At 40.1% G+C, this 72089-nt stretch overlaps 1 protein-coding gene across 3 annotated transcripts; it reads right to left on the minus strand.

Moving 5' to 3' along the window:
• Positions 1-15445: 15445 nt before the first annotated feature.
• Positions 15446-58448, minus strand: LAMP2 (lysosomal associated membrane protein 2). 3 transcript variants are annotated; one of them, XM_054471600.1, is made up of 9 exons: positions 58195-58438; positions 45695-45813; positions 44412-44625; positions 38200-38358; positions 37076-37260; positions 35529-35651; positions 31842-31905; positions 30974-31138; positions 15446-17923 (listed from the first exon to the last, which is right to left on the minus strand). In XM_054471600.1, exons 1-9 carry the CDS (start codon positions 58256-58258, stop codon positions 17781-17783), a joined length of 1236 nt encoding a protein of 411 aa, XP_054327575.1. In that variant the 5' UTR covers positions 58259-58438; the 3' UTR covers positions 15446-17780. The 3 variants fall into 3 exon arrangements, with proteins under 3 accessions (XP_054327575.1, XP_054327577.1, XP_054327576.1); XM_054471602.2 differs by lacking the exon at positions 15446-17923 and adding an exon at positions 20221-20743; XM_054471601.2 differs by lacking the exon at positions 15446-17923 and adding an exon at positions 25760-28574 and having other exon boundaries at positions 58195-58448.
• Between the last annotated feature and the right edge of the window lie 13641 nt (positions 58449-72089).

The raw sequence follows: 72089 nt of genomic DNA on the forward strand, positions 1-72089 counted from the left end.
ATTTAGTAATCTCACACACACACACACACACACACACACACACACACACACACAGAAAAGATAGAAAGACAGGCAAGAAGATGGAACGAAGGAAGGAAGGAAGGAAGGAATCTGGATACAAGGGAGGGCTCATAATATTGAAATGGAAGTCTACAATTTGACCCAACTGGAAATTCAAAATTTACTTAAAGAATTTATGAAACAGAAAGATAAATGTGCACTGAATTTCTTTTGCACCTCTACAACATAGCTTATGGATTAACTTTAATATCTGCTAAAACACACCAATTGGCAAACCTTCATGGCCTCAATCAATACTTGGGTTCAAATTACAGTAATACCTGGGGATCCTTCTAAATTTGAACAACACACCCCCTATAATATTCAGGGAGTTACTGAACATAAAAATAGAGGACAAACAGTTATGCCCCACTTTAACTATCAAAAAAATTGCCTTGCCTAAATTCCCCAAGATTATAGTACCCATTGCCCTAAAAATCCCATAGTGGACATGGATGCTCTGACCCAGTGGGTAATAAATTAAAACTAAGTTTTTGGCACTTACAAATTGGCTTTAAAATGGGACCACATGGACTTTTCCATCTCTCCCCACCACCACTAAAATATTTAATAAGGTCCAGTGTAAAATAAAATAGGGCCTTCAAGGATTGAAACACATTATACAAGGCTTATTTAGAAAAGGAGTGGTTGATACCACTGCTCCTGCTTACCACAATCCAATTTAGCCTGTTCTTTCTTTCTTTTTTTCTTTTTCTTTCTCTTTCTTTTTTTTTTTTTTCTTAAATTACTGGGCTTCAATAGCCTGCTGTTAAACTTGGAAAAAATGAATGATGTCTCACAGTAGATTAGTGCAACCTCAATGCTGTGGCCTCATCCATTAAGGGCCTATACCCAAAATTATTTAAGTTACTGACTACATCTAATCAGAAACTGATAAATATTTTGCTGTAATAGATATGGCTAATATATTCTGTTCAATGCCTATTTTAACACCCTCTCAGCTCCAGTTTGCGATCACCTCCTAAGGGACACAATATATCCATGGGGTACTTCAACAGCCTTGCCATTACACACAATCTTTGCAGATACAATTTTATCTGCTTCAAACTTTTCCATGGGCACAGTTATGACATTATATTCATGATATCCTCTTCTGATGATATTCATTTCACACACTAAGGACATACAGTTACTCATAAAGGAGCTCAAAAGAATGGACGGGCCGTTGACTTACACAATACAAGGCTCCAACAGATCTGTAAATTCCTGAAAATTATTTGGAAACCAAGGGTTACCCCGTACCTGGCACTGTCAAGAAATAGCTATAGACCCTCTCAGCCCTTGCAGTGTTAAAATAAGCCACAAACCTAACATCTTTTAGGTCTTTTGAGTTCAGAAGGCAACGTACTCCTCCCTTACGAATTTTACTTAAGCCCATCTATGTGGTTATTTGCAAATCAGCTCACCTTGATTGGGCACTCCTCCAACAAAAGGTTCCAGATTCTGTCTAAATTGCAATACAACAGCCCCTCCTGTTAATGCCCCTCCATCAGATTCTTTTCATGGTATAGGTGTTAGTAACCTCCTTTTGTGCCTCCTGGAGTCTCTGGACCACCCATACTGTCCATACATTGCCTATGGGCCAAAAAAACTGCCCTCCCCAGCCCTGTGCTGTAGGCCATTTGAGCAGCAATTGCTAGCTGCATACTGGACTTTCCAGAAATAGAGGTCCCACATGCCTTGAGCCTATGGCCCTCCATACCTAGATGCCCACTATGTATTGAGTCATGGAAGCAGCACCCCGGAAGCTTGCAATGGCCACCAAGTACTCCTTACTCCCAGATGGAACCAAACCTAAACCCAGTGGCATATCCCACCTTCAGGAGGGTGTGGCCTCCCTTGTACTCAGTTCCTTACCAGATGTCATGGTGGTAGAGGAGGTCACCCTTCTACAAGACCTCTTGGCCACCTGAGGCACCCTCTAGGATCAACTAAATGAATGGCAATGGGAGTTTGTATACTTTACAGATGACATTGTTACCATTACATGTGATTGGTATTCACTGAAGCTACTGTTTTTCATCCCTTTACCAGGACATCCCTGATAAAAGATGAGACTCAAGGCCAATACAATTGGCAAACTTCAGTCAGGCATCTTAGTGCTGTTTTCTATGGCCAAAGATCAGCCCCACCTGCACCATTTTACACACTTTCGGGCCATTGTCAATGGTCTCACTATTTGGTCTAGCCAATGGCAGCAATAATAATTTCTTGTCCAAGGAGTCCCTCTTTGAGGTAAAGAACTGTGGTAATATACTGCCTCATAGATATCCGAAATATAAATCAGGGTAGCACATACCTGTGCATATACTGAAGCAATACAAAACTTCATCAGGACAATCCTTACGCTCTTTGTAGTTCCAGACATTACTGATAGTAGTTACCAAGGGACTTATTTCACTTCTCAGAATACACAACACTGGGCTCTGAAACAAGGCATTCAATGAAATTTTCACCTTCCTTATAGGTTACAGGCTTCAGGCTTTATAGAGTCCCAAATGGCTTATTTAAACAAGTTCAAATTCAATTAAATGAAGCATGTTATATTTTTGTCATCATTCAAACATCAGGGGTAAATTATAATGAAGAGCCTGACTCCATTTTTTGATGTTTGACTGCTAACAGCTTTTAAGCCTCACCCTTCACTCTCCCCTTATGCCTCACATCTAGGCAAGTTGATAAGAAAGCCTTAGTGCTCCCTCCTTTAGTGCCAGCAGGTGTTTCAAACCATACAAGCCCCTGCCCACACACAGATACCCTTACCTGAGCCCCATCCCTAACCATAATTAAAATTCCAAGCCAGTCTCCTTTCTTTGCTCTCTCAAGCAATTTTTGAATCAACTTGTGAGGCTTATCTGCTCTCTCCAGAAAGCTGCATTATATAAGTAATAAACATTTTTGTACCCTCTTAGTGCATGTGTGGTACCATCAGTCTTGACCTCTGAACCAGATTTGGGTGAGGGTTCACCCTGTTTCTGCATGATGGTCACAACATATGTCTATTATGTCTCTTCTCATGGTCTCAAGGTAACTCCTGCAGCTCCAAACAACATGCCCTTATATACTTGCATCACAAACATAAAGGATTGGGACGCATGGTGAATGGATTTCACTTTATTAGTCCTCTATCTAATCGCAAAGGAAAATCTTTCCCCGAAACCCACCCAGAAAATTTCCTGATGTATCTTATTGACCATCACAGGGTTACATGTCTACCCCTAAACCAGTCACTGACAAAGAATAACATTGCCTGAAACCAATCATGAGGTGCTACCCAGGGCTTGCCACTCACTGAGCAATGTGTAGGTTGTGTTAGCAAAAGAGTGGGCTTTGTTGTTGGTTATTAACCAACAATATCTGCCACAGGAATGTTGATACAGTAACTTTACAGATATTTTATGTAGAATTTTGCAGATGTGTCAGTATATTTTGTACTGTATTATTTTATACACTATTTTTCTGATTGGCTGTTAAAATTGTGTTGGCTTCACAAAATGAACCTGGGAGTTGTCCCTCTTTTTCTATGGTGTGGAATATACATCTTTAACTTATAATGTACATCTTTAACTTATCATAATATACCTTCAAAAGTTATACTACTTTATGTATAATGCAAGAATCTCACAAGGAATTGCTCTTGGGTATTAAACAAAAATAACATAGAAATGTCAGTGCCATCTCTTTGCAGCTATACTTATAAATAAGATGGGCCAATAGCATTTTTTTTGATAGTATATTTTTCTCATTGGGTGTGATTATAGCTACACAAAATTATCTGGGGAGTTTTTCATATTTTTCAATGGCTGAAATAACATACATCACCATAATTATCTGATTTTAAAGGTTAAATCCAAATTAACATGGAATCATCTTTGCACTTTCAATGACTGACTGTAACTATGATTCTAACATTTGGAGTGCCCCAGGATTCAGTCCACTGTTTTCTACTCATCTCTATATGACTCTCTTCTCCCTTGGGGGTCTCATTCAGGTCCATCGTTGTTAAATACCATCAATAGATTTCCAAATTTATATTTCCAACACAATTTCTTCCCTGTGCTCTAGACCTTTAAATCCCAGAGGGCCTACTTGATATCTCTACCCTGGTTGCTAAGAGACATCACAAACCACATCTCTGAAACAGTACTCTTGGGCTGGACATGGTGGCTCATGCCTACAATATCAGCACTTTGGAAGGCCGAGGTGGGAGGACTGCTTAAGCTGAGGAGTTTGAGACCAGCCTGGGCAACATAGTGAGACCCTGTCTCAAAAAAATAAAAATAGAAATAAAAATAAATTTAAAACTAAAAAATATAAAAATATATAAACAGTATTCTTGCTTTTTCCTTTCTTTTCCCAATCTTCTCCATCTCAGAAATGGTACCACCATTCACCCACTTGGCTCAAACTTAAAAACTATAAGTCACCCTTATCTCCTTTCTTTTTCTCAATCTTTACACCCCCTTAGCCAAACAATCTATAATGCCTGTCAAGTTTACTTTCAAAATATATTCTCAGCCTCTCCCCAGATGAACACCATTCCAAATATTACTGGAGTTGGTGTTCATCTCCAATAACACCACTTTAGACTAAACCAAATCTTGATCATTACTTGCTTTGTCAGTTGCAACAGCTTCCACACTATTATCCCTATTTACATTCTTAATCTCCATATAATCTCTATTCCATGCCACATTCAGAGTAAAATGTTTCAGATCTGATGACGCTATCACTAAAAAACAAAAAACAAAAAACAAAACAAAACACTACAATGTCACCAACTCACACCTAGAATAAAATTCAATCTTCTTACTATTGCTTCTGAGGCCGTGCAACATAATATCTTTGTTTATGTATGTTGTCAACATCATCTCATTCCACTCTCTTCCAAACTTATCATGCTCTAGTCACACTAAGATCTTTTCTTTTTTTCTTTCTTTCTTTCTTTTTCTTCTTTCTTTCTCTCTCTCTCTCCTTCTTTCCTTCCTTCCCCCCTTCCTCCCTTCCTCCCTTCCTTTCTTTCTTCTTTTTCCTCTTCTTCTTCTTTTTTTTTTTTTTTTGAAACAGCATCCTGCTCTGTCACCCAGGCTGGAGTGCAGTGGTGTGATCTCAGCTCACTGCAACCCCACCTCCCTGGGCTCAAGCCATCCTTCTCCCACCCCAGGCTCCCAAGCAGCTGAGACCACAGGTGTGAGCCACCACGCCCAGCTAATTTTTTGTATTTTTAGTAGAGATGGCTTTTCTCCATGTTGCCCAGGCCGGCCTTGAACTCCTGAGCTCAAATGATCCGCCTGCCTCAGCCTCCTAAAGTGCTGGGATTACAGGCGTAATCCCAGCCGTGCCCGGCTGAGATCTTTTCTATTCCTTGGATATTTGAAGCTTTTTCTACACAAGACTTTTGCTATTGGAGTTCTAGATCTCAGCTCAAATGTCATCTCAAAGAGACCTTCCCTACGTGCCTTATATACAGGGGGCAATCTCAATTCCCTGTAGAATCCCTATCTCTCGTATCAACTTATATTATCTTGATAGCACATATTACTATTTATTTATTTATTGAGACAGGGTCTCACTCTGTCACCCAGGCTGGAGTGCAGTGGTGTGATCATGGCCAACTACAGTCTCAATCTCTTTGGCTCAGGTAATCCTCCCACCTCAGCCTCCTGGGTAGGTGGGACCACAGGCACACACCACCATGCCTGGCTAGTTTTTGCATTTTTTTTTTAAGTTAGAGACAGGGTTTTGCCATGTTGCCCAGTCTGGTCTTGAAGTCCTGGGCTCAAGTGATCTGCCCGCCTTGGCCTCCCAAAGTGCTGGGATTACAGACGTGAGCCACTGCTCCTGGCGGAGTATTGTTTTCAAGAACGATGAGATTCTATTGAATATGTCCATCTTTAAAAGGAAAATTTGCCCAATTGCATTTAAGTTTACAAGTGGTGGACTCTGGGTGGCCGCTACTAATTAGTCGACACCCTGAAGCTGATGTTATGGAGCGTTCTCTTTTTCTCCCTCTCCATTCTCCTTAACCTCCTCTCTCCTCAACACTAGGCTTTTGGCTGTGAATAGAACACTGCTTTTTCCTTGGGATTGCTATTGTCATATTGTAAACTATAGCAGTGTTCATATTTGTTTGATTTATTCTTACAACATTCATAGGTGAGGGCCTGTTTTTTGTGTCTCTAAGCTCCAGAAATCTTGCATGAAGCTGAAGATGATCCGGCTCTCAGCACGTGAAACCTCACAAAATACCCTTCTGGCTCTCAGCATCCTTCACCTCAGTGAGACCTCAACTGGCTGCTGCTGAAAATAATGCAAAGGAATCAGGAAGGAGATGTTCTGCGTGTATTTTGGAACAAGGGAGAGCAGACAGATTTCGTTAGAATTTAATCCTGTTGGAGAAAAGGGATTGATATAGCTGAGTTCAAAGGGAGTTGGGAAAATAGCATTAAATTTTAGAGATTATAGCAAGTTTGTTTAATTTCATTCATTAATTTATTGACCAAATAGTCATTGATGGCCTAGTGTGTGTTAGAAACTATAATTATATGTTGTCATCTGGTGCACACATTATAATCCAATTGGGTGAGTTTGGTTAGATAAGAGAGCCTAATTTGTTTTTTTTGTTGTTTTTGTTTTTGTTTGTTTGTTTGTTTTGAGACAGAGTTTCGCTCTTGTTGCCCAGGCTGGAGTGAAATGGAGTGATTTCAGCTCACTGCAACCTCCGCCTCCTGGGTTCAATCGATTCTCCTGCCTCAGCCTCCTGAGTAGCTGGGATTACAGGTGGCTGCTAGCACGCCTGGCTAATTTTTTGTATTTTTAGTAGAGACGGGGTTTCACCATGTTGGCCATGCTGGTCTCGAACTCCTGACCTCAGGTGAGTGTGCCCTTTGGATAAACCCAATTGAAATAACATCAAGATCTACTCTTGTAATTCTCTGGGAAGTGTCAAAGAGACTTTCATGAAAGGCCTTGAGTGACTGAACTGCTCATCACATTAGTCCCAATGGAAATGAATGGGCAGTGGCAAATATTAGGAAAGTGCAGGCAAGGCTTTTCTGATTGCCTACTGATTTCCTCCCTTGAGAGGGACAGGCATTTTGTTTTCTTTTCTTTTTTTATTTATTTATTTATTTTTTTTTATTTTTTGAGACGGAGTCTCACTCTTTCGCCCAGGCTGGAGTGCAGTGGCGCAATCTCGGCTCACTGCAAGCTCCACCTCCTGCGTTCACGCCATTCTCCTGCCTCAGCCTCCCGAGTAGCTGGAACTACAGGCGCCCACCACCACGCCTGGCTAATTTTTTTGTATTTTTAGTAGACAGACGGGGTTTCACCGTGTTAGCCAGGATGGTCTCGATCTCCTGACCTCGTGATCCGCCCGCCTCGGCCTCCCAAACTGCTGGGATTACAGGCGTGAGCCACAGCGCCGGGACAGGCATTTTCTTGGTTGCCCACAAGACTGACTGAAAGACCACTGGGCTGTCTTGGAGAAAGACCGCTGGGCTGTCTTGAAGAAAGACAGTGCTTGAGGGCAGAGGGTTTTGGCTACACACTCTAGCCCTCAGCCTCGGGCTGCCCCCATCCCAAGTCCCTTTCCAGTCAACAGTGGATGAAGAACAAAATGGATTCCAAGGACAGACCTCAGGGGCACCAAGCTCTGGATGGTGCTTCTCTTGGGAGGAATAAGTGGGTTAAAAATAGAACTGGACTGGGGCGAGCACTCTTGGGAATGCCTCTGGGCCCCTTCTCTCCCTCTTGGTGTGTTCACTACAGGCTCTCTGCTCCCCAAGGCAGCTGCTGCAAGGCAAGAAGGGAGCCGGGGGTGGTTAGTTAGATCTACCTCAATCTGAGCTAAAGGTGTCCTCGGGTTACCCCACGAGATCCCGCCCAGCTCACCACGATCAACGTTTGTCAAGGGGTTTCTGATCCTAACTAGTACTAAAGAGTGTGCCCTTCACTGCTGTTTCTTCTGTGTAGTGTGTATGTCAGGGCAGTTTGCTCAGAGGTGGCAGCTTAAATCTGTATCTTCCCTCCATCCCAGTGAAGTTCAATCTCATTCATTACTGGAGGGCCCTTCCTCTTCTGACCAGTTACCCAAGGATTAGGGGCACCTCTGTGGGGCCTTCAGTACATCGTGATTGTCCCTGCTAGTCTCATAGTCCACATGGTTCCTTGAAGATGGGACTGCTCCAGGGAAGGCTGCTCCAGGGATGGTGGGGCATGAGCGGTCAGGTGAGGAAGATGCTTCTTCTACCTAGGCTTGGCGCTCTGATGCCTGGGATCCAGCCTCCTGTGTACCACTAAGCCATTTCCCTGAGTCCTGTCTCCCTGAGGTCCCCTGATGTCCCATGTGCAGAAACTTCCCTTGTGCATTTCTGCCTGCCAAGTCACTGTCCCCTCTCTCCTATACATAATCCTATCAAGGTGTTTAGGATTCTGGAAAACAGCCAGGCTGTAGCCTGTCTGCTCACAAGACAAATGTTCCCTGAGGTGAAGGGGAGTGGAGGCTGGCTACCTGCTTGGTATGGGCACAAGAATGGGGACAGAGAACAAAAGTGGCCCTGCCCCACCAGCATTCTCACTTCCCTGACAGTCATGATTACCAGGAGAGCCTTGGTTACTTACTTTGGAGTGCTGGAGGGGAAAGGGTCCATCAGAGACATCAAACCCAAAGCTAGGGTTTCTGGATTGGCAGCTAAGGTTTTGTGATACTCGTGTGCTGATAGCTCCTTGGAATTTTTGGAAGATAGGACACAGAGACTTGGAAGTGTTATAGTACATTTTAATGTGGTTCTCAGTGTGTGGTTTCTGGATCAGAAGCATCAGGATCACCTGGGAACTTGTTACAAATGCAAATTATCAGGCCCCACCCATACTTCCTGACCCCAGAAGTTCCGGAAGTGGGGCCCAGCAGATGTTTCTGATGCACACTGAAGTTTGAGAACTTTTGTTTTCATCCATAGTGTAATGTGAACAAATAACCCTAGTTCTCATTATAGTTAGTTCATTTAAGGCTTCACAATATACTCTGATGTCCACTGGAATGTCTGAAGGTCTGTGCATAGCTTTTTATATAGCTCAATGTGATTACCCAACGTATCAGGGCTTTTTTCACAGTAACCTGCCTGAATCTTTGTCCAGAATCACTAAAATTGGCTGTCAATTCTCCCTTCATTCTGGGATGGGGACGTGTAGGTAAAGGCAATAAGTGAGGTGTTTGTGGGAAGAGCCTGAGCTTTGGCACCAGAGAGAACTGGGTTCAAATGCCTGCTCTGCTATTCACTAGCTGTGCAACCTTGAACAAGTTTTTGAATTTCTTCAGGCCCCAAAAAGTGTTGGTTGCCTTCCCCTACCCTCGGGGTTCTGTTTGTGATGCTGGGGTAATGAGTATAAGGGATGCCTCTCAATTGCCTACTGATACAATTGAGTGCCTTCTATGTGAGACTTTATGGCCATTATCCTGTTGGTAACCATCACATCTCTGTAAAGTTATAGGTATAATAGCTACCCCCGCCCTTTAACAGTTCTTCAAGGAGAATATTCTACTCTATTTTACAGATGCAGCAACTCAGTCACCTACCCAAAGTCATGCAGTTGGGAGTTGGTAAAGCCTGGGTTCAAACTCCAATTTGCCTGGCACCAAACTCCATGCTTTTTATACTATAACACAGTGCCTTAACCTTTTACCCTTACCAATTAATAGCAGTTAATAGGGTATGCCAATACCTTGACCCATAAAATTGACAATAATGGAGGAAATTTGAGTCATAGAGACAGTATGGTAGAGAGGGAAGTGGGTTGACACGCCAAAAGAGTCAGGCTTCGTTGCTATGGATAGTATTGGTGCTAGGAAAGGAAATGGCAGGAGAGGGTTGGGGACATGGCTCCTAGGGGTATTGGCCTGGCAAAACCTGCAGAGACAGAGATGCAGGAGATGGACAGCATGTGATGGTTGGCATGTCCCCTATCCCCACCCCCACCAAGGCTTTTGCCATCAAAACTTCCACTCTCATTCAGCTGCGAGTAGTGGCTCCAACTCAGACCCTTACTGTGGAAACCTCTGCAGATAATATGCAGGGATGGGGAGAAGCACCTGTCAGGCATCACAGAAGAGAACAATAGACTGATGGATACGTATGCTTCTGTATTCCTGTAGGGGCGGGAGAGCTGTGCGTGATCAAGGCGAAGTGACTGGACTAATGAACAATGTAAAATAAAGGAATTTTTCTTGATAAAAACATGTTTCAAATGAGGAGAGTGCCCTGATATCTGGTAGAAGCGGAGGCTTTGTCCTCTCATGGGGCCAGCTCTCACTTACATGCAGAATGCAAGAAAGAACCAGGCCAACACCCCTAGGAGCTATGTCCCCAATCCTCTCCTTCTGCTAACTCCTTTTCAAGCGCCAATGCTAGAAACCAAGACACACAGGAAAGAATCAAGGAGATTTAAAGCCACTCTCTTGGGAAATCATTTTCCTGAGACCCTTCTGATTATCAAAATAGACTGCATTTATCAAAAAAGAACTATGAAAAACAATTCACACCATCCATAATCCCAAAACCTGGAGGTGACTGCTGTTTATACTTTGATGTATTTACTTTATATATACACACATATTTACAGATATACGTACATATATATGAAGACAGGACACAGTACACATTCTGTTGTGGCCTCAACTATAGAAGTAATGGCTCCAATCTGGAGCCTCCTGTGGTGGACTCTGTACCAAGCATGTGGTAAGGTATAAGGATAGGGAGAAACACTTTTTGGGTGGTAGACAAGTAGTTAGATGTAGATATATAGAGAGATAGAGAGATAGGGGTAGAGAAATTTACTTACCAAAACAGAATGGTACATATTTCTTTCCGACGTTCATTTTTCACTTAACAGTAAGACACAAGCAGTCTCATATTCTTAATTTTTGATGTTGTGATATTAAATGGCTTTGTAACGTTTTGTCATGTCAACATTTCACAATATACTTACCTAGTTCTATCTTACTGGATACTTAAGATTGTTTCCAAATTTTTATTTTCACTCCCAACATCATTAGTGTGCAGTCTTCTGTATCATGGCCAAGAACGAATATTATCACTAAAAATATCTTCACCAGTTTGAAAGATATCGTTTTAATTTATACAGGCTGAACATCTGTAATCCAAAAATCCAAAACCCGCAATGCTCCAAAACCCAAAACTTTTTGAGTGCCGCCATGATGCTCAAAGGAAACACTCGTTGGAGCAGTTCAGATTTTTCAGATTAGGGATGTTCAACTGGCAAATATAAGGCAAATATTCCAAAATCTAAAAAAAAAAAAAAAAATCTAAAATCCAAAACACTTCTGGTCCCAAGCATTTCAGATATGGGATACTCAACCTGTATTTCTTTGTTTACTAGGGAGATGGAACATTTTTTCAAGTTGCTTATCTATTTGCAATCCTTCTGGCATGACTTTGCTATTCATGTCCTTATTCCAGCTTATTCAGGGAATATTCATCTTGTTTGTATTTATTTGAGAGTAAAAATATCACCTTAACTCTTTGTTATATTTAAGATTGCAAATACTTTACCTTGTTTGTAGTTTACCTGTAAATTTGTGTCTGATAGCATTTTAGTGGTCAGATATATTAAATGTTTTTATATGGAAATCTTTCTTTCCACTGCCATTTCTTCTTTTTCTTCTATTCTTAGGAAGGTCTTTATTTTGAGATAAAATAAATAGCCATTATATTTGATTCTATATCTTTTATAGTTTTTTTTTAAACTTAACTCTAATTATCCTTGAATTTATTTTGGTATTGTGAGGTAGGCGACTAAGTGTATTTTCCCCCAAATAACTAACCTAGTATCTTAGTATCTCAGCATCATATGTTTTCTAATTTATTTTTTTTGAGACAGGATCTCCCTCTGTTGCCCAGGCTAGAGTGCGGTGGTATAATCATGGCTCACTGCAACCTCAAACTCCTGGGCTCAAACAATCCTGCCACCTCAGCCTCCTGGGTAGCTGGGAATACAGGCATGTGCCACCACGGCCAGCTAATTTTTTTTTTTTTATTATTTTTTGTTGGGACAGGGTCTTGCTATTTTGCCCAGGCTGGTCTCGAACTCCTGGCCTCAAGTGATCCACCTGCCTTGGCCTCCCAAAGTGCTGGGATTACAGGCATGAGCCACCATGCCTGGCCCTCAGCATCATTTTTAAACGTTCCATTCTTTCCCCACTCATCTGAAAACAATATCCTTATCAAATACCAAATATATATACACACACGCACACACACACACGCATACTGTGTATACATACATAATGTATATACACATACACATACATACTGCTGTATATATTTGTGTGTATACTGTGTCTTGTCCTTTGAACTGTTGCTCTATTCTTATACCCACCTAACACCTGATTCTAGCTTTCTAATACATTTTAGCAAATGCAGTGCAAGTTATTATTCATTATTCATTTTTTCCTAAACTTTCTTGGTAGTCATCACCCATGTATTCTCTCAGTTGAAGCTTTATAATCTAATTCTGTATTCCTTTGAGTCCAAGATGTACTTCTTTCAATTGGATTCTGTGAGACTTACCCCATAGCTTCACAATTCATCCTTTTTTTCTTTTCTTTTTTTTTTTTTTTTGAGGCGGATCTCGCTTTGTCGCCCAAGCTGGAGTGCAGTGGCAAGATCTCGGCTCACTGCAAGCTCTGCCTCCCGGGTTCACGCCATTCTCCTGCCCCAGCCTCCCAGGTAGCTGGGACTACAGGCGCCCACCACCACACCCGGCTAATTTTTTGTATTTTTAGTAGAGATGGGGTTTCACCGTGTTAGCCAGGATGGTCTTGATCTCCTGACCTCGTGATCCGCCTGCCTCAGCCTCTCAAAGTGCTGGGATTACAGGAGTGAGCCACTGCGCCCGGCCTCTTTTTTTCTTTTTAACGCAGTCTGAGTAGATTTCTGTTCCTTAAGGTTTTATCTCACCTTGTTCTCTCTCTCTACTTCCTCTTTGTATGATCTTATCTAAACAGCTGACATCTGTCATCTTTAGAAAGAAGTCCAGATTGATATAAATAAAAAGCTAACATTGGCCGGGTGTGGTTGCTCACGCCTATAATCCCAGCACTTTGGGAGGCTGAGGCGGGCAGATCACTTGAGGTCAGGAGTTCGAGACCAGCTTGGCCAACATGGTGAAACCTTGTGTCTACTAAAGATACAAAAATAAACAAAAATTAGCCAGGCGTAGCAAAAGGGTCAGTATGGCTGAAATGAATACAGGAAAGTAGTAGATAAGGAGGGAGGGGCATGAGGCTTTCGCAGATTATGGCTGGAAACTTTGCAGGTAAAGATTTCTTGAAATCGGCTATGCACACAGTGGCTCACACCTGTAATCCCAGCACTTTGGGAGGCCAAGGCAGGTGCATCACCTGAGGTCAGGAGTTCGAGGCCAGCCTGGCCAACGGTGAAACCCCGTCTCTACTAAAAATACAAAAATTAGCCGGGCGTGGTGGCTATCCCAGCTACTTGGGAGCTACTCGGGAGGCTGAGGTATGAAGAGTCGCTTGAACCCGGGAGGCAGAGGTTGCAGTGAGCCGAGATCGCGCCCCTGCACTCCAGCCTGTGCAACAGAGTGAGACTCCATCTCAAAAAAAAAAAAAAATTCTTGAAACCCTTCCCAAAAGGCCTTAGATTTGGGAATAGGAACTGTGTATTAATAGGGTTCCGAACCACCTGGCAAAGATAGTTGAGTGTCATGGCTACAATGCACTTAAAGCTGAGGGACGAGGGGAAGGGGTATGAATGGTATTAAGGAAAGTGAGAAGAGAGACAGTTCCATTTAGTTTCTTCAACACACTAATGCACAGTCAAAATGATTCATGGTGCAGAAGAGTTTGAGAGCAGAATGACAATGATATGTGATCAGAATAACTAGATGAGGCTACCCTGAAAAAAGTGACATTCGGGCTTAATATTACTGATAAGGTACAGTGCAAACTGGCCTTGGTTTTGATCTTCCAAAAGGCATGCTGCCACAACATCCATCTGCCCCACAAGTGGGCTGGATAAAACTCAAGTTAAGAATATTGAAGAATATTTATAAGGCAACTACATACAAGATAGAAGAGTACAGAAGTCAGATTTCCATAACCATTTAATGTAAGGCATGTGCTTTAAAAAAATCTATTGCTTCTGCAAAAGGCAGATGTATAGTGGTTAACTGCATGGTCTTTGGCGGGCAAACAGAACTGGGTTCAAAATGTCCATTTTGCCACTTAATCCTGCGTGACTTTGGTTAAGTAACCAACTCAAGCCTCAGTTATCCCATCTGTAAACTGGAAATGATACCCCCAACCTCAGAGAGTTGGTGTATTAAATGAAATAAGGTGTTTAAAGTGCACAGCACTGTAACTGCTCAATAAAATTATGGATTTTTCCTACTAAAGATGCATTGTATGGCAAGATTTCTCCTGTTCATTATGCATACCTCTTGAAATTAAAGGAACCCAAACTTACACTGCTATCAAAATACATGCAGACAGTAAAAACAAAGGAAAGGAAAAACATTTCATCAGAATTCTAAAGGCAGTTCTGGCATTCAAAAAGTATACACATTGAAGTTAAAAAGATGACCCTCCAAGTTGACTTTTTAGATACACTGTAACCCTCACAGCAACATATATCCAACCACTCTTCCTAATTATCAGTCAACTTAAAGTGCTTCTTTCAGAGGCCTCCTGAGGTGGCAGTTATGAAGGCCATTTTTTGACTTAATTACAAGCTATTAAATGTCTTTCAGAAAATAAAACCCTATTATTCTGAAACTATGGAGGGAGCCAATGTCTAATTCCTTCTCCCACCAAAAATACCTCTTATGTAAAAAGGAGTATGTTTATATATGTGTTGTTGTTTTATCCAATTATATAAAAATTGAGCATTAGACTGGATTGTAAGGAATTTAAAGGAAATTCAGAAAATGGATAGCTCCTCCCCTTGCCCCACCATATCCCTGAGGTATGTCTCACTCAGAATGAAATGAACTTCAACAATTAGTATAGTTCATCAATGCAGACAGACATACGCGGAAAGTACATTTGTTAAGATGTTCTTACATTTGTTAGATTTCCATATTTTGTTTTTGATGTTTTCTTGTAATTTCCATGACTACGTAGGTCCCCCTATTTGAGGTGTCTGTACTAAAGGTTCTGTACTAGTGCCTTCCTAATGACAGGACTTGGTTAAGTTGCAGATCTATGACATCCTATGATTCCTGTTGACAATCCAAGAGACTAGAATTTAAGAAACTTAGATTATACAATTAAGTCTAAGCTCTTAAGGCTGAGCATATGGAATAAAAATGAGGTTATCCATAGTGGCATGGAATGTATGATCTTTATTAATTTTTAATCCATCAATCTAAAATCACACATACTAGATCAAACAGAAGTACCACAGTATGCTTTATTTTGCAGGTATTAATTTGTTCTCTAAATTGATACATCCAAAACTATAGTTAGCAGCAAGCATCAGTTCTTCCAAAGCAGCTTAGGTGAAAAACAATTCTTTACATTCACCAGTTCAAAGTCGTACTGTCTGATCCACTGTTGTATTGACATAAAATTGAACTCAGTAGGCAAAGCTAATTGAACACTCAGCTCATAGATTTTGAGCTTCCTTTATCTTATTGGAGTTGAAGCAGTTTTTAACCCTCTGTTAATATTCTGTATTTTAATTCTCAAAGAATTAAACACACATATTTTCTAATTAAGATAGAGCCATGATAACTATTGAGGAATTAGTGATATTAGTCTCATACCCAAAAGGTAGAACACTTTTAAATGAACCCATAATTTTGAATGTATCTGAGTTTCCAATTTATATGCTTAGCAAGGTCACAAGCTGATTTTATTAATCTGGCTTCTAGACAATCATCTCAAAAATATGTATTGAAATGAAGCCACTGTTCTTTATGATGCCATCATTTTAACCAAATGCTTTTATAACAAATAAGCAGTTGTTCTCAAAAGAGAACATTTTGAAAGAAAACATTCTTTACATACTTAGCAAATAGAGGAGAGTGTGAATCTGCATGTCAGAGCTATAGAGTTCTAGAGGAGTTGTAGTTGAGCAATCTAACTTTCTACTCCAGTTTTTGAGATGTACGTTTTTGAGATGTACATATAGAGAAGGCAGTAGAGAAAGATCTTGATAAATTTTCTTTAACAAAAATTTGTAATTCCAGTTATCGGCAAAGGGTTCTGGCATGAGTTAATGGCAGCAATACAGTGGTGAGCTTCTGCATTGTGCTGAGAGGTAGATTGGGACTTAATCCTTGGAATGAATAACCAACTCACTTTATTTAAGGTTCAGGCTTAATTTTTTTAATCCAAAAAAAATTTCTGAAGTGAAGGCAGATCTTTGGGAACTTTTGTTTTTAGTTAAATGTAGAGATAAAATAGCTTGATAAAATAAACATCTGCCTTACACTAATGACAGGTGTACAAAGCAGCCATTTGAACCCTAGACAACTTCAACACTGCTTCCAAATAAAAGGGCAATTCAACAGCTGAACCAATCAAGCAGACACAGGGATGAGTGGTCTCCAGTACCTTACTCCAGAAGCCGGAGCCATTAGCGGTCCCTACAGGGATATAAGTCTATATCAAGATCAACAAATGTACAGAATAATCTTGGTCCAGCTTTGGCTAGGTAGGCATCTGACTGATGACATATCAGGGCCCACTAACCTCTAGAGTAAGCACTTGTTGCTGTGAGAAAAAAGAAATCAATATATTAAAAATATCAACTAGAGCATATTCACGTAGGGAATGGGAGAGTGCAGGAGGCACACAAACAAAGTATATAGAGTTTTTGTTTTCAGTGCAGGATAAATGAACCTTCTTAACAAGTTAAGGCTCTGAGGGAAAAAAACTTTCTAAACCATAACCTTAATAAACCATAACCCATACAGGTGTTCCAAACACCTTTTTTAAAAAAAGCTGGAGGTCTTACTTCATCCTTCAGTATAAATGTCAAGTCTGAGATAATCAGTATATTCCAAACTCTAGAACAACAACAACAAAAAAAGAAATCTCCTTGTTAAAATATAGTAGCTATTAACAGTAATGAAGAAGACAGCCAAACTTTTGCTATTAAATACAATATCATGAAGCCATTTCTTTCTTAACTAACAGAAAAATACAGATTTAAATAATGCTGATCAGGAGGTGGGGAAAGGAGGTCTTATCATGAACCAAATTTCGTGTCTGCCACCAATGAAAATGAATCCATTATGTTCTTATTTCCTGAAGCAAGTTAAATTCTTTAACACCTTTGATTTTGCAAATAACATCAAAGTAGTAAAATATAAGTAACTGTAACATATAAAATTACACATCAGTAAAACTGCTTTCATAATTGGATCCAGGGGCTTAAAATCATTATTTACTTAAAAAATTCTAAGCCACAATTTTTCTTTTAATTATACTTTAACAAAGGAAGAAAAAAAAAACAGAAAAAAATTGGTCCTAATATATTTTGTCTTAAATAAGTGTACTCATGCCCAAGTTAGCTAGGAACTCACTGAAGTTAGTCTGCATATCTTAAACAATCTATTGCACAGCATGTCCTGGCTTTTAGCCAATGGAAACGTAACTTCTAATTGAAAACAAAAAAGAACAAAAAACAAAAAACACTAGATTTAATTGATTACACAGACTGATAACCAGTACGACTTTTCCTTCTTCCAATCATATAAGAGATAAAGACAACAATTATAAGGAAGCCCAAGGCCACACCCACTGCAACAGGAATAAGAAAGTTGAGGTCAGAGTCAGCAGAACATTCTTCAGCTGTTAGAAAAGAACAGACAGCAAGGAAAGGAAATTAGTAAAGAATGCAATTAAGTAGTAAAAAGCATGCAAGAAACAAGCATTTTGAAAGTGTACATAGCTTAGTCTTTTATAGCATTACCTCTATTTTCTTATTTGCTCAATATCTCATTATCACTTTATCTAAAATCACATGAAATTCCTTAGTACGAAAAGCAGAAGGTAAGGGAAGAATGGGAAGGGTCTAAAATAGAGAATTGTGCTTGCCTAATATGTTTTGATTTTAGGTTTGATTATCTAATGACACTGGGTTAGGGAGCCATCATCTACACTTAAAACCACTGCCTGTGTATTTCCCTACTTTCTTTCTCCTTTGTCACATCTATAATTAAAGTATAAATAAGAATTCTGTGTAAGTAATAAAATTTAAGTTAAAAAAGACTTAGGATCAAGAATGCAGTATATATATACATATATGTGTGCATATATATGTATATATATGTATACGTGTATATATATGTGTGTATATATATGTGTGTGTATATATATGTGTGTATATATATATACACAATTATTTTTAGCTGAGCGGTGGCCTGGAAGAATAACAGCAGTATCTAATGCATTGCAGTCCATTCCACCGAACCGCCAGGAAAGCAACATGTGCAATGTAGATTTTGAGTTCTGGATTCAGACAGAACTGAGTTTAAATCTTGACTCCTTCCAGTACTAGCCAAAGGACCTTGGGCAAGTTATTTAAACTGGGCCTCACTTTCCTCATCTGTAAGAAGGGGATAATAATACCTATAAGGTATTTGAGGATTAAATACAATTATATTTCTAAAACATCTGATACACATCAGGAGGTCAACAAGTGTTCATTCTCTTCTCTTTTCCTCTTATGCTCATGATCCATCTGAGGAGGATTAGGTTTTGAAGTAGCAAACAGAGATTAAAATAGGAGTGTTTTGGTATATTACTACTGAAAAAGCCCATATTAGTATTAAAAAAAAACTTAAGCAAAACACAGTACGGAAGCCCAAAGTGCCCAATTCTGATCTCATAATTTCAAGTGTAAACCAGCTGTTGTTTTACTGTTGAGTGACTAGATTTCATTAGGGGCAATTTTTATCAAAATGCTAATAATAGTTTTGTTGCCCACTTGATATGGAACCTCAATGAACTTCACTCCCCTTTCTGTAAATAATCGTTAAGGTCCTTTCCAGTAATAGCTAATGAAATTAACAAAATGTGTTATCTGGTGTGATTTACGATTAAGCAATAACTTGTATTTTTCTTCTAATTTTAACTTTTCCTCCTCTTGTACTTTTACCATTCATAAAAATGTTGCTACGGTTCTGAGTATATAACACTCATCTCAGTAACCACACGTTAGCCTATGTTGAAAGAATTTACTATATTTTACCGAAAGCTCTCAAAGACTGAGAGCTGGGTAACAAGATACACTGTACTGTTAATCAGGAAGTTATAGAAACTCTGATCATGCCCATATATACATACAATGGGTTAATAATACTTCAACATGGAAGTCTTCTAGTCTATTAGCCTTCCTTCTTTATCTCTGTTTCATGTCTGTGCTACTCTTATACCATGAAATATGCTTCAACAAGGGCTGATTATCTAGCTCATTTTAATGCCAACAGCTTCTCTTTACACCCCCATGTATGCACTGCCCCACAGGGGCCATCTTGAAGAAACAAGAGCCTAGTTGCTATGTTTCACTGCCTCCCTTCTGAGATTGCTGTTAGCTTACATTTCATAAGTACCACACTGATGACAACACTAAATAGATTTTAATGCTCCAGAGATCAACAAGATGAGGTAGAGAAACACAACACAATCTGTCCTAATTAGTTCATAGAATATTTCTATCTTTCAATACTAATCAGGCATCCAAAGAAGAACAAAACAAGAAACAAAAAAGCAAGTGGCTAAATATGCTTGAATCTTTTCAGTCTATATTGCTGAAAAACAAACAATTATCTTAAAAACTCTAATTACGAAGCCAGTTTAAGTTCTGTTGTAGCCTCTTGGGTCTGTATCATCCCTAGGGAAAAATCACAGCCTTGAGGTACTAACTTCATGCTTAACTTGAACTCAGAGAAATCAGCAAAAGTCACATAACCTTTAAAATGCTGATGGTCCTGAGGACATTCTCTACTTCATTCAGCTGAAAACCAAGTTTAAGCATATCTGATGGGCATTTATACCACATCAATATTTATTTAATGAACTTTATGCAAAGGCACATTGATGAGTTTAAATCACTATAGTCCTTATACATTGAAACAGAACACCAGTAGTGAAATGATATTTATTAATTCCATTAAGACACAACTACATATTTTATTCTTATAATGGCCATGTTAATAAGTTCAAGGCATACTTCAAGGTTAGGATCAAAATTTGGCCAGGGCTTCTTAAGATAGACCTTAAAACATTGCACGTTGATGTTCTTTGGAACAAGTTTGTCTCCAGGACCAGTAAATATGACACTTTGGATTTTAAGCTGATTAAAGAGAACAGGTTTTATTAATAAAGACTGATCTCAAAATGCTGGGATTTATCAAAGAATTAAAGTTTCAACATATCAATTTTAAGAAACAAAGTGTTTCAACAACTGAGAGGTAAGAAAACCTTGTTATTTGCATGTATTTTTATATAATCAATCAGGTTGCAGATTCTAAAATTGCTCATATCCAGCATGATGGTGCTTGAGACCAATAAAATAAGCCAGCAACACTAGAATAAGTACTCCTGCCAAGGCTGCTCCCACCGCTATGGGCACAAGGAAGTTGTCGTCATCTGCACTACAGTCTTGAGCTAGATGTGGAGAAAGGACAATTGAGAACAGAAACAGTGACAAACTTTCAAATCTGTGTATTTTGAGTAAAATGACAGCACTTCCTAACACATACATTTTGGTTTTCTATACCAAGGTAACAAGTCATTGGCATTTCATTATCAGCAAATGAGATGTTCCACAAAAGTGATTTTCCAAATAACCAAATAATACACTTTTAAGTACCAAGTAAAAATGCAGTCATTTTGGATGAAAAATGTATAACATGGTCACATACTTCCCAGATTTCTTAAACAGAACATAATGAACAAATATAATTAGCCTTGCCTTGATGATCAGGCCGTGAGCTTTCAGAGGCAAACTGTTATGATGTCGAAGAAGCACAATGCTTCAAATATTGCTGTTAAGTATTAACTCACTGAATGAACAAGTATACAAAGCAGACATAAGAACTCAATACATTACAATCTGGGGTCATTTACTAATGGGAAAAGAGATATAAGAGATATAAGCGGGCCCTGATGACATAACTGTTTGCCTCAAGATGCTCAGTCTAGTGTGAGAGTCAGACAAGAAAAATCAGTGGTTATAATTTCAAAATGTGTTGTGGTAGGAGCAGGCAACACAAAGTGCCATGGAAAAATTTCAGAGGCACACTCAAGTTCAGCCTTATTACATAAGACACACTTTCAAAAGGTGACACTTGAGCTGAGATTTTAAGGATGAATAGGAATTAACGATGCAAGTAATGGGGGAAGGGCATTCCAGGTATAAGAAATAGCACAGACAAAAATATGGAGAGTAAAAAGACACAGCACTTCAAGGGAAACGCAAGCAGGTTGGCATAGCTAGAACAATGGATCAAAAGGTTATTTTTGGCTGGACAGAAGGCAGAAGAAGTGTGCAGGGACCCAGGTCACAAAGGTACTATATGCTCTTAGGTAGTCTGGCCTTATCCTGATGAAAAAAAAATTCAGCAGCAGGATATTACGCAGGATTTCATTTCAGAAGTTATGGCAGATGGAGGTAGTAAGGTAGGAGGCATCTTTATCACCAGAGTCCAGGTAACCAATAATATTGTCCTGAGCTGGATTAATGAAGTGCAGAAGAAAAGCAGAAAGCACTGACTGGAGATCAAATTAGAAGGCAAAATTGACCAAATGGATGTAGGGGGTGTAGGAGGAGGAGATAATAGAATGGTTTCCAATTCCACACTTGACTGATTATGTAGATGCTGGTGCCATTCTATAAAAGAGGAAGAATATATGCATTTCAGTTTTTTGTAGTTATATGGAGCAGGGGGTAAAAAGGATACGTGGAAGAGAGAGATGCTCAGTTTTGGATATGTGAGTTTAAGATTCCTGTGTCCTTAGTTGAGCATAGTGGCTTACGCCTGTAGTCCTAGCTACTTGGGAAGCTGAGATGGGAGAACTGTTTGAGCCCAGGAGTTCAAGACCAGCCTGGGCAGTATATCGAGAACGCATCTCAAAAAAAAAAAAAAAATGACAATGTCCTAACCAAGTGGCTATATGAACCTAAGTGGTAGTTAAAACATGGGCAAGAACATTTCTTAGCAAGGGGAAGTAGAATAAAAAGAGGATCAGAGACAAAAACCCTTGGGAACACCAATACCTGTGGGATAGACAATGGAGTAGGAAAAAGATGTAAAAGGGCAGATAGAAAATGGCGCCAGAGAAGCTAAGGATGGAAAGTTTCAATTAGGGTGGAAAGACAGCAAATAATAGTAGAAAGCTTTGAAACATGTCCATTGCCTCTAGCAATATGAAGGGTGGGAGATATCAGTAAAATTGCTGCAGGTTTAAGAGGGAATGGGAAGTGATTGGTTAGGACATCAAGAACTTGGGCAGGGTAACAAATACAATACTCATTTTGAGAAGTTTAGAATGATTAAGGCAGGACAAAAGGGAGGTAATTAGAAGGGGGACATAGGGACAAGAAAGGATAGCTTCAGGTTAGAAGAACTTAAATAGGATGAGGGAAAGAGCCATTAGCAATTGACAGAAGATGCTGAATGGTACAAGTTCTCCTACAAGTTAAGAGATTGGATTCCAAAAGCATAAGACATAAGAACTCAATACATAACAATCTGGGGTCACTTAGTAATGGGAAAAGAGATATAAATGGGCCTTGATGACATAACTGTTTGCCTCAGTTTAACCAGGAAAAGAAAACCTACTCTGAGACTGGAGAGGAGGAAGGAATGGTACAGATGGATACACTTGCAGGAAGGAAGTTAACTGCTATTTCTATTTCCCATTTCCTGTGTCTTGTTGCCCTAGTTCTCTGCCTAGCTTGCAGTCTACCAGGGACTGATAAATCAGATAACTAAGCTTATTAGAACTGTATCAAAGATAGGACAAATAGACTGCATGGCAATTCTGATTGTGCTTGCATTCAAGAAATGTGCCAAGCTTTCCCCGCCACCCCCACTAGCCTCTGGGGCAATAACTAGGAACAAAATGCAACCCTGGAGTTTATGAACTTTTCTGACATTGACTTTGGCTGCCAGTTCAATTATTTTTTTTACTTGCTTCTTGGTTCTGTTAAGAATCCAGAGAGCTGAGGTTGCCAGATGTGACCTGTGAATAGATGGTGTTAAGAATCCCCAGTTAGCACCTCCCCTACAATTTCCCAAATTACCACCCAGCCCATAAACTATTAGGTGACATGTACCATAAAGTATTATGCCGTGGGTTTAATATAACTTGGCTTTTTAAAAATTCATTAGTAGATTAATTTCTTATTCTGGCAACAGACTCATAGTTCTCTCTTTCCCATATTGGGTATTTGACCTAGTACTGAAACGACTTTCATAAATACTGCCAATAAGGCTTTCATGTAAGACAAATATTCCCAGAGTAGCTCAAAAAAGCAATTCCGCTAATACAAAGATCTTTCTAGATACTGTCACTTACTTAAAATGCTCTCAATTAGTATGTGAAATATTAATTTATAATAACTATTGATTGTATGAATTCAACCTTTAAAAATTATTTAGTTAATGGAAAAAAATTTTGGTAAAACAGTAACTTTAATGGGATCACATTCTGAAGAAAAGAAAATCTCATCCTTTAAGTCATTTTGATCTGATCTACTTGCCTAACGTATACTTAACGCTGTATTGAAAATGCTTCTGGGGAAAAGAAAAGCGTATTTGCAGAAGAATTTAATAGCCATAGAAGCAATAAAGATTTTTAAAGATTAAAAAGTTCCATGGCCACTAAAATTTCAGTAAGAAGTTTCATGTAGATTAAAAATGCTGTTAATCTTCAATTTTCTGCCAGTTCAGACATTTTTCAAATACAATTTTCAACACAAGAACTGGAAAGCTGAGGTATACATTTACAACAAAAACTAATAAAACTTCTCTTAAAAACCAGTTGAGGCCAGGCACAGTGGCTCATGCCTATAATAACAGCAGTTCAGGAGGTCGAGGCAGGCAGATCACTTGAGGTCAGGAATTCGAGACCAGCCTGGCCAACATGGCAAAACCCCATCTCTACTAAAAAAATAAAAAGGTAGCCGGGTGTGGTGGCACTCGTCTGTAATCCCAGCTACTTGGGAGGCTGAGGCATAAGAATTGCTTGAACCTGGGAGGCGGAGGTTGCAGTGAGCTGAGATCGCACCACTATACACACTCCAGCCTGGGCAACAGAGCGAGACTCCATCTCAAACAAAACAAAACAAACAAACGAGTCAAAACTTCTTTTTGGAAGGATCAACATTAAGAAGCACATTCTTAGGTGATATTTTATTTGTTATATTCATTTTATATCTATAATCAAACTGTGTTAAGTAAATCACATGCATCTGAAAAGATTTGTGAAGCTACTCAGTATCATTCATGAATATCTATACCAGTTTCAAAGACAAGAAATGGTGATTATTAACACAGAAAGTTAGCTACCAGGATAAAAGAAAAGGAGATGGGTGGAAGATGAGCCCACGACAATTTAACATTATCTACCTAAATAAACAGATGAAATACTATCATCTTAAAAATGTACAAGTCTTATAAGAATTCCTCCTGAAAAACTGCAGGAAACTTAAGTGGTACATTTTACACTCAACTTATAGGATGTTCTTGATACGTAACAAGTAGCTTATCAGATTCCTTCTAAAATACTAAGATGTATGAAATACTAAGATGCATTCCGCTGAAATGCAAATTATCACTCAAAGAAATGAGTAGCAGGATTTTAAAGCCCCCACCCACTGGATGAAGAAATTGAGACACTAGAAGTTAAACAACTTGGCCAAAGACAATGGTAGTTAACTGCAGAGTTTGCAGCCATGATGACTAACTGGCATTCACATGGCTTAACTGGGTAATTCAGAGAAAAGTTACCAGCTACATTGCTAAGTTTTCTTATGTGATATAGTAAGGTGACTAGGTAACTATCCGTATATGGAAATTGGAAGGCTCAAGTATTTTAGGGTGATCTAAGTAAGAGAGAGACTGCACACAATCCTACGTTGGTTCAGATCAATAGCTCAATATGTATGGCTGCAATGTAAAGCTACTATGTAGAGATATTAAATATTAACCTCAACTTAGGAATTGAGAAAAGTGTACAAAGAGATACTCCGAAGCTTTTATTATGAAATAAATATTCTAGATCACTGGTTCCCTAACTGACTATGCATCAGGTTCAGCAGGGGAGCTTACACACACACACACACACACACACACAGAGACACTCTCTCTCTCTCTCTCTGTGTGTGTGTCTCCTCATTAGACCTACTACGTTAAATCCTCTAAGGATGGAGCCTGGAATCTATTTTTATAAAACACTTCGCAGGTGAATCTTATTCTGTAGCCTGCCTACTATCAATCGAGGCCTATGTATGGGACTATTCTTCCAGATAGTAATATACAGACAGAACATCAGAACATTTTGCAAATAATTTAGTTCTACTTCTAAACATTTCTAAAGTTTTTCCATTTGAAAGAAATTGCCATTATGTAGTATACAAAATCTTGACTTTAACCAACGGGAAAAAATGTGAGCAAATTGCCTTAAGAAATAAAAGAATCTTTATTGTTTTAGAAGCAATTTTGAGCAAACAGACAGGCAAATATCTAAAGATACCATACATCAACTAGTGGTTTAAACATTTGAAGAAAAAACATGGAAAGTATTTACATGGACCAGTTTCTTTATACAAATGCTAAAACATGAAAAACACCCAAAACCAGATAGAGCGTTACCATCAAGGTATGAATCTAGTAATACAAATAAAACTACAAAAGGTACAAAGAACATGTAGCTATAGGAAATAATAGTGTAAATAGCAGTATATAAACTGGCCCATGTAAAATACAAAAATATTCACTGAAGTCAGGTTTTCTATAAAACAGTGTTTATTAGAGGTATTTTACTATGAATCAGGCATATAATCTGAATGTAGAAACTTTTAGAAATATTAACAGCATTCAGTCAGTGCCACGCACTTGTGCTTCCAATTATTTTTTTAAAGCTGCTTTGTTTTGACTCATGTGAAATAGTTAAGGCCTACATTCTTATACACATTATCCATCTTATAAGGTTAACAATTTTACACTAAAACACAGTTTAAATTAAAAATGATTTTGAAAAATCACATCTATATTTAATCCTTAAGAAGTGTTTTAAGCTGGTAATGCAGCTCGCTGCAGCTCTAAGAGAGGGGTTAGTCAGGAATCTGATCTTGAGCCATAAAGGTTTTCAGGCTAAACAAAGAGCAAATTTAAGTGACGGAAAATATTTATAATTCCAATATAACTCAGTTATATTGTTATAAAAATACACATGCTAGCATGCAACTGCCTATATATGTGTGTGTGTATATATATATATATATATGTATGTCTGTGTGTGTATTGATCCATTCAATATCAATATTTTGGAACCCAGACATTTTCTCATTTTCTAGTGAATGGGAGGCACATAATCCCCCCACCACACACACAAAAAAAAAACCCACAGGAACCTTCCATATATGGCTGCATATTAACAATTTTAATATTTGCTCAGCCATTCCAACACACACCAAAAAAGTTCTCCTAGAAGTAGCAAGAAATATTTGATGTGTTAACTATCAAGCTGATGTATTTTGCTTTCTCCTATAAACATTAGGTGGTACACGGTAATTTGACAATTGGTGCATCTCTCAGAGCACAAAACTGAACACAAAGCACGTGAATTAATAATGATTCTACCATAACGAATAACAACAATGAAAGTTTTGATTAGCACAGAACCATTTAAATGTGAAAGCCAAATTAGTGATGTTGTAGCAATCAATGCAAGCTGGAAACAAAGAACAACTTTTTAATGGATTAAGATAAAACCAAGACTTTTGGGTTAGATGCAAGTTTTGTTTGTTCATTTTGTTTTGTTTTGTTTTGAGACGGAGTTTCGTTTTTGTTGCCCAGGCTGGAGTGCAATGGTGCGCTCTTGGTTCACCGCAACCTCTGCCTCCCGGGTTCAAGTGATTCTCCTGCCTCAGCCTCCCGAGTAACTGGGATTACAGGCACCCACCACCACGCCCAGCTAATTTTTTGTATTTCTAATAGAGATGGGGTTTCACCATGTTGGCCAGGCTGGTCTCAAACTCCTGGCCTCAAGTGATCCACCCACCTCGGCCTCCCAAAGTGCTGGGATTACAGGCATGAGCTGCCACGCCCAGCCTAGATGCAAGTTATTTTATAAGTGTAAGTGCACTTCATTATCTAGGTTCTAGGACACACTGGCATTTCTTAAGAAAAAGAAAATAATAAAATACATCACTACCAACAAGAAATATTGGAAGGCTAAAGAGAAATCTGCATTAATTTTAGTACTGCATACAGAGGCCAATTTATGAGCACAAAGTACTAATGCCCTCAATTGGCACTGGCAAGCAACTATCTCTAAAGCACCTAAAAAATGGATTGAAATGCCCAGTTGGAATAGTCTTATATATTGCAATTTAAAAGATTGAAATATCCAGTTTTTTTAAAAAAAAGATTAAACAATAAAATTAATACCTACTCTAAATTTTAAAAAGCTTTTGTATCTTTTGTCATTACAGCCACATAAATACAAATGTATTCAAAAAGCATTAGAAAAGCATTTATTGCTAAGAACATAATAATACCAGCCCCTGTTCAAATCTACTATTATATCTCTCAAAGGTCAAATATGCAGCAATGCCAAAGTAGCTAAGTTAACCTGCAAACAAAAATCACACACACACACACACACACACACACACACACACGCACACACACACACACCAAAAAAAAAAAGAGCAAAAGGAGCAAGTACAAATCCACTGTAGAACATGTTGTTCCAACTCAACTACCGGCAGGGAAAAAAAATCTCTTTTTCAAAAATTGTTTTTTCTAAACTGTGTATTTTTAGTCTGAATGTCTAAAATGAAAACACTGAAATACTAATTCAAGACAGTAAAATAGAACTTATAATCCAGTGATTTTGCACATCTTTTGTTGTAAAAATAACAGTTTTTAATTCCTTGGTTGGAAACACCAAAGTCAGGCAACTAATTTGTAGTTGATAGTTTTTTGTTTAAGTTTGAAATCCCCCATACTACCCATTCTAAAGAGCTGGACTGCAACTAAATATACCTTAAGTTGACCAGTATTGCATGTTGGAACTTGTACTTGCTTTTTTCTTTTGTAACAGAGATCACGTATTGATTAGTGTTACAGAGTCTGATATCCAGCATAACTTTTTCTTCTGCCAATTACGTAAGCAATCACTATAACGATAATCAAGCCTGAAAGACCAGCACCAACTATAATTGGGATTAGAATGGTGTCATCATCCAGCGAACACTCTTGGGCTGTAGGTGAGAAAAAGTGTGTAACAAATAATGAGTATAATTACAAAAGAATGTCCCGAAGTCAAAGATGTTGATTTAAAAGTCTGAAATGTTCTGACAAGATCAACTTCAAGTAACTAAAACAGGTATATTTTTATGATAAAGCTATAGAAAATAGAGAACTGTTCCAGAATTAATATTCTAAGACTTTCTTTGTCCTTTCATTTGTTTATGTGTATATATGCAGATATTCATATATATGAATACATGTATATTCATTTACATCTATAAACACAGCTCATATTGTAATGTGCATATATTATATGCACATTATATATGTGTGCATATATATTTGATATATATGTGATATATATAATGTGAGCATATACATATATACACACACGTATATTTTTGTTTATATTCCAAGTCCTTTCCAAAATAGGCATATTACTTTATCAGAAATAAAGGAAGCTAATCTAGCCCACTTTTACATAGCCAGATTAGCCTCTCAGTGGGAGCGTAAATGTCTTTTGGGAAAGTGGAAACAGGATCAGGAAGGTATCATGTGATGAGAATAGCCAGGCTGGCTCTGGAGTCTCTTTAGGGTCAGGGGTCAGCAAGCTGTAGCCCATGGGCCAGATCTGGTCCAAGAGCTAAAAATGGCCTTTACATTTTTAAATGGTTGAAAAAAATATTTTGTGACACATGAGAGCATATAAAATTCAAATTCCAGTGTCCATAAATAAGGTTTTATTGGAACCCAGCCACAGTCATCTGTTTACGTGTTGCTGTTTTCGTGCTACAATAGCAGGGTTGAATAGTTGTGACAGAGACCATATGGCCCCAAAGCCTAAAACACTTACTGTTTGGAACTTTAAAGTTTGCAGATCGTGACTTAGTACATACAATTTTAGTGGCTGCAAAGTCAAGAAACTGGGACCTCTTACTAATTTGAGTGTGCTTACTGCATTTCTTATCTGGTCAGGGTTGGCAGCCTATGGGGGCTATTTTCTTCTATTTCTAGAAAGTGGTCTGATCCAGTAAAATCCAATCAACACTCTTCTGCCTTATTGCAATTCTATTTCTTTCCCCATACAGTCAAATATTACCTATGTGGTGTATTTATAGGTACCCACAGCCAAGAACCTAGTTCCACAAATAGATTATACATTCAATATCAGTATTAAATGTTGTATATCTCTTTGGGTGATATTTTTAATTCTATGTACATAAAAACCAAAGTTTCAAAGAAAGAGAAAGAGCACAGCTCATCTCTATTACAGGTGACTAGATAAACAGTCTTGAAGTGATGATACTAATACTGCAAATGATTTTAAACTGTAAACACAAATCTGGACTTAAAATTAGGGGAATAATGAAGGGGACCCAGATAAAAAGTCCAAAAATAAAGCTACTAAAGGATCAAAATAATTGAAGTACATAAGCAAAACAGGCAAAAGGGAAAATGAATTCTTGAAAATATTTTTAAAGTGTAACTAACGTCTTTAATCGCAAGAATGGTAGGGTGGAGAGCCCAATTTATTGTGGCCTAACCAAGTCAGACTAGGTATTCAACACCACTGCAAAAGTAGTCGAATGGCTCACAGTATATTCGCTTTTAAACACAGCTTCCACATTTCCTTCCAAACCATTGAATTAATGGTTGAAAAGGATGTGGATGCCTGGAATAGCTCTGCTCAACGGAGTTGTGATCCACAAACCCCCAATTTTAGGTAATAGGCTTAAAAGGACAAGTCAATTAAGGAATTTTATGTGCTTTTTTTCTTCATGCAAATTTTAATCTTGTAATGCCAAATATGTCTTTCGTATGAAATATTCGTATGAAGACATTATAATGAGCCCTTCAAAAGGGTTTCATTAAAAATCTAATAAATACCACCATTATCCCTGAGTGATCTTCAAAAAGCCTCATTCACACTGGCACATGCTTTGAAAACTCTCCAGATCATTTTGGCTGGTAAAAACATAGTTCATGATATTTGAGGCTTTGCTACCGCTCTTTATCTTTTGTCTTAACAAAATCAGACCAAACTGCTTTCATTCAGGTATGAAAATGTTTCCAGTGAGAAGACGGCCTCAGGAAGCAGATGCAAGATGCTCAAAGCTGCCGCTCCCAAGTGCCATCTTCCCTACAAACTAAAACCCATACCTCAAATAAAGCTCACTTAAAGCTTCTATCAGTTTTAGCTTTAAGAACTTCTTTTGCAAATGATTTTAAGATCACAAAAACATCTCGGTTGAGCAAAATGATGAGCCAAATATAGAGTTTCACAATTTGCTCAAGGCTATGAATTCATATTCCTCTATTTCAACGTTTAAATGTCTATGATTCAAAGGAAAAGCCACCTATCAGTCAACATAAGAACATAAATTATTAATGAAGTTTGCTTGATTCTTACCTGTAGAATACTTTCCTTGTGTCACATTGAAAGGCTGAACCCTTAGATCAAAGGTATTTATCTGAAATGCTCCAGACACTGAAACAGTCTGCTCTTTGTTGCACATATAAGAACTTCCCAGGGGGGCATCCCAGTAGCTGAGATTGTTATTTGCAATGCTGAAAACTTCAAAGAAAAGAAACAGGTTTTTAACTTCTTATCCTATCAACATCAAAAATGGGAAAGTTGGCCAGGCACAGTGGCTCACGCCTGTAATTCCAGCACTTTGGGAAGCCAAGGTGGGCAGATCGCGTGAGCCCAGGAGATCAAGACCAGCCTGGGCAACATGGCGAAACCCTGTCTCTACAAAAAATACAAAAAAAAATTAGCTGGGCATGATGGTGCACACCTGTAGTCCCAGCTACCTAGGAGGCTGAGGTGGGTAGTTGGCTTGAACCTGGGATTGAGCTGTGGTCACGCCCCTGCAATCTAGCCTGGGCATAGAGCGAGACCCTGTCTCAAAAAAAAAAAAAAAGGAACAGTCCTCAGGGTTTTTCAGTGAAGTATGGGAGCCTGAGGGACAAGATGAACTCACAAAAAGCAATTCTTACCATAACTAGGTTCCCTTATCTTTCTATAGATGTTTCTATAGTCTAGAAATCAGTCACATCCTTAATTATTATCTACTCTACTTTGAAAAAATGGGATACAGAAAAAGACAGAACATCATAGTTCTAAGTTACTGATTTTAAGGTATGATCAAGGTACACTTTTTACATAGCATCTTCTGTTTCATTAAATAAGGCACTATTTGGTAATAAGACCATTGTAATTTCTAATCCTTCAGGGTAACCCACAGTCTTTTTCCCCAGGCCAATGCTTCGCTTACCGGAGCCATTAACCAAATACATGCTGATGTTCACTTCCTTCAGATAAAAGCGGTTTTCATTTTTCTGTTTGAAAAAGAGCTTCCAGTTAATTAACATATCACAACTGTCTACAGATAACAGATACGGTTAATATCCACAGAAGAAAAGCAATCTAGCACTATTACACAGAAGAAGAAACCATGCAGTAGAATAAACTGCAACTAAGTAAAAGAGAACTCATAATCTGACAGAAACCCCTTTCCTCTGTGTTTTGTTTTCAACTTTTGGAGCACAGGTGTAGTCATGTGGATCTCAGACACTTGAAGATTTATGGCCTCAATTTTATTCCTCCTGTCACTTGCTGAGCCCTCACCACCTCTAGCCTGGATCACAGCGGCCGCTTAAGTGGGCTCCCTGCCTTTCAGCCCCTCCAGCCCTAATCTTTCCTTTTCACTGCTATTATCTTTCTGAAGTACTCATCTGATCAGCCAGTCATTCTAATAATTTCAGAGTGCAAGTGCTCCAGGAGCTACCAAAATGAACCACACTTCAATCCTGCCTTCACCCTGTTTGCAATCTGCCAGGGAAGGTAAGATAAACACATAAACAACCATATTACAAAAAAGAAAGTGAGAAGTCATGAAAATAGGAGAGAAATCACTTCCAAATAAGGGAGGAGAAAAAGTAATGCCAGCTTAGGGATGGGGCATTTTGAACCGGGCAGGATTCTCTTAGGAAACAAGCGGGAAAAGGGGTATTCGAGAGAGCAAGAGTATAAATAACGGTAGTTAGAAAATAAGCATAATCTCAAATTTTTATGCTAGCATTTGAGCACTTACTAAGTGCCCAGCACTGTTCTTAAAACTTTACATATGATGCTTCGCTGAGTAAGTACAACACTCCTATGCAATAGGTGCTGTTATCATCCCCATTTTGGGAGTATGGCTGTGGAGTCTATGTAATTATTATTACTATGTTCTCCTACCTCACAAGAAGTGCATAGAGGACAGGATGAGGGAAGCACCCTGAAGGAACCGAAGGAAACATAAGGTTCATACAGAGGGAGTGAAGGCTGAAAATGCAGGCTGCATTGCATGGGAGAAAAGAAGGCTTGAACTACCCAGCCATGGACTTTAGATGTTACCTTGTTGGCAAAAGAGAAACATTGTGAGGCAGGCAGACCACGAGGTCAGGAGATCGAGACCATCCTGGCTAACATGGTGAAATCCCGTCTCTATTAAAAATACAAAAAATTAGTCAGGCGTGGTGGCATATGCCTGTAGTTCCAGCTATTTGGGAAGCTGAGGCAGGAGAATCGCTTGAATCTGGGAGGCGGAGGTTGTAGTGAGCTGAGGTCTCGCTACTGCACTCCAGCCTGGGTGACAGAGCGAGACTCCGTCAAAGAAAGAAAAGAAAAGAAGGAAAAGAAGAAAGAAGGAAGGAGGGAGGGAAGGAAGGAAGGAAGGAAGGAAAAGAAAAGAAAGAAAGAGAAACACTGATGGAGAGATGTGCTTTAGGAAGGTTAAGTTGATGTAGAACAATGGAGAAGGTGAGGAAGAGGAGCAATCAGGCAGGAGCTGTTTGAATGGTCCAGGCAAGAGGTAATGTGGACTGGACCCAGAGCAAAGGCAATGGGGAGTAAAAGCTAGGGGACAGACTTCAGAGAAATTTCAGGAAGAAGCATAATGGAGGACTTCACACCTTCATCACATCTCTCCTTGACTTAGGCTACATCTTGGCTTTGCATTCAAGACTCCACAATTTGTCCCAATGACTTTTCCATATTTTCACTAAACGTATAACACTCCTCATTCTCCCAGCTGGTCTTGATTATGCCCTTTATCCAGGGATAACCTGCACTTTCCCACTTACTCTCCTTATCTCCCTACCAATACAAATCAGACCCATCCTTGAAGGCCCAGCTCAAATGCCATCTCTGCCATTAAACCTTCCTGACTCTCCTCCAGCCAGAATTAACCTCTCCCTCCTCCATTCTCCTGCAGCACTTTGTACTATTCTCTGGTCTGGCACTCATCCCATTTCATATACACCTTCCACAGTACTCTACTGCCTACAGAATCGAGTTCAAAAGCCTTGGCATGGCATGTAGGCCTTTCACAAAAATGGTAATTATTTGCAGATTTCTCCCATTACCACTAAACTGTGGGCACTTTAAGAATACTGGCTTTCTTCTTCATAACCCACCATAGCAGCCTGCACATAACGCACTCGAATTCTATAAATTCTCCTAAGGAGCATCTATCATGACAGGGTTGAAGGCAATAATGGGCCCCACTGAACTCTGGGGACATTGCAGGTGTCTCTTGATTTTTCAGAGTTCCTGTAGCATGATTAAAATGTCACTATTTTGGATTACGTTTTAAAATAGCCTGCTGGGTAAATTCAATATTGTAATTCTTAAATACTAAACATTGCCGTATGAGAGTCAAGAGAAATCATGTTCCTTTTAGGAGTCTACCACAGCTAGAAAGATCAAACTCAATCATTTGAAAGGGAATAAACCCAAAATACTACTTTCCTCGTTCTTATTGACCATAACCTCTATTAGGTAACTTTAAAAAGAGAATGTGCCTGAGGCTGGTTTTACCATACTGGAGAGGACAAATTTAATTAGACATTTTCAATAGTAATTCACTGGTCACATGGTACTTTAACAGAGGAATTATTTGAATGCTGGAAAAAGGAACATTTTTGTAAACCTTTCCAAAATATAAGTGCCTAATGTAATCCTCAATTACTCGGCATATATTCTAAAGAGAAAAATGTGCTTTAGACTCAAAATACCAAGATCACATATGAAATAACAAGATACCTAATTTTTATATATCAGATGTCGAGATTATTTCCCCATCCCCAAACACAGTAATCTGACTTAAAAGCAGAACTGGTTTTTATCTAATTATACAATATTTTTAGTTTGAGAATAGTTGGTGGTTCAACATTTTCCCTCACTTATAGCTATCTTCTATTCCACCAGTCTCATTTGCCACAACATGTTCACACATACATCCCTTCACAGAAATTATGGGAATAATAATTGCTTCTGAGAAGGTGGAAATAAAGGTCCCCGATGATTAATTTATGCTAGCAAGAAGTAGAACAGGTATGCTTAACCCAAAACCTTCTGTTTAGGTTTCAGCTCTTGATCAACAACAAAAACCTGAATGCTGCCATTATAAATTGTCCTGATTTAATGAATTCATACACACACTTAACACAGAGCTTTGTACATAGTAAGTACTCAATAGATGTTACCTATTTTTATTACTGACACTATTACAAATAATATAGCCTCCAAATGGCTTCAAATAGTATCACAGAAAAACATAAGCGCTACCTAACCAATAACAGAGAAAAAATTATCATGGAAATTACTTATGTATGGATAGATTAGACAATTGTGGTGTTTTTTTTTTTTTTTTGATGTGAGTTAATTCTTGCTTCTACCCTAGAGTCTGTCTAATGGCAAAATGGCCACTCTTGGTGAATATTAATGCAAGAGTCCAGTCCACAGACCATTGCACAGACTCTGAGGGATGAACAGGGATGAATGGACTACACTTTATAATTGAGTACTGTAGAACTGGAAGATAAAGCTAAATATCCCCCTCCCCCCATGCAACTATTTAGACTTTCAGATGTGTTTCTAAGAGAATGAACCTAACTTTAAAAAATCTGTTACTCACCACAGCAAAGACAAAGTCAAGATACTTAATGGTGCTGCTATTGAGTCTAAGTAGAGCAGTGTGAGAACGGCAGCTGCCTGTGGAGTGAGTTGTATTGGGGTTGATGTTAATAACTGAAGCAACCTTCAGGAGAAGAAGAAAGGGAAAAGGTACAGGTTAGCTATAAAAGTGGCCAGCAAAGCCTTATACTCTACCAAAACCAACTTCAGCGTAGAATAAAAAATCTTTTGTCTGGATACTTAAATTCATGGTGTCTTAACTTTCAAACAAAGTTGGCATGGGTCCTCAAGCTATGACTCAGACAACTTAAAAAAAAAAAACAAGAGGGAAGCTTCTACAGTAATGAGCCAAATGAAAACACACATTTTTATGGAGCACAAGAGCCATCTGTCTCGCTTGTTTAAGTCACAAGATCCTGGAAATCGGATTTGTTTCTTGGCACTCCCTCTATAGCCTGAGTGGAACATTGCAACTAGAAGTGCCATCATGTACTTGGGCATGTCTACACGATCCGAGTCATCAAATAGCTGGAGAAACGGATAGCTGTGCCATTCCCGTACGCCAACCTACAGTGCATTTCAGATCAAAGTGTGAAGGAGTTATATTTTACACTGACCGAAATAAAGGCCAATTGTTTGTACTCTGATCCACTGATGGCAAATAGAATCTAAACCCCAAAGAGTACTTTAAACTGCTAGGTTTTCTGCCGGCCAACACAACACCTGAAAGTGACATTAACACTTCATGGTTATAGTAACTCCTAACTAATCAAAGCTCAACAAGCCAACATGAAATCTCCATTTAAAACTGAATCAGGCTGGGCGCAGTGGCTCACGCCTGTAATTCCAGCACTTTGGGAGGCTGAGGCGGGTGGATCACTTGAGGTCAGGAGTTCAAGACCAGCCTGGCCAACATGGTAAAACCCCATTTCTACTAAAAATACAAAAAAATTAGTTGTGCGTGGCAGTGCACGTCTGTAATCCCAGCTACTTGGGTACTTGGGAGGCTGAGGCAGGAGAATCACTTAAACCCTGGAGGCGGAGGTTGCAGTGAGCCAAGATCATGCCACTGCACTCCAGCCTGGGTGACAATGTGAGACTCCATCTCAAAAAAAAAAAAAAAGAAAAGAAAAGAAAAAGCTGGGCGTGGTGGCTCATGCCTGTAATCCCAGCACTTTGGGAGGCCGAGACAGGCGGAGCATGAGGTCAGGAGATCGAGACCATCCTGGCTAACAGGGTGAAACCCTGTCTCTACTAAAAAAATACAAAAAATTAGCCGGGCATGGTGGCAGGCGCCTGTAGTCCCAGCAACTCGGGAGGCTGAGGCAGGAGAATGGCGTGAACCCAGGAGGCAGAGTTTGCAGTGAGCCGAGATCGCACCACTGCACTCCAGCCTGGGGGACAGAGCGAGACTCCATCTCAAACAAACAAACAAACAAACAAAAACCGAAATCATTCTAGTAACACTACCTTTGGGCTGAAGGTAGGATACGCAATATTTGAAATGAAATGCCAAAAGGATGTATTGATAAAAATAGACACCTATACCTTATCCTGAGTGATGTTCAGCTGCAGCCCCATGGTAGCCAGCAGACAAGTATCATTGCCATTATTAACTGAATAGGTTCCAGCTTCTGGTTTTTCCTTTGGAGTAGGTGTTGTAGTAGGAGATGGCACAGTGGTGTGTACGGTGGGTGCCACTGTTGAAGTTTTGTCTTTATCACACAGGAACTCTAAAACAAGCAAAAAGGGACAAAAGAAACCAAAGCGGACATTTTCTTAATTCATAGGCCAGGGAAAACCAAAAAAAATTCTCATAATAGAAGTCCAAAAGGGTTATATTAGGGGAAGAGAATATCTTGTTAGTATATTTTAAACTAAATTAGGCAGAGGTTCTTAAACTGCTGCTTCATATACAGAATATCTACATGACGACATAGCAGACAAACTCAGGACACATCCCTATGCTTTATCTGCTCACACATGGCCACATACTCGTCTTTTTCAGACCCTTAAATCTTTTTATTCCCAAAGAACTTTGCCTGCCTCTGATATGAAATTCAGAGAGTTAAGTCTTAAATTTTTTGATTCCTTATTCCCACATACAACCACCATAACGAAGGATACTGTTTACTAGAAAAAAGCTTAGAAATCATCAAAGGACTTAAATACAAATGAACCATTTATTTGCATTAGCCCTATGGCAAATCATAGGCATTTCAACCTCTTCTTAGGAAGTGTTAGTAGTTTTCCAGAACTGGTGAATGAGAAATTATTACCTTTCCATAAAGCTATATAAAAATTATAAAATCAACTTTAAAAATTCAAGATTAGAACATGAATCTGATTTCTAGGCTTTGGTCTTGGAACCGCTAAAAAAGCTGATAATCAAGCTATCTGAGGATCTGTTCAAACAATGATTAGGTTTTATCAGCTGAGAACAGTATAGGTAGTGTCTTTTAAAAAACCATTCCACAACATGTACATCAAAAACTTTAAATTGTAAGATCCACAAAAATAAGAATTGCTTTTACAAAAACTTTATAGCCTAGTAGAAGCTATGAATAAACCTCAATATATAAATGCTTTCAGATAATGACTTCAATGAAAGCTACCTGGTATACCCTACTCTTAAATTAGGATCCAAGTACAGAAATATATACTTTACTCACCATTTGTGCTCACTGTGCCATTTTGGACAAAAGCTTGTACAAGAACATCCCAATAGTGTTGGACAACATCATTCTTTTCCAAAGTTGATAAACTATTGCATCTAAAAAGGTCATTCAATGGAATTTTGATGGCCAAAAGTTCATCAACAGTAAGAATTCCTATAAAACAAGATTAACAATGGCTATTTCCAAGAAGGTAGGAGAAAAGTGATAATATAAATATATTTGTATAGGCTTTCTTCTTCTCTCTGCCTGCCCTACCCCAGGCCCAAAGTGACAAAGGGTATAGCATGCTCAAGCGCATGACCAGTTCACTGTGGCTAAAACATAAGGAGTAAGGGGGAAGAAGAAATGGGGGTTAGGGGCTGGGCACAGTGGCCTATGCCTGTAATCCCAGCACTTTGGGAGGCCGAGGTGTGTGGATCACCTGAGGTCAGGAGTTTGAGACCAGCCTGACCAACATGGTGAAACCCCGTCTCTACTAAAAAGATAATAATTAGCTGGGCATGGTGGCAGGTGCCTGTAATCCCAGTTACTTGGGAGGCTAAGGCAGGAGAATCGCTTGAACCCGGGAGATGGAGGTTGCAGTGAGCCAAGATCGCCCATTGCACTACAGCCTGGATGACAAGAGCAAAATTCTGTCTCAAGAAAAAAAAAAAAAGAAAAAAGAAAAAAGAAAAAGAAATGGGGGTTAAGAAGGAAAGACAACTTGCAGGTGACCATACTTTGAAGCATCTTCTATGATCTAAGGCCAGTTTGGGCTTTTCTTTTTAGCAGTCGAGGGCTAGCCTCAATTTTTAAAGCAGAAAATAACATATATATAATTTATTTTAAGGAAGATAGCAAATTTGTAGGGGATAGGCAGGGGGAAAAACTTTTCAGGGAAGCCACTTAAGAGGGAAACCAGAGGGTGATGGTCTGGTTAAGGTGAAGGGTAAGAGAGGGTTGCCTAAACTAAGATGGTGTGGGGCAGTAGAAAGAGAGCAAAGAAGCCAAACTGAAAACACTTATCTATGGTAGAATCAACAGGACTTAGTGACTATAACTAAGGAAGCAAGAGAGATGGATTAATCATACATTTGTATAGTAAATCCTTATTTTTGTTTTACTAGTCCCAAGTAGGTTATATTAACTCCATGAGCTTACAGAACCTCTTCCTGGATTAAATTTAAAGATGATTCCATTTCAGGGAATCTTCAGAATATGAAAGCAGTAAGTTACAGCCATTTCATGTAGTTTTTATTAGCCTGTGTATAGTGAAACTTCAAAAGACGATGATCACCCAAGTGGTTTGGCTTCTTTTGGAGAAGTAGCAAGAAAGGAAAGTATCCAAGGTCCTTAATATAGGCCGCCTTCTGTGCCTCTCCATCATGTAGCAAGCAGCCATATAATGCTGCCTTGGCACCCCCTAATGGCCATAGGAATTAAAAAACAAAACAAAACAAAACAAAAAACCAATGAACTAGAACATTTTTCCAGAATTGCTTCTCACCGTTAACAAAAATGAATAGATACGTGACTGGCTGTATATAGACAGACTTCAAAAACAAATCAGCAAAAAAACAACTTGCAGACATATTGGAGTTATGCTATGAATAGCTTTTTTTAAACTATGTATTGTTTATGAACACGTACTTATATAGTAAAAAACAAACATAAAGACAGGAAGGTTATACCCCAAATTTGTGAAAGTGTTTGCCTCTTAGCAGGCAAGGAGGAAAATGGGTCTGGGGAGTGAAGACAAAGGAAATATCAACTGTATCATCAACGTTTTATCTTTTTAATCAAAAAGTGACACAAACATTAAAAAAACAGCATTTATTAATTCTGGATAATGGGTACATATGGGTCTGCTATATTAGTCTCTGTATACATATATAATCTTTATAGATACATAATCTTTATATATATATGTATATGTAGAGCCTTTTAAAAAACCCTTATTATATATGTAACTTATATATATATATAATTTTTTTTTGAGATGGAGTCTTGCTCTGTTGCCCAGGTTGGAGTGCAATGGCATGATGTGAGCTCACTGCAACCTCCACCTCCTAGGTTCAAACGATTCTCATGCCTCAACCTCCCAAGTAGCTGGAATTACAGGTGCGCGCCACCACGCCCAGCTAATTTTCATATTTTTAGTAGAGATGGTGTTTCATCATGTTGGTCTCGAACTTCTGACCTCAGGTTATCTGCCTGCCTCGGCCTCCCAAAGTGCTGGGATTACAGGCACAAGCCACCACACCTGGCCCGTACATTTCTATATTTTAATCATGAAAAAAATTTTAAAAAGAAAAAAGCAGCTTCAATGTTACTTCAATTATCAGATGCCTAAAAATAAATTAGTAGATTTTATTTTTTGAGACAGAATGTCGCTATGTTGCCCAGGCTAGTCTCACACTCCTGAGCTCAAGCGATCTGCCTGGCCTTCCAAAGTGTTGGGATTACAGGCATTGAGTCACTGCACCTGGCCTAAATTAGTTTTTTGTTGTTGTTGTTGGGGGTGGGTAGGGAAGGGTCTCCCTCTGTTGCCCAGGCTAGAGTGCAGTGGCGTAATCTTGGCTCACCACAACCTCCGCCTCCCGGGTTCAAGCGATTCTCCTGCTTTAGCCTCCCGAGTAGCTGGGATTACAGGCACGCACCACTACCACCCGGCTAATTTTTGTATTTTTAGTAGAGACAGGGTTTCACCATGTTGGCCAGGCTGGTCTCAATCTCCTAACCTCAAATGATCCACCAGCCTCAGCCTCCCAAAGTGCTGGGATTACAGGTGTGAGCCACTGCGCCCAGCCATAAATTAGTATTCTTGAAACACTGAACTATATAAAAAAAAAATTATCAATAGTCCATTTCAGGAAGCCATTTAACATTCCAAATAGTTTCAAATATTATTATATAGAAGGTAGTAATTTAAAAAGTAATCCTCCCTTTGTTTTAAATAAAAGGAGAAAGAGAAAAGTGTTAACATTTCAGGGTCCATAGTTTTTCTATCCAAATATGTCAGATTAAACACCTCCTCCTAATAACTGCTAACAACTGCTGCCCCCGTAGTCCAGGCATTTATTACATCAGCCCTTGATTACTATAACAGCTTCTTAAGCTGGCATCTCTGCCTGTAGCCTCCTCACTTCTCAACTAATCCTGCAGAATATTCTTTATAAGCTACTGTCTCTGCTTTTGTTATATCATTCTCCTGCTTTAAAAACCTAAAATGATTCCCCAGTGCCTACCCCATCAAGCTAAATGTCTTTCCTTGGCTTCCAAGGCCCCCTATAATTTAGGCCCACTTCATTTAGCCAACTTTATTTTCCTTCTGCTACACACACAGCCTCTGATTTAATCAGGCAGCTCTCCAATTACTGCCGCATATGCTATGCTTCCCCCTGCTGGAAACATCCTGCTCAAAATCCTCTGCTTACTCAAATTCTACCATTAGCTGAGTTTCAGCTCAGGTCCTACTTCTCTACCAAGCTTTCTCACTACTCTAACACACACTGAGCCTTCCTTTATCACTCCTCCTAATCAGGACCACTTGTGGGAACACGGGAACACTTTTAAATCAGCCAGTCTTTTTTTTTTTTTGAGACAGGGTCTCTCTCTCTCTCTCTCTCTCTCTCTCACTTGTGGGAACACGGGAACACTTTTAAATCAGCCAGTCTTTTTTTTTTTTTGAGACAGGGTCTCTCTCTCTCTCTCTCTCTCTGTCATCCAGGCTGAGTGTAGTGGTGTGATCACAGCTCACTGGAGCCTCAACCTCCTGGGCTCAAGCGATCCTCCACCCCAGCCACCCAGGTAGCTGGGACCACAGGCACACGCCACCACACCTGGCTATTTTTTTTTTTTTTTTTGTAGAGATAAAGTCTTAATATGTTGCCCAGGCTAGTCTTGAACACCCTGGCTCAAGCGATCAGCCTGCCCCAGCCACCCAAAGTGCTGGGATTACAGGCATGAGCTACCATTCTCGAACTAAATCAGGCACTCTTAACCACAGGGATCTACATATGGGTTCAGAGACTATGTTCCATATGCAAAGTTTACTGTGTACTTTTTCTTTATTGAGAGGGAGTCTAAAGCTTTCCTCACACTGTCAGAAGAGATTTATGAACCCTCTACTCCCTCAAACAAAAATGCAAACAACAACAACAAAATCAGACTGAGCTCAATGTTTTCCAATTTTTCCATGTAACTCAGGAATAGCATTTAGCTTTGTCTCCCCAGCTCATTCTTAGGCTACTTGAAAGTGAGGGGCATATCTTATACTAGCTCTGCAAGGCAAAACAGGGCACAAAGATAAACTGATAAGATAGCCAATAACCATTTGCTTTAGTTATACTCTCAAACTAAGAGATTAGTAAAAAGAACACTAGGATTTGATTTCCAAGTCTCATTCTGCAATACCTCCCAAGTTTTACGTGAGCTTATTTACTTCTGGTTCTTTCGAATAGGATCTTTTGATATCCTCAAGTCCAAATGAGTTATTAATCCCCAGGTCTAGGCAACTAAAGCCCATATACCTGTGTTTCTGGGGTCAGAATGAAACACTATCTGCAAAGAGCTAAGGTACTACAAATACCACATTAACTCAATCTCAACGGGCAGGGGGAGAAAGAAGAGAATTATATCCCTAACAAAATTAAAATCTCGACCGGGTACAGTGGCTCATGCCTGTAATCCCAGCACTTTGGGAGGCTGAGGTGGGTGGATCATGAGGTCAGGATTTCGAGACCATCCTGGCCAACATGGAAAAACTCTGTCTCTACTAAAAATACAAAGATTAGCCGGGCGTGGTGGCACGCACCTGTAATCTGAGTTACTCAGGAGGCTGAGGCAGGAGAATTGCTTGAACCTGGGAGGCGGAGGTTGCAGTGAGCCGAGATCAGGACACTGCACTCCAGCCTGGGCGACAGAGCGAGACTCCAGCTCAAAAAAATAAAATAAAATAAAATCTCTACACTCTATATCTTCAAAATATTTTAACATGCATTTCAGTTCTGGGAATTACCAGAATGGCCTAATTGCCAATGCTTCCCAAGTTCATTTTGACCTGAAATTGTCTTAAAATAACAGCAAATGTTGACTTTAGTCTCCCCTTATCCATGGTTTTTGCTTTCCCTGGCTTCAGTTACCCATGGTCAATTGAGCTCTGAAAATATTCAATGGAGAATTCCAAAAGTAATCAATTCATAGGTTTTAAAATGTACACCATTCTGAGTAGCATGATTAAATCTCTTGCTGTCCCGCTCTGTACAACCAGGAACATGAATCATCCCTTTGTCCAGTATATCAACGTTGTCTACACTATCCATCCGTTAGTCACTTAGTAGCCATCTCGGTTATCAGATCAAAAAAAACATAGCATTTCCTGTATAGGGTTCAGTACTAACTGCAGTTTTAGGCATCTACTGGAGATCTTAGAATGATACCCCCTGAGTGTAATGAGGGACTACTACACCTTTAACTAATCATCATTTACTTTTCAGTCAAAATCCAACCTAAATGATAAAAAGATTTAAACAAGAGGGATTTCTCCTAGTCTCAGGTTACTTAACTTTTACACATTTAAAATAGCTATTAGTAGCCAGGCACAGTGGTGCATGCCTGTAGTCCCAGCTATTCAGGAGGCTGTGAGGCACAAGGATCGCTTGAACCCAGGAGTTCAAAACCAGCCTAGGCAACATAGTGAGACCCCCCCCACCCCCGATCTCGAAAATAAAGTAGCTATTAGTAAAGCATTTTCTCATTCATCAAACCTTTGTTTCATGCACACTACTGAATGAAATCAATAATAGTTAAGTATATGAATTCTGCAGGTCAACAGACTGCTTCAAACACCAGCTCGCCCACTTACCAGATTGTGCAATGTTTGGAAAAGTAATTTAATCTTATCAAGCCTCATTTCCTTTACCTGTAAAAATGAAACAACATCTACTTCCCAGGGTTGCTGTTAAGAATTAAGTGAGATGCTGCAGGTAACACACCTAGGATAATACCTGGTATACAGTAAGTCACTCAAGCAATGACAGCAAATATCATCAGTATGTTGGATGGTGTCATATGTGCCATGCATGGGGTCAATGGGAGGGGTATAAAGACATGAAGTTTCCATGCTAGTTAGGAAGACAGACATTCATAACAATTTTTAAATTGTTTACATTTTTATCATTAATAAAAAGCAAGAGAATATAACACAAATCCATTCTTAAGGTTACCTTTATCTTCAGCATCAGGAAATGTTGTGTTATCACCAGTGTTGTAGGAAAATGAGATGCTGTCAATTGAATAAGTAGATGCCGCCTTGGTAAAATTCGCAATCCAGGAAAAGCCAGGTCCAAACTGCACTGCTATTTTGGGACCATTCTGATCATCCCCACAAATGCTTCCATTATATGTCACAGTGCCACGGTCTGAAATGGTTACAGTTTTCTAAAAGAAATAGAAGTTTGGGGGTGAGAGACAAACAGGCAGCATTTATGTAGGGCATGCCACTTCAGCCTAAATCATACATTCTCCGTGGCCAGGTTGCCCTTTGCCTGGTTTGCTGTGTAAACCAGTCCCTGATTCTTCAGCTACATACCACCCCTCTGGATAAATTCGTGTATGTCTAAAAAGAAAAGGAAAACTGGCTTGAGCTGCTGTTCTTAAACTGAGTTTTTTAAAAATTAGGTTGTAAGTAGTGAGGACCTTAACAAAAAGAAAATAAGAAGGCAAAGGAATTAAGAGGAGATGCCAAAAAGGGGGAGATTTTAGTGTTAGGTTGGTGCAAAAGTAATTGCAGTTTGTGCCAAAAAAAAAAAAAAATCGCTTACTTAGGTTGATGCAAAAGTAATTGTGGTTTGTTCCTTTAATGGCAATTACTTTTGTACCAACCTAAGTAAGTGATTTTTTTTTTTTTTTGAGATAGAGTCTCGCTCTGTTGCCCAGGCTGGAGTGCAATAGCACAATCATGGCTCACTGCAGACTCAACCTCCTGAGCTCAAGCAATCCTCCCGCCTTGGCCCAGCGAGTGGCTGGAGGTACATGTGTGTGCCACCATGCCTGGCTAATTTTTAAAGTTTTTTGTAGAGATGAGGTCTCACTATGTTGCCCGGGCTGGGCTCAAGCAATCCTCCTGCTTTGGCCTTCCAAAATGCTGGGATCACAGGCATGAGCCACCACACCCAGATGGAAAGCTACTTTTTAAAAGGGCAAGTTTGGTGCTAGTACATTTTAAACACTTTACAGAAATAGTTAGACCTGAACACCATATAGTCATCTTCAGATCATTTTCCCTTAATCAAGTCCTACAAAAACTCCCAAGAACCAATGAATCAGAAGAAATATTCATTCTAACACTAAACAGAATAACTTCCGAGTGTGTATGCTAAAAAAAAATCCCAGAGTTTCAGCAGTAAGTCAGTCAACGTGGAATTTCATTTGTATACATGTATCTAAAGGATAAAGTCAATTAAATTCCTACTATAAAACTCAAAGAAAAATTAAAATATATACTTACATAAGTTTTATTTGTAGTTTCATAGCGTACTGTGAAATTCATCTGCCATTTTGCATAAAGGCAAGTGGCTTTTTCTGAATCTGTCAAATTAAGTTCCAATGCATAAGACTGCACAGCTCCTGGATTTATTTAAAAAAATAAGATTTTAAAATTGTACTACAAAAATTATATAAATTAAAAACAAGCTCTATCCACCACTGAAGTTCAACCAGCTCTAAAATGAAACAAAAGTATTTTATATTTATATATACACATATGTATATATATGTGTGTGTATATATATATATACGTATGTGTATATATATAGTATCCTGCTGACTGTTTTTCTTTGTATTTTTAACAGAATCCTATTGATAAAAATGTTGGCATTATCCCTTACCAAAAGAATGGTTACTAGACCTAGGATGCTTAGGTCATGGCTCAGACTGGTGACATTTATTTGCCTTTTGCCTTCAAATAATCATTTCCACATGCATTTATACCTTACTAGTTTTGTTTTAGGCAATTACAGTTTGCCCGTTAGGACTTGTGATTTTTGCCGTAAATGAGGTAAGAGGAAGCCTGGTAGGGGTGTAAAACTTCTCTCAAGCCAGCTGGCGAAACATTCACTGCAAAAATAATGATAGATCTGATATTCTATCATCTTTTTGCTTTAAATCCTGTTGCAGGCTACATAACCTATGACACACGGATGTCTTCCCAAACGATTTTATTCTGACGTGATCAGATACTCTTTCTGAGTACCATGTAACCAAGGAAGCAGAGTTGCAAAGGGCTGTTAAATCCATAAGAAAAACATGAATTCTGATAAATGCAAAGTTCATCACTGTTTCACTTTAAAATCTAATTGATTAGAAAGGCTGATGAATTTTTTGATGCAAAGTTATTTCCTAAATTTTCAACCTGCTACCTCTTTAGGCAGAGAAATGTTATAGAGACAGAAAAGCCTTGGAACTTTTCAGCTAACATGGTTGATCTTCTACACTTAAACATAGAAACATTATCTATTAAACTGAAGAGCCCAAGGACTCAAAATACTAATTCAGAGGAGAAAAAATATCCCAGCAAACATGCAAGCAGCATAAATATTGGGCAACCATTTAAGGGATTTTCTTCACTGTATCACACATTACCCAAAGGGTAAGCTGTTTCCTGTTAAGATACTTGCATACTCTTTAATAATATCTGAGCAATCCACTGTCATCTACAGGTACAGACTTGCTATAGACTAGAGAAAAGTGCTAAGAGGAATATCAAGAAGGTATGCCTCAGCAACAGCTTTCAAGTTGTATAGAATAGCCTATCGTCATGCTCTGGAGACCTGGCTGCTTTGCAAGCCAGAATATTATACTAAAGCTTGTGGTTACTGACAGTGACTAAATGCATTGGCTAAGGCTCAAAAAGACCTTGTGAGGCCTAAGTAGGTTTTATGATCATTCTTTTCTAAGTACAATACGGAAGGGAGCTGTCATACTTACTGATCCAAGGCTCCCTGCCGTGGAGCCAAGAGCTCCAACTTACAATTTTAATGAACTGGAGGTTTGCTTTTTATATGCAGTCTTTTCTCGGTCTTGTTTAAAGTCTTTAGCTTTAGTATATTATTCTCCTTGTATTCAAAGCATTCAAAAGTATCGAAAGTAACCAAGAAAAGCCTCAAATGTATTAATCATTTTCTTTCCAAATATATTAGAATAACAGGAAGAAGACCATGTAAAATAGTAATAGCATCAATGTGTCTTAGGGTGTGAGAACTGACGTTTTATGAACAGAAGGTAGAGGTTGTGGTTCAAACGTATCACTTAAAATCAAATTCAAGATAGTATACCTGGTGGCCCGTAAACAAGAGCTGAGAAACACCCCGAGGGTTCTGGCACACTCTGTTCCATTCCCTTCACAGCCTTTCTGCCTGGGAGTGCAATTCTTTCCACTTCTTGGTCCCCAACTCTAACTGCACAGGGACCATTTTTACTCAATATCTCTCACCTCAAACTCAGCAATTCCCAAACTAAAATTCATTCTTCTGCTTCCTCCAAACTGGGTCCCTCCTCAGCTTTGCTAGCTCTAAATGAAGAGTGGGACCAGTCACTCAAGCTCAGTTTCAGAAATAGCTTCTACTTCTTTCTCTTCAAGAAGTCCTATTGATTTTTTTCCTTCAAATCTTCTCTTAAATACAATCTTTGCCTTTTATTTCTACTCCCAATCTATCACCCCACACCTAAATTATGACAGAAAATGCCTAGATACCCCTACAAGTGCTGCCAGATTAACAATCCTTAAGTACCATTTCCTTTTAGGACACTTTCTTGTTCAAAAACTTTTACTGGCTCCAACATTCCCATATGAAATTTAAATTCCTCTGCCTGACTTTCAAAGTAATCTTTAATCTTGTCCCATCCTATTCCTTCAACTTTTCTCAAACTATTTTCCCAGAGCACACCCTTTAATCCAGTTAAACTTGTTCCCACTGGGCTCAAATGCCATACTCTATTCAACCTCTACCCTGGGCTTCTATTGTTCCTAACACTTGAAATCTACTTTCTTCTATTGGCTTAAGTGCTCACCTGAAAGATGGATTTTCCTTGCTTTTTGGCTGCCCCAAATCTGAAACACCCCTTGTCCCCTTGTTACAATTTCTGGCAGAACTCACCACCCACTATAAAAGCTGAAAACACTGGATACTTGCTTTCCTAGACTCCCTTGCAGTAAGGAGGACCACTTGTGCTAGGCTCTGCCTAACAAAGGTATCCACCCCACACTTTGAAAGGAGGGCTGCAAATGGAGCCAGGAATGGAACAGGGAGAGAGGCAGGTGTGGAGTAGCAGAAGCAGGATCAAGCTCCCAGGCAACAAGGCCAGCAGAGCAAGCTTCAATTTCACACTTGGCAGTGGTAGTGCAGTTCAGCAGCATGATCTGGGTTGTTAAATCCTGAACTGGGATTTGGTATATATAGCCAGGAGCACCAGAAATTCTGAGTTACCCAATATACCCCTTTAATAAACATTTGATATGTAACATATGTACAGAAACAGGCACAGTATAACAGATGTAAGGGAAAAGTGCACATAACATTAAGTCTACAGCTCAAATAATTTCACAAACCAAAACCACCTGTGTCAAGAAACAGACCATTAACAGAACAGCTGCTGACCCACTGCACAGTTGAAAATCTGCATATTATTTTTGACCCCCCCAAAACTTAACTACTAATATCCTACTGTTGACTGGAAGCATTACCAACAACATAAACAGTTGATTCATACATATTTTGTATGTTATATATGTATTACATACTGTGTTTTGAAAATAAAGCTAGAGAAAAGAAAATATTAAGAAAATCATAAGGAGGGCTGGGCACGGTGGCTCACACCTATAATCCCAGCACTTTGGGAGGCTGAGGCAGGCGGATCACTTGAGGTCAGGAGTTCGAGACCAGCCTGGCCAACATGGTGAAACCCCGTCTCCACTAAAAATTTGCTGGGCTTGGTGGTGGGCACCTATAATCCTAGCTACTTGGGAGGCTGAGGCAGGAGAATCGCTTGAACCTGTAAGATGGAGGTTGCAGTGGGCTGACATCGCGCCACTGCACTCCAGCCTAGGCAACAGATAGAGACTCCGTCTCAAAAAAAAAAAAAAAAATCATAAGGAGGAGGAGGAAGAGGAGGGGTTGGTCTTGCTGTCTTAAGGGTGGTAGAGGTGAAATAAAACTCATGTATAAGTAGATCCACACACAGTTCAAACTTGTGTTGTTCAAGGGTCAACTACACTTCCAAAGCCCTCCTTATTTCCCTTTCCCTTCCCAAGGGTTACTATTCCCTTCCCAAGGGTAACCATTATCCTGATTTCTAACACTATAGATTAATTTTATCCATTTTTCAACTTGATATAAATAAAATCATTCACTATGCTCTCTTTTGTGTCTGCTTTCTTTCCTCAATTTTAGGTTTTGTGAGATTCACCCATGTTATGCATAATTGCAGTCTGTGCTCACTGCTGTATAACCTTCTATGATCAGGTGAATACAGGCCAGGTGGGGTGGCTCACGCCTGTAATCCCAGCACTTTGGGAGGCTGAGGAGGGCAGATCACTTGAGGTCAGGAGTTCGAGACCAGCCCGGCCACTGTGGCCAAATCCCGCCTCTTCTGAAAATATAAAAAATTAGCTGGGCATGGTGGCACATGCCTGTAATCTCAGCTACTCAGGAGGCTGATACAGGAGAATCACTTGAACCCGGGAGGCAGAGGTTGCAGTGAGCCAAGATCACGCCAATGCACTCCACCAGCCTGGGCAACAAGAATGAAACTCTGTCTCAAAAAAAAAAAAAAAAAAAAGAAACTACTTAACTACTTATCTATGCTACCTTTAATGGGCATTTAGATAGTTTCCAGTTTGATTCTATTACAAACACTGCTGCAAACATTCTTGCACATATTAGTGTGTATGTTGGCTGTATATCTAGGAATGAAACTGTGGGGCCAAAGGGTATGCATTATATCCCAGTTCTTTTTAATAAATTCTTTTCTGCTTAAAATCAATCAGATTGTATTTCTCTTCCTTGCAATTAAGAACCTGGGCTGATATGTTATCTGTTTTTTCAGTAGCCATTTTCTCCACAAAGCTTTCCCTGACTATAAAAGCCCTCAAGGAGCAGTAATAATGCATATCCCATTTCAGTATATTTTATATTATCCTGAATTATTCAGTTATTTTATAGCAGTAAATCCTGTCCCTCCTACTATCATAAGCTCCAACACAGCAGTTTTCAACTGTCATTTCATAACAAACTGGTGTGCCATGGTAAATTATAGTATACAGTAAGTAATTCGTTACTAATAAAAAAAGTACCAAGTCTGTGAATGAATGATATATATGGATAGATTCAAGATTCCCTTTAGATAACATTTCTGTCACTCATTTGAACTCTAGTATGCTCCCTTGATCAGATGATCTGATCTATGCCACAACCCCTAGCAGTGTGTCTTTTATATGAATGTCATCTATCATGGGTGTCACGGTAGGGGACACCATGTGTATTACTTTTCCTCTATCTCCTATCATTCCAAGTAGTGCTGAATGCATACTAGATTTTCAATAAATACTGATTAATTATATCAACGTGAAAACACACTGCAATAGGGACCCAAAACATAGCTTAATCTAATTACAGAGAGGCCAGTCCTTTAGCTCTTCCAAATCTTGAACATATCAGTCTTCTGGATATTCCCTCAAACCCCATGTTGGGTTTCACCTCAATAAATTTTGACATGGATTTCAGGCTAGGAACAGAGCTTTTCCCAAAAGGTAAGTTTACAGTTGAAATATTTACACTTTGTTAAAAAGTATCTAGCAAGCAATTTCTATCCTTATTGCTGTGTTTGATTTTACAATATCCAATTTTTAAAAGGTTTTATGACGTGAAAAAACCATAGATGAATATATTCTAGAGAGTGTAATTTTAGAGCTGAGAGTTTATTCTCTAAATAAAAGAAAAAGGTATGCCTCAAAATCAACGTTCTCAAAGTCAAATATCCTTTCAATCCTGTTTTCCAAAAAGGTCATTTGTAAATTCTTTTAGAATGCAGACCTTGGCCGGGCAGTGGCTCACACCTATAATCCTAGCACTTTGGGAGGCCAAGGAGGGGCAGATCACTTGAGCTCAAGAGTTCCAGACCAGCCGGGGCAACATGGCAAGACCCCATCTGTACTAAAAATACAAAAGAATAGCTGGGTGTGATGGTGCATGCCTGTGGTCTCAGCTACTCGGGAGGCTGACGTGGGAGGATCACTTGAGCCCATGAGGCAGAGGTTGCAGTGAGCCAAGATCACTCCACTGCACTCCAGCCAGGGGAATGGAACAAGACCCTGTCTAAAAAAAAAAAAAACCTCTCACAGAGAACATAGACCTTACTTCCCCAAGTGTATGACACTGCAAAAGTGGCTAAGTTTTTGCAAGTCTATTTGACCCAAAGTATAGCTGAAAACATATAAACACACAAAATTAGGGGTAGGGGAAGAATATAATGCTAGCAATAAAACAAAACCAATAAAAAGAAACCAAACAATGATCCAAGATATAATGGTTTGATTATATAATGAAGTGATTAAGAGTCCCCATTCCTGGAGTGGAAGAGCCAGAATTCAAATCCAGCAGTCCAACTTCCTAGGTGTGAGACTTTGGGCAAGTCACCCTTGTTTAGAATTATAGTGCATATTTCTCCAATAGGTTCTTTGAAAGCATATAAACCCTTCAGAGCTAAAAGAAATTTGCCAAACAAGTTAGATACCAATTTACAAGTCTCCTTTTTAGTAAACACAGCACCTAAAGAGAACCTTCCCAAGTTTTAGCTTTATGTTTACTTTCATCATATTAAATTCTGGACTCTTGTCCTCAAACTCATGAATTTAGAATGATGTTGAGCAAAAGGTCTTTTTAAAATACAGGACACAGAGGCATACAGTACCTATTTATCTTTGTTTTCTATTCAGAGTGATGGTTTTCCTACAAGTTTAAGTCAGATTAACTGTTTCTCCTTTATAATTCCTAATAACAGGTACACTCATTGCATTCAGTTACTTTATACCCTTGCTTTTTGGTAAGTTTCTTAAAGCAGAAAAGCAATATGATTTTAAAGTAAGAATGTTGAACACATGAAAAAGAGTATTAAAAGTTAATAAAAATATGTTTTTAAGCTATAAAATGACTTAATTTGTTAAGGTCAGAGAGTGGGTAAGGAAACAAGATTCAACACTACTCAACTAATGGAAAGTGCTTATTGTTGAGCAGTGTTTGGCACAATTCTTTCACAATGCACAGCAGGATACCAATAAGTACTTATAAAGTATACTTTTGGGTCTGAGGGGATCTCTGATCACTTTAATAAGAAATTATGATCAGAATGCTTTTGCACTACAGAAAGAAGAGCAGCCTTCCTGCATCAAGGGTCATTTAAATCAGCTCCAGTGCTGCGAAATAATCCTTGGTTATAGACAAAATCTACCCAAAGATATAGGGGAAGAAAGCTGTTCTTTTGGGACATATTTGAGTATCTATAACCCTATCAGATGTGATAATCTGATATTTGGGACATATTTGAATATCTATAACCCTATCAGATATGATAATCAATGACTAACAAACTAATCTGGTATTTGGGACATATTTGAATATCTATAACTCTATCAGAGGTGACAATCAATGACTAACAAACTAACGATAAGCCTGTCCTTTCTTATCTTCTAGCTTGACTTCTGTTTTTTGGTTTTTTGTTTGTTTTTGGTTTTTTTTAGGGTTCAGAATTTTTCAGTCCTTTACAGTATCTCTATTATAACTAGAATAATTTGGCAGAACCTCAAAATCAAAGTTATCAGTTAAATGAAATGTGTAAATGTGTTAAGCCTATAGAAAAATCTTAGTGCTTGTTTTCTCTCAGAGAAAACCTAACTTTGTAAAAACCTAACTCTCCTCACCAAGGACCTCCTAATTCTCCATATTACCCTCTTCAAGACTATGGAGGTATATCTGAAGGAGTACAGGTAAGAGACTAGCATTATTATATGGGATTATACGTTAGTAAATTACTGTATAATTATCTGTACTGCTTAGCACTGATCTTGAAGTTTTCAATCCAAAAGAACTTCTTGCAAAACTTCATTTAAAATTCATGGAAGAAAAAGGGGACTAAATGAGTCTAGTTTACCACCATATCCCTAGTGCCCACCAATGAATATCTTCAACAAAAATTCACCAAGGGTTAACCATGTGCCAGACCCTATGCTAGGTAGGCAATGGGAAGTAACAGTACATAAGACAGTCTCTGCTCTTAGAGACTGCTACCATAGGAGAGACTTGACTAAAACTAGGAGGAAACAAATAAGAGTGGAAAATAGGCTAGTAACCTAAGATTTTGCAAATGATAAGATTTATTCCTATTTCCCCAGATGGTCACATGGCTGGCCTCCTGCCAACACCCAGGTCTCTGCCCAAATGTCACCCAATAATGGAAGGCCCTCTGACCACATAATATAAAGAAGGATCATCCACCATCACCCATTCCTATCATCTACTCATTCTCCTTTCTCATTACCTGTGTAATTTTCTTCATAGTGTTTTTGTTTTGTTTTGTTTTGAGACAGAGTTTTGCTCTTGTCCCCCAGGCTGGAGGACAGTGGCATGATCTTGGCTCACTGCAACTTCCACCTCCTGGATTCAAGCAATTCTCCAGCCTCAGCCTCCCGAGTAGCTGGGACTGCAGGTGCCGGCCACCATGCCCAGCTAATTTTTGTATTTTTAGTAGAGATGGGGTTTCACCATGTTGGCTAGGCTGGTCTCGAACTCCTGACCTCAGGTAATTTGCCCGCCTTGACCTCCCAAAGTGCTGGGATTACAGGCGTGAGCCACCACACCCAGCCTCTTCATAGTGTTTATCACTATCTGACATTATATTATTTGTCTGTTGAGCTTTCTTCTCCCACTAAAATGTAAGCTCCATGAGAGCAGGAACCTCATCTGTCTTATCCATTCCTCTGTCCCTTTCACCTAATATAGTGGCTGGGACACAATAGGCATTCAGTAAACATGTGTGGAAGGGAGAGGCTCCTACCAGTGACGTACACTAAGAATATTTCTGTGAAGTTTTTCCCACCCAGAAAAGACTCAAACCTAAAAAAAAAAAAAAAAAAAAAAAATCTTAACCCTAAAAAAACAAACAAACAAAAAACCCAAAAAACAGAAGTCAAGCTAGTTATAAGAATCAATAACCACAGAAGAATCCTGAAATCTATGATGTCACAAAAGGACCATAATTAGGCAATTATATAAAGAAAGGATTTTCACTCACTATCCACTTTATAACATCTCTAAATCATATAGCTTCTCTTCGGAAAGTTGTCTGGTCAGTTACAATTCATCCAAATAAACACCAGCATAATTTAATCTCTATGAAAAAGACCAACATATAGCCTCTAAGAATCCTTTTCTGTACTTTAAAGCTGCTGTTTTTAAAAGGTTAGGGGTGAAGCTGGGATAGAGTTATAAAGTTACAAAGTTAAACTGGCACAGCTAGAGCACTAATGCTAATAAGACTATAAATTTAGGACAGGTCCTCCTTCATTGGCACTCTGTACAGTACCCAGGCACAGTTCTAGCTACATAGTAGGTACTTTACAAATACTTATTGATCTAGCTACATAGTAGGTACTTTACAAATATTTACTGAGTTTTCAAAAACTTATTATTGGTATCCATTTTGATATAGAAAAGTAACTTGTGCAAAACCCACCAAGCAACTGCTAAATTCTTGAGAGAAAAAGCTATATGGGAGGGCTTTGGGCTCCACACTGAACCAAGAGCCATCAGAAAATGCAGCTGTATAGAAAAATGGTTTCTATTTATTTCATCCTGGAACCTCTTAAAAATCAGATCTAGGTATATTATTAATATTTACTTTTCCAAATCCTGCTCTGAACTTGGAGGCGGAGGGAATCAATCTTGGAAATTTTCCAAGAGGAAGAATCTAGTTAGTCCTGATCAATAAATGGCAAACTAGCAGATGAGCTGATGGGTTCTTTTATGTGCTTCTTTTTGCATGTTTATTTTCTGCAATGAGTAAGCATTGCTTTTGTAAAAACAAAACAAAAAAGCTTTCATTAAAAAACAAAAAAAAATTTAATGACATGAAAGCCAACAAGTAGGACAACTATTATTTTTTTCACTTTCCCAAAACAATAACAGTGTTGTATTTGTGCACAGATTCAATTGGCAGGGAACTACTGATTAACAGATGCCTTGGTCAGATGTGTTCTAGTCACTGATAAGGTACTTTCCATTGTAAACAATCCTTTCTTAGGGTCAGGTGGCCCTCAGTAAGTGCTCCAAGGTACAGTTAAGGCTTCAAATTAAGTATTCAAGCAAAGCCTGCCTCAAGGCCGCCTTTCAGAAGTGCTACAGAAGAGTTTCCTGCACGCTGTGAACAGTTGGACTACATCAGGGATTCCCAAATGTTTTGGTATCAGGACCCCTTTACTTTCTTATCCACTAAAGACTTCACAGAGGTTTACGTGAGTCATATGTATTGGTATTTACAGTATTAGAAAATAAAACTGAGAAATGAATAAAATATAAGAACATCAGAGTGGTGAGGTCATCACATGTTATGTAGCCACTGGAAAACTCTGCTGTACACTGGTGAGAGGATGAGAGTGAAAAGGACAAAGGACAAATATCTTCTTCTTTTTTTTTTTTTGTTTTTTTGTTTTGAGACAGAGTTTCGCTCTTGTTGCCCAGGCTGGAGTGCAGTGGCGCAATCTTGGCTCACTGCAACCTCCGCCTCCCGGGTTCAAGCGATTCTCCTGCCTCAGCCTCCCAAGTAGCTGGGATTACAGGCATGTGCCATGACACCCAGCTAATTTTTGTATTTTTAGTAGAGACTGGGTTTCACCATGTTGGTCAGGCTGGTCTTGAACTCCTGATCGCAGGTGATCCGCCCACCTCAGCCTCCCAAAGTGCTGGGATTACAGGCGTGAGCCACTGTGCCTAGCCGAAAAGGACAAATACCTTCTTAACATTATTCTGAAGTTTTGATTTCGCAGACCCATGAAAAGGTCCTCGAGAGTCACTGAATTAGATAATCAAGAACCCTTCCAATACTATGGTTTTCGAGCAGGATTTATCAATGTTGGCACCATTGACATTTTCAGGAAGATAATTCTTTGTTGTCAGGGGCTGCCCTGTGCTTAGTTAGGATGTTTAGCAGCATCCTTGGCCTCTACCCACTAGATGCTAAAAGCAATCCCCCAGTTGTGACAACCAAAAATGTCTCCAGATGTTGCCAAATGTCTCCTGGTTGAGAATCACTATTCCAGGGTGTTAATTTCATTCTACTGAAATGTGAATTACAAAATGTATACCTCTCACTGCTTTCTCAGACCCCTAATATGTCTATTTCTTCCCCACTCCCATCTGGGTCTGTTCTTTATGTTATTTTATTAAGTCACGAATAGCAAGAGCAGGTGGGTAGCAACAAGCACAGCATGAATCAAAGTCAGGAAGAGACACTCTAGTCAAAGTTCACCTTTAGGCATTGAAGTTGTTAGGGACCCACTGCCTATTAGGGCACAACACAATCAGCGAACATTCACCCAGCCATTTATTTATTAATTTATTTATTTTTATTTTTTGAGACAGAGTTACACTCTTGTTGCCCAGGCTGGAGTGCAATGGCGCAATCTCGGCTCACTGCAACCTCCGCCTTCTGGGTTCAAGCGATTCTCCTGCCTCAGCCGCCCAAGCAGCTGGGATTACAGGCATGTGCCACGACGCCCGGCTAATTTTTGTATTTTTAGTAGAGACGAGGTTTCACCATGTTGGCCAGGCTGGTCTCGAATTCCTGACCTCAGGAATTCGATCCACCCGCCTCGGCCTCCCAAAGTGCTGGGATTACAGGCATGAGCCACCGCACCCGGCCCCATCCAGCCATTCTTAGGCCCTGGTAACAACCCAATCCTTAGCAAGTTGTCTACCTGCTCCCTGCACCCTCAAAATATGAGGTAATAGGCTAGCTGTGTGACGAGGAAGAAAGAAAACAAGAGACTCTGAAGGCAAAGAGGTAGTCTACCAAACTCACATACTCCACTCCCAAAACCTCACAGCTGGGAGGCCCTCCTAACTGAAACGTCTGGGGATTTTTTTGTCAGTGTCTGGCTGGGAGGAAGTAGCAAAACTGGGAGAAAATCGACATCCTCAATACCTCCAAGTCAGATGTGCACTCCCCATCAAAGTTCCCACCGAACCCCTTAGTCTCCAGAGGTTGGGTCCAAGTTTTCTTTCCTGGAAATTGCCCCAGCTACCTTAGGTTCCTTCGCCCTTAATACTATGACTACCAAACTCAAACCCAGCATCACTCCTATCTCTTGAATCACCCTTTCTTCACAGCCTCAAATTCCAACCTTCAAAATGCCCAACCCTGTCCCTGCCCCTGCCCCTCAGGCTCTACTGTCCTATCTGAACCATCTGTCCCCCACCCACACACTTCCCCCAAGCTACTCCAGGCAGGCATGGTCCCCTCTCTTAATTTCCTATCTCACCCCATAGTTTTTCCACCATCTTCAAAACTCTTCCCTGATCTCAGCAAACCAAGACTCTCCTAATTGACTCTGGCGCCCAAAATCTGCATGTACCACCCTCCTACGCTCACTCCTCAGTGTTTTCCCCAAGTTACTCTTTCCACCCTGACCCTCTCCACGCTTCACTCCTCCCAGCCTACTCCCTCGGCGTCCACCCCCCGTTACCGGCCCCTTCTTACTCTCCTGGGCCCTTCTTCCCCGCCATCCGTCGGTCAGGCCTTCTCTAGGTCACCGCTCGCCTCCCCGGGCCAACCGCCGCCGCCCAGTGTCAGCTGCTGAGCCTCTCAACCCCCTCCCCCTCGGACCAGTCTTTCAGGTTGTAGCTTTGAACTGGCGCCCCGGGCCCAGGCGGACAGACTAATCGGGAGGGCCCGACAACTCACCCAGGACTAGGCAGACCAGAACGAGCCCTGAGCCCGGAACCGGGAAGAGGCGGAAGCACACCATGACCCCGCAGAGCAGGCGGCGGCGGCGGCGACGGCGGCGGTACAACAACAGCTGCAACACCAGGGAAAAGGCTCGCTGGACCTGGGTCAAGAGCACGGATGACCGCCGACCACAGCCTTGCAAAAGCCAGGAATCGGCGCTTCAGTGCGAGTCATAAGACTAGGGGCGGGGCTCTTTCTTGCTTACAGCCAATCTCCGCGCTTGAAAGCGGCGAGAGGGGTTGTGATGTAGAGGCAGGTGGGCGGGGCGACCACGCCCTGGCTTTTTGGTTCACAGCCCTTCCTATGCTCCTAAGAGATATGCGCGGACGGCATTTTCTTTTTCTTTTTCTTTCTTTCTTTTTTTTTTAATTTTACTTTAACTTCTGGTATACATGTGCAGAATGTGCAGCTTTGTTACATAGGTATACATGTGCCATGGTGGTTTGCTGCACCTATCAACCCGTCATCTAGGTTTTAAGCCCCACATGCATTAGGTATTTCTCCTAATGCTCTCCCTCCCCTTGGCCCCCACCCCTTGACAGGCCCCCATGTGTGTTGTTCCCCTCCCTGTGTCCATGTGTTCTCATTGTTCAGCTCCCACTTATGAGTGAGAACATGCAGTGTTTGGTTTTCTGTTCCTGTGTTAGTTTGCTGAGGATGATGGCTTCCAGCTTCATCCCTGTCCCTGCAGAGGACACGATCTCATTTTTTTATGGCTGCATAGTATTCCATGGCATATATGTGCCACGTTTTCTTTATCTAGTCTATCACTGATGGGCATTTGGGTTGGTTCCAAGTCTTTGCTATTGTAAATAGTGCTGCAATAAACATATGTGTGCATGCGTCAAATGGTATTTCTGGTTCTAGATTTTTGAGGAATCGCCACACTGTCTGCCACAATAGTTGAACTAATTTACACTCCCACCAACAGTGTAAAAGCATTCCTATCTTTCCTCAGCCTCGCCAGCATCTATTATTTCCTGATTTTTTAATAATCACCATTCTGACTGGCATGAGATGGTATCTCATTGTGGCTTTGATTTGCATTTCTCTAATGATCAGTGATAATGAGCTTTTTTTCATGTTTGTTGGCCGCATAAAAGTCTTTTTTTGAGAAGTGTCTGTTCATATCCTTTGCCCACTTTTTGATGGGGTTGTTTTTTTCTTGTAAATTTGTTTAAGTTCCTTGTAGATTCTGGATATTAGACCTTTGTCAGATGGGTAGATTGCAAAAATTTTCTCCCATTCTGCAGGTTGCCTGTTCACGCTAATGCTAATTTCTTTTGCTGTGCAGAAGTTCTTTTAATTAGATCCCATTTGTCAATTTTGACTTTTGTTGCAATTGCTTTTGGAGTTTTAGTCATGAAGTCTTTGCCCATGCCTATGGCGGACGCTATTTTCTAAGGCTAAGGAGAGAGGAGGAACTTTTGAGGGCCGTAGATAGTAGACTATTTCCGTTTTGGCTCCTTGACAAAGAAGAGAAAAATTTTGCGGGCACAAAAACGGTTGCTAGGCATCTCAAACGTAATACATACAAAAATAATACATGCTTATTCTCCAAACACTGTTGTTACCTATGTAGTTCACGCTGTGAGATGGACGAGGGACCATCGGAAGAAGACATGATCTTGAAATTCACCTAGTTACAGCACCCTGTTCTCAGGTGGGGGAATTAAGCTCAGAAACAAGAAGCATCTTTTTTAAACAAGGAAGAAAAAAAATGAGAGAAATAAAACAGAAGGATAAAGGGGAAAAATAGAGATCATCTGTATTCCCACTATTAACATTATTATATATATTTACACACATATATACACACACCCGCATCTATACTTCCAGATGTTTTTCCTATGTACATACACACAAATATTCTGTAATGAGTTCATACTAAGCATACTGTTTGCTATACTTGATAGATGAACAGACAAAACCTAAAATATTCAACAGATGAAAGCATTTAAAAATCTCGAGTTGGAATAAAGCACTGATTCTCAAGTGTTAGTTTCCAAAAGAACCATCTGGTTTTGGGTTTTTTTTTTTTTAACATACAGATTCCTGTACCTCAATCCCCAGAGATTCTGAAACAGTAGGTCTGTGGCAGTCTTATTAATCTCTTCTTTAACAAACACCCCAAGTAATTCTGATTCTGTGGTCCATGGACCACACTTTGAGAAACACTGAAAGAGAGCTTCAAAATCATCTAGTCCAGGAGATTTTAATCTGGAGTTTATGTATGAGTTTAGACAGGATGGGAGAGGTGTCGGCGAATCCTCAGAAATTACATGCAACATTTATGTATGTGTATTTTTGTGGGGAAGTTTGTAGTTTTCACTAGTTCTCCAATGGGACCTGTGACTCCTTGCCCTAACCCCTACTCTAATTCAAATGTTAAGAACCACTGATCTGCTCCACTATTGTTTACTTTAATGTAATTAATTCCTGAAAGTGAGAACATTTGTCAATGAATGTTTACTACCATAGGTGAAACTAATTTGTGAACAAGTGACCCAACACAAGACTAATGAACACTGCATACAGTGTTAGTCATTGCCTTTAGCAAAATGTCATTTGACTGCCATCAATGAGACTTGGCAGGAGCTATGTCCTGGGCATAGTAGTCTTCAGAGAACCCACAATTGAGTTGAGCCCTCTGAAGATGCCCCACCAGTACTTCCTGGACTCTAGCTCTTCTCTCTCGATTGTAAATCGCATAACTTTAATGTTCAGTAAAACCCTAAGTTCTTTCTATAAGAAGAAACAAAAAAAGAACATAGTGGAAAGAACGTTGGGTTGGCAGTCAGAGGAGTTGGTTGTGAGACACCACTTACTGGCAGTGTGACCTTAGGCAGGTCACTGCATCTGTTTGAACTTCTATATCTTTATTGGTAAAATGAAATAATGAGACTAGAGCTGTTTCTTGATCCTGGCTGCATGTTGGAATCACTTGTGGAGCTTTAAAAGTGGAAAATGCCCCTTGGTCCCATCCCTTGAGATTCTGATTCAGTTTGTCTGAAGTCAGGCCTGGGCATGGTGTTTTTCTCAAAACTCCCCAAAACAATATTGGTGGGCCTCAGATGGTCTCTAAGTTGGCATCAGGTTTATAATTCAAGGATTCTATGTGAGTAAATGCTCATTTATTTAAAATTGGCCAGGCGCAGTGGCTCAAACCTGTAATCCCAACACTTTGGGAAGCCAAAGCAGGCAGATTGCCTGAGCTCAGGAGTTTGAGACCAGCCTGGCCAACATGGTGAAACTCCATCTCTATAAAAAATTAAAAGTTAGCTGGGGGTGGTGGCATGCACCTGTAGTCCCAGCTACTTGGGGGCTGAGGCAAGAAGATTGTTCAAGTCCAGGAGGTGGAGGCTGCAGTGAGCCATGTTTGCACCACTGCACTCCAGCCTGGGTGACAGAGCAAGACCCTGTCTCTGAAAATATGTATATATATTTATATTTATATATAAGGATAGCCAGCCATAGTCGTGCACACCTGTAGTCCCAGATACCAGGGAGGCTGAGATGAGAGGGTCACTTGAGCCCAGGAGGTTGAGGCTGCAGTGCTCTTTGATGACGCCACTGCACTCCAGCCTGTGCAAATGAGTGAGACTCTGTCTCTAACAATTAAAATAAAATAAAATACTGTCCCAATTTGTCAAATATCTGATGTAATAAATTGTCACCCTTTATCTCTTGAAGGTGTCATCAAATTAAAAAAATAAAGAAACACGGTGAAATACGAGCAGCCTTACAAGCAAAATCCACCCTCACCCCCATCACAACCTTTTCCTCAGGCAAATACAAATGCTGGCTCCTTGACTGGGACAGCCATCGTCGTTAGACACAACAACATTTTGAAAGTTGTAGATACATGCTGGGTGTTTTGTCAGAATAAATAGGCTAAAAATTCTCAAGTCTTTGTTTGCACTGAGCTTCCATACTCAGAATTGTTTAATATTTTCTCCAAAAAACACTGTGAGAAAGATCCCTTTTCTTATACAGTCTCCCATTACCCTGCCCCAGATTGAAGGAGCTTTTCCTTGGCTTTCGGTGGTAGATGCAGGTGTATATGTGAGACTGGGGTTAGTGTTTGAGGAAATCTGTGAGATTCCCTCCGATCTAAGCTTCACAAAGGTTGACTTGATTGTTGATACTGCTGTATCTAGGGTACTTTTATGTGCGCTCCTGAATATACCTTATACCACCCCAGTGCACAAACTCCTCAGCAGTCCCCCCACACTGTCCCCTACCATCATAGGTAGATTAAGACTCTTTTCAGCACCTTTGAGAGTGCATGACTTTTTGGCCAAAGAGCAGGAAATCATTGGCAAACATTTCCCTACATGTCAACATACTGAATGGTGTAAGAAATGATGACCCTATCAGATTTGGTAAATGATAGACAATGAAATGTGGGGATGAGCGGAGGAAATGAACTTAAAGGTGCAGAAGTTTAGAATGGAAGAATAATAAATAGTTATTAAATAAATGGGCTGGGCACGGTGGCTCATGCCTGTAATCCCAGTACTTTGGGAGGCCAAGAGGGATGGATCACTTGAGATCAGGAGTTCAAGACCAGCCTGGCCAACACGGTGAAACCCCATCTCTACCAAAAAATACAAAAATTAGCTGGGTGTGGTGGCACATGCCTTTAAATCCAGCTACTCAGGAGGCTGAGGTTCAAAAATTGCTTGAACCAGGGAGGCGAAGTTTGCAGTGAGCCAAGATCACGCCACTGCCCTCTAGCCTCGGTGACAAAGTGAGACCCTGTCTCAAAAAATAATAATAATAAATAATAAAAATAAATAAATGAGTGGCCCTGAGGTATTGGTGTCATCTATTTGCCACCAAAAATCTTTACTTTTTAAATTTGCATTATCTTTTTCTCTGCCCCATTTTTCCTTTCCCTACTCATCCTTTTTTTAGTTTCTCCACTCTTCCTCTTTTTCCTTTCTCCTTCTGGCATGTCCCTTTTTTCTGGATAATACCTTTAATATCTACTCTCTGGATGACAGTATGGTCATCGCTCAACCCCACAGCGAGGTCACAGTGGGCTCAAGGGGCTGCCAAGTCTTCAGCCAGAGTTCTCTGGATAAATGGAAACATGCCATTTTGAGTTGTTTGTTCTCCTAGCCAGTAGTATTCTCAACCTCCCCTGCCAAAAGATCTGATCCAATCTGCTAAAACAAAATGGTTTATGCATCACAACCACTGGAGGGCTTATTAAAACACAGATTACTAGGCCCCACTGTGAAGTTCAACAGCTCCAGGGTAGGACACAAGAATCTGCATTTCTAGCAACTTCCCTAGTGATCTGATGCTGCTGGTGTGGAGACCACATTCTGAGTAATGAGATCTCAAACTCTCAGCAGGGGCTCTCTGTCCTCTGGGGAATGGGATTAAGAGATGAAGGAGGGCTGGGCATGGTGGCTCATGCCTGTAATCCCAGCACTTTGGGAGGCCAAGGAGGGTGGATCACCTGAGGTCAGGAGTTCAAGACCAGCCTGGCCAACATGGCGAAACCCCGTCTCTACTAAAAAAAAAAACAATACAAAAATTAGCTGGGCGTCGTGGCAGGTGCCTGTAATCCCAGCTACTGAGGAAGCTGAGGCAGGAGAATCGCTTGAACCCAGGAGGCAGAGGTTGCAGTGAGCCGAGATGGTGCCAGCCTGGGAGACAGAGCAAGACTGCATCTCAAAAAAAAAAAAAAAAAAGAGATGAAGGAGAAGAGATTTTTATTAACTTCTGCAGTAAAGTTGTACAACAAATGGATTATTTTTGTAATAATGAGTTTTAAATTAATGTAAATTATTAAAAACCAAATCATTTAAAATGTTATGAGCTGGGTGCAGTGGCTTATGCCTGTAATCCCAGCACTTTAGGAGGCTGAGTCCGGCAGATCACCTGAGGTCAGGAGTTTGAGACCAGCCTGACCAACATGGTGCAACCCCGTCTCTACTAATAATACAATAATAATAATAATAATAATAATACAAAAATTAGCCAGGCGTGGTGGCACATGCCCATCTGTAATCCCAGCTACTCGGGAGGCTGAGGCAGGAGAATCATTGAACTACCCCGCCCCCCAAAAAAAAGTTATCCAAAAAGCCACCATTTCCCCTCTTTTGGACCCCAGTCCCATTGCCCAAAGTAACAACTGTTATTGGTCTTTTTTTTTTTTTTACTCTGCAGAGAAAAATCATATATGTACCAGCATATATATTTACATTCTTTTTTAAAAAAATAGACAAATATGATATTGTTTAGTGACTTACTTTTCTCACTTAGTGGCATATTTTGAAGATTATTCTTACAAATCTGTAGCTTTACCTCATTCTTTTAAAAGCCTGCATAATCTTTGTGTAGCTGTACTATAATTTACAAACATAAAAAATATTCTTAAACATCTTCTCCTCAAATCTCTACATCTGTCTGCAGCATCACCATGTGGTTAGTATAGGGATTGCATCATAGAACACCACCACTTTATTTTATAGAGAATTTTAATAAACCATTTAGACTTATGTCACTGTTTTGAAAACTGGAAACGTGCCACAAGATAAGCATTGCTCATCTGGCCAGCAGTTGTGATGCTGAACTAGATTTTTGGAACACACTCAGCCATCGGATTATTATTTGTTATTTATGTTTTATTTTTCGAGATGGAGTTTTGCTCTTGTCACCCAGGCTGGAGTGCAGCGACGCGATCTCAGCTCACTGCAACCTCTGCCTCCCAGGTTCAAGCAATTCTTATGCCTCACCCTCCCGAGTAGCTGGGATTACAGGCGTGTGTCACCACGCCTGGCTAATTTTTTCTGTATTTTTAGTAGAGACGGAGTTTTGCCATGTTGGCCAGGCTGGTCTTGAACTCCTGACCTCAGGTAATCCACCTGTCTTGGCCTCCCAAAGTGGTGGGATTACAGGTGTGGACAGCGCCTGGCCAGCCATCAGATTATTATGTGACCTTAGGAAAGTCACTTCATCCCCTTCGTGCATCTGACCTCCCTCTCCACATACAAATTAAGACACACATCTCTCCCCCTCCTCCCTATTTGGAGGAAATAGGGACATAGGTGACAGCAGAAAGTTGCTTCTTAGAAATTAAAACACTAGTTGGGGCTGGGCACGGTGGCTCACACCTGTAATCTCAGCACTTTGGGAGGCCGAGGCGGGTGGATCACCTGAGGTTAGGAGTTCAAGACCAGTCTGGCCAACATGGTGAAACCCCGTCTCTACTAAAAGTACAAAAACTAGCCAGACAGGGTAGCACACGCCTATAATTCCAGCTACTTGGGAGGCTGAAGCAGGAGAATGGCTTGAACCCAGGAGGTGGAGGCTGTAGTGAGCTGAGATCGTACCACTGCACTCCAGCCTGGGTGACAGAGTAAGACTCTGTCTCCAAAAAAAAAGAAAAGAAAAATTAAGTAACTTGCCCATGGTCACATGTGCAGCCAAACCAGATTTCAAATTCTGGCAGTCCAGCCCCAGTATCCCTGCTCCTAACCATGACACTGTTGTGCAAAGGTCTCTAGCACCAAGTGCTATTTGTAATCCCTGAAAAGCCTATCTGCCCATTGAACACATTGACTCAGATTGCTCACTGACACCTCCAATTTAATATATCCTAAATCAAACTCAGCATTTCTCTTTTTCTCCAAGCCAGGCATCCCTCCCAATTTTTTTTGTTTCCACCATTCTCCCAGTCACCCAGATTAGAAATCTTGACATTACCTTTAATCCAGTTCCTCCATACCCCAAACTAGCCACACATCAACTTCTGTTGATTTTCCTTTTATTATTTTTCTTCACTCCATCCTTAGCACTCTATTCCCACCTTAGGCCAGGCCTTTATTATCTAGCTGGTCTTCTTGATTCCAACCCATTTACACAACAATATCACAGTGATCTTCCTCAGATAATGCTTCTACCGCATCCTCCTCCTATTTAAAATCTTTTGATAGCTCTCTCTCCCTCTCTCTCCTATTATATTAACTCTAGATTCTTCTGCTTGGCTTTTAAGTGCTTCAGTCTGGTTCCTCCCTACCGAGCCTATCTTTTCACATTACACATTCTCTGCTCTAATTTGGCTGGCCTCCTTACTGCTGCATAAGTTTTCATTCACATTACATCTGTGGCAGACATGGCTTGTTGCCTACCAGTTATTCCCCCTCCTTCCTTAGTAACAGAACCTTGATTATGTTACAGGTGACAGTGTGTTTCCCCAAGAGGTGAATCACAATTGTTTTAAGCCGGTCATGCAAATTTTTGCTAGTGATGGATATAGGGGTGACTAGATGACTTAGTTCTGGCTAATGAGACATAAGGAGAACTCTGAGAGAGTTTCTGGGAACGATTTTTCCTCTCTGAAAAAGAGATGATCATGGAAAAGAGCTCCATCAATCTCTTGCTTAAGTTACTAGAGTTAGGATGTGATGCTTGATGCTGTGGCAGCCATCTTGGAACCATGAGGGGAGACATTGCCATTGCAATGAGGATGTCAAAACAAAAACATAAAAATACTGATGATATTGTTGAGTTGCTACACAAACTCTGGGACTGCCCAGCTCCCGATATCTTGTGAAGTGGTGCTATGGACTGAATGTGATTTCCCAAAATTCATATGTTGAAGTCTTAATCTTCAATGTAATGGTATCTGGAGGTGGGACCTTTGGGAGGTAATTAGGTTTACACAAGGTCCTGAGGGTGGGCTCCCATGATGGGATTAGTGTCCTTATAAGAAGAGGAAGAGACCATAGCCCTCTTTCTTTTCAACATGTGAGGATAAAGCCAAGAAAGCAGCCATCTACAAGCCAAGAAGAGTGCCCTCACCAGACATTAGATGTGCCGGCACCTTGATCTTGGACTTCCAGCCTCCAGAGTGTGAGAAATCAGTGTTTGTTGTTTAAACCACCCATTCTATGGTATTTTGTTATAGGAGCCTGAGCAGACTAAGACAACTGGACTAGTAAATATCTGTAAAAGTTTAAGTCACTGATAATTCGGGGATTTTGTTACTTGCATTTGAAGTCATCCGAACTAATACCGTACTCTTCATCCAGGAAGCTGTCCATTTGTTCCACCATCAATTTAAATACTGAAATGTTTTCAAGAAGCAGCTCAAACCCTACCTGCCAGCAAATTATCCCCTGACCACTGCAGACCTCACTGATCTCTTCTGCTGAACTTCTGAACTAATATTTAACAGGTGTCCTGCAGCTTGGTACTTCATTACATTAAGCTTTTGTGGAACTTTTCACTCTGGTTTCTCCCAGGTTTGCCTCTTCAACTGGGCTAAGTTTCTTGAGAACCATGCCTTCTACTACTGTAGTTTGCCTCCAGTACTGCCAGCAGTGCCTAGCATTGTGCCACACAGCTAGTGTCTCTCAACCTTCTTTGTCTGAAGAATAATGGTGGCAGTTGCTTGGAATTTTGAGTGCCAAACAAGAGGCACCTCGGTCTCTTCTCACAGTAAGTAACTTTTAACTCTAGGACATGTAATTCAAAGTCCAAAGTAAACAATGACATTTTTTGAGCTGAAAGAGTTTTATGAGATTTGACAAATTGTTCAGTAGTATTAAACCCTCAAATCTATACTGTGGAACATATAAATCAGTGCTTCTCAATAATGGTTGCACATTAGGATCACCTGGGTAACGCTTTTAAACATACAGATGCCAGGGTCTCACCGCCAGATATTCTGACTTAATTATTTTATTTTATTTTTGAGATGGAGTTTCGCTCTGTTGCCCAGGCTGGAGTGCAATGGCGTGATCTTGACTCACTGCAACCTCCACCTCCCAGGTTCAAGTGATTCTCCTGCCTCAGCCTCCCGAGTAGCTGGGAATACAGGTGCCCACCACGCCCAGCTAATGACTTAATTAATACAAGGTGTGTCCTGAATGGCAGCAGTTTTTAAGAGGGCGCCAGATGATTCTAATGTACAGCCAGGGTTGAGACCCAGTGCTGTAGATCACTGTGTTGATGTTCTAGGGCAGGGTTCCTAAACTCCGGTGTCCATAAGTATCACCTGTGTTTTATACAAAAATGATGATTTCTGAGCCCCACTGCCAGAGAGTCTAAAGGCCTGGGTGGGACACAGCGGACTGTATTTTTAGAAAAACAGTCAGGTGATACAGATATATGTGGTATGTGGGCCACACTTTGAGAAACTCTGTTCTAAATGCACTTATACTTAGAAAATTTTATAATCTATTTTTTACTTGCTTAAGCAATTATGGTTGTCTGCCCTACAGAAAGCAAAAAGCAAGATTTGTTTAGATTAAACTGATGATTCAAACTGAAGGACAATGCTAATTTCCAGTGTGCTAGAAGTGAGTATAAGTATGGAAAAGAAAAAAAATACATTTTAAATGACAGAAACATTTTCATGAAAATTAAGTGAGCATAAATTTTGCAAATGATCCAAATTTAGGAGGGCAAGCTAGTCCACCGATTCAGATTCAAATGCACGAAGATTTCTAATTATCTGGAACAGGAACAGTGGGCCCAAACCAGTGAGATGAAAGTGAACAGGGATAAACATAAAATCTAGTATTAGGAGCTTTTAAAAAAAAATCTATCTCACAAATACAAGATGGAAGAGACCATATTAGCAAAAACTCATAGGAAAAAGATCTGCAGGATTACATTACTGACAAATTATGAATCAACAGTGTGACTTTTTTTTTTTTTTAATGAAAGTGAGCCGGGCATGGTGGCTCACGTCTACAGTCTCCAGCACTTTGGGAGGCTGAGGTGGGTGGATAGCTTGAGGACAGGAGTTCAAGACCAGTCTGTCCAATACGGCGAATCCCCAACTCTACTAAAAATACAAAAATTCTCCAGGCGTGGTGGTGCACACCTGTAATCCCAGCCACTCAGGTGGCTGAGACACGAGAATAGCTTGAACACAGGAGGCAGAGGTTGCAGTGAGCCGGGATTGTGCCACTGCACTCCATCCTGGGCAACAGAGTGAGACTCTGTCTCAAAAAAAAAAAAAAAAAAAAAAAAAAAAAGTGAAAAGTACAAGCTTGGGCCACTTAGGTAGAAAGCTCAAGCAAGCAAGTCAAGGGAGATGATATCCTAATGGACTCTGCCATGGAGTTATATATCCAGTTCTGAGTTCCACAGTTACAGAAGGACATTAACATACCAGAGAGCCTCCAGGATAGAGAGACCAGAATTGGGGAGGCTCTGGAAAATCTTCCCATGGGGACATGCTCAGGCTGGAGAACAGAATCTGTCTTAGCAGGATAGCTAAGGTAGGTCTTCAAACCTTTCTTCTTCAAACCTTCTTCCTTCTGCCCTGTGTACGATGAACACAGGGCAGAGTGAAGAAGATATTTTCTAGAGCTCTGGAGAGCAAAGTAAAAAGGATAGTTTGTCATTAAAAGGAGCCAGGGTTCAGTTTAGTAGGAAGGGAGAGTTTTTAGCAATGAAATCTTAAAAAGTAGTAACTCATAATTATTCGTTCTGAGACACCAGAAGTGTTGTTTAAAGAGAAGATGAATTGAGCATTTCTCCAGAAAATATGAGTTTCAGTATCAGAAGACAAGTTAGATACGATGGCCTCTAAACACTCTACCAACTTGAATCCCACAGCTTTCTGAAATTTCTTGTGCCTCAGTAGTAGTTAGAGAAGAAAGTTTACAGTAAATGAAAATACATGGCTGGGCGCAGTGGCTCACGCCTCTAATCCCAGCACTTTGGGAGGTCGAGGTGGGAGGATCACCTGAGGCCAGGAGTTTGAAACTAGCCTGGCCAATATGGTGAAACCCCGTCTCTACTAAAAATACAAAAATTAGCTGGGCACGGTGGCATACGCCTGTAATCCCAGCTACTCAGGAGGCTGAAGCAGGAGAATCACTTGAACCCGGGAGGCAGAGGCTGCAGTGAGCCAAGATCACACCATTGCACTCCAGCCTGGGCAACAAGAACGAAATTCCATCTCAAAAAAAAAAAGGCTGGGTGCGGTGGCTTACGCCTGTAATCCCAGCACTTTGGGAGGCCAAGGCAGGTGGATCACGAGGTCAGGAGATCGAGACCATCCTAGCTACTGCGGTGAAACCCCGTCTCTACTAAAAATACAAAAAATTAGCTGGACGTGGTGGCGGGTGTCTGTAGTCCCAGCTACTAGGGAGGTTAAGGCGGGAGAATGGTGTGAACCCGGGAGGCGGAGCTTGCAGTGAGCTGAGATCGCGCCACTGCACTCCAGCCTGGGCGACACAGTGAGACTCCATCTCAAAAAAAAAAAAAAAGAAAAAGAAAAAAACCCAGAAAATACAAAAGGCATTCAACAGTGATATTATGAAAGGAAAGGCACATTCAATGCCATCAAACTTTCTTTCACAAATACTTCAGAAGAAAGCCTTTGACTTTTTGTTAATTACAAAACAGCTAGTGGAGAGAGACCCCTTACCCCCATTCCAGAGTTACTTGATCTGATAGGCAGAACAATGTGCCCCTGACAAAGGGGTCCATATCCTAATCCTCAGAAAAATGGGGAATTGGGGTGTCAGATGGAATTAAGGTTGCTATCATCTGACTTTAAAGTAGGGAGCTTATACGAGGTTATCCAGTGGGCCCAGTGTAGTCACAAGAGTGCTTATAAGTGAAAGAAGGAGGCAGCAGAGTCAGTCAAAGACAGAGATGTGACAATGGAAGCAGAGGTGACAGTGATACCACGTGAGAAAGACTCAACCAGCCATTGTTCCCTTTGACGATGGAGGAAGGGGCCAGGAGACAAGGAATTTAGGCAGCCTACATAAAGTAGAAAAGGCAAGGAAACAGATTCTCCCCTAGAGCCTCCAGAAACCTGTAAGTCTGGACAATGATTTTGGGGCAGTTTGAGGCCCTGGGTCCATTTTATATCCCTTCTGCATCCTCCCCTCCCTTCTACAACTCAAGTTTCAGGGAGCATACCTACAACTGTCTTCACCTGATAACTTCCTTCCAACTGAGCAGTTGCTCAAGTACTCAGACCTTTATTTATTTATTTATTTTTTGAGACAGAGTTTCACTCTGTCACCCAGGCTGGAATGCAGTGGTGCAATCTTGGCTCACTGCAACCTCCACCTCCTGGGTTCAAGCGATTCTCCTGCCTCAGCCTCCTGAGTAGCTGGGCTTACAGGCGCACACCACCACATCCAGCTAATTTGCGTATTTTTAGTACAGATAGGGTTTCACCATGTTGGCCAGGCTGGTCTCGAGCCCTGGACTTCAAGTGATCTGCCCACCTCGGCCTCCCAATATTGTTGGGATTACAGGCATGAGCCACCACACCCAGCCCTCATCCCTTTAACGTATGGTACGGGTAGGATTTTTTTTCATACTTCTAACATTTTGCTTTGTGATCACGTGTCTAGCCATTTATTCCTTTAATCAATCAGCTTGGCTCCTCTCCATCCATGCTGGCTTTCTGGCTGTTCTTCAGGTACACTCCCACTTCCAGGGACTTGACACTGGCTGCTCTGCCTGGGACTTTCTTCTCTCAGGTATCCCGATGGGTAACTCTCTCATTTCCTTCAAGTCTTTGCTTAACTGTCACTTTCTCAATGAAGCCTATCCTGACTATGCTATTTAATACTGAGACCCCCCTTCCACCCATGTCACCCTACCAATACACTTTCAAACTCGCTTTTCCTGTCCATTTTTTCATAGCACTTATCTCTTTCTAACACAAAATAGAATTTAATTGCTAATGTCGTGCACTTACTATCTGTCTTCTCCCATTAAAATATTAATGCCACAAAGTGAGGGGATTGGTGTGTTTTCTGTTCACTGATATATCCCTAAGCACTAAGAACAGTGCCTGGTACATAGTAGATACTCAGTAACTACTACTGTCAAATTAATGA

This window comes from Pongo pygmaeus, chromosome X, assembly GCF_028885625.2.
Source record: "Pongo pygmaeus isolate AG05252 chromosome X, NHGRI_mPonPyg2-v2.0_pri, whole genome shotgun sequence".
Taxonomy (NCBI): Eukaryota; Metazoa; Chordata; class Mammalia; order Primates; family Hominidae; genus Pongo; species Pongo pygmaeus.

Excerpts from the sequence above, each read along its gene's own strand:
- LAMP2 (XM_054471600.1), bottom strand. The coding sequence starts at position 58,258 with ATGGTGTGCTTCCGCCTCTTCCCGGTTCCGGGCTCAGGGCTCGTTCTG. Across the intron at positions 45,814-58,194 it reads TCTGGTCTGCCTAGTCCTGG|GAGCTGTGCAGTCTTATGCA; the intron begins GTGAGTTGTCGG and ends AAATAAATCCAG. Across the intron at positions 44,626-45,694 it reads AAACTACAAATAAAACTTAT|AAAACTGTAACCATTTCAGA; the intron begins GTAAGTATATAT and ends TATTTCTTTTAG.